Source organism: Capricornis sumatraensis, chromosome 6 (assembly GCF_032405125.1).
Source record: "Capricornis sumatraensis isolate serow.1 chromosome 6, serow.2, whole genome shotgun sequence".
NCBI lineage: Eukaryota > Metazoa > Chordata > Mammalia > Artiodactyla > Bovidae > Capricornis > Capricornis sumatraensis.
Genome location: NC_091074.1, coordinates 70468900 through 70540102, shown reverse-complemented (window position 1 = coordinate 70540102; position 71203 = coordinate 70468900). Strand labels below are relative to the sequence as shown.

The window sequence follows — 71203 nt, the reverse complement described above, 5'->3', positions numbered from 1 at the left end:
GGCATCTGGTCTCATCACTTCATGGAAAATAGATGGGGAAACCGTGGAAACAGTGACAGACTTTATTTTGGGGGCCTCCAAAATCACTGCAGATGGTGACTGAAGCCTTGAAATTAAAAGATGGTTGCTCCTTGGAAGAAAAGTTATGACCAATATAGACAGCATATTCAAAAGCAGAGACATTACTTTGCCAACAAAGGTCCATCTAGTCAAAGCTAAGGTTTTTCCAGTAGTCATGTGTGGATGTGAGAGTTGGACTATAAAGAAAGCTGAGCACCAAAGAATTGATGCTTTTGAACTGTGGTGTTGGAGAAGACTCTTGAGAGTCCCTTGGACTGCAAGGGACTGCAACCAGTCCATCTTAAAGGAAATCAGTCCTGAATATTCATTGGAAGGACTGATGCTGAAGCTGAAACTCCAATACTTTGGCCGCTTGAAGCAAAGAACTGACTCCTTGGAAAAGACTCTGATGCTGGGAAAGATTGAAAGCAGGAGGAGAAGGGGACAACAGAGGGTGAGATGGTTGGATGGCATCACCAGGTCAATGGACATGAGTTTGAGCAAACTCTGGGAGTTGGTGATGGACAGGGAGGCCTGGCATGCTGCAGTCCATGGGGTTGCAAAGAGTTGGACATGACTGAGAGACTAAACTGAACTGAACTGAACAACTCTGATGAAAGAAACCAAAGAAGAGCTAAAGAAGTGAAGAGATATTTTATGTTCACGAATAGGAAGACTCAAAGTAGTCAAGATGTCATTTCTTCCCAAACTAATCTATAGATAAAATGTAATCTCAATAAAAATCACAGCAAGTAATTTTTTGAATATTGACAAACTGGTTTTGAAGTTTATATGGAAAGATAAAAACCAAACCAAACAACAACAATAAAAAAATAAACCAGAACTAACCCAATACTGAATGAGAAGAACAAAGTTGAAGAACTGATACTACCAGACTTTAAGACTTACGATAATGTAGAGCTACAATAATCAAGCAGTATGGTATTGGAGAAAGAAAAGACAAAGAAATCAGTGGAATAGAAGAGACACCAGAAATGACCTATACAAATATAGTCAATTGATCTTTAACAAGGAACCAAAGGCAGTTCAGTGGAGAAAGATAGTCTGATTTCAACGAAGGATTTTGGAATAACTGAACATCCACATGTAAAAAAACACTTTGACATAGACCTTTCACAAAAACTAACCCAATCTGGTTCACAGACTTAGATGTAAAATGGAAAACTATTAATTCTTAGAAGATAACATAGGAGAAAATCTAGGTGACCTTTAGGTTTGTCAATAACTTTTTAGATAAAACACCAACATCTTGATCCATGAGAGAAAAAGTTGGTAAGTTGGAGCTTCATTGGTATTAAAAACTTCTGCTTTGCAAAAAACACTGTTAAGAAAATGAAAAGATAAATCACAGATTGGAAGAAAATATTTGTAAAACATCTATTTGATAAAGGACTATTGTGCAAACTATACAAAGGACTCTTCAAACTCAACAATAAGAAAACAAACAATTATCCAATTTAAAAATGGTTTAAAGATCTGGATACCTCAGCAAAGAAGATATAAAGATGGAAAACAAGGATATCCAAAACATATGAACCCCTAAAACTCAACAAAGAAGGTCTCACAAACCAAAGAAACTCTCAAACTCAAGAAACGAAACTCAAACAATTTTTAAACGGGCAATAGATCTGAACATGGTATCACATCAAAGAAGATAAGCAGATAGCAATAACCATATGGAAAGATGTCTAAATCACATGTCATTAAGGAATTTCAAATTAAAACAGCAATGAAATATCACCAATATATACAGCCCTTCTGTCTCTATCAGAAGGGCTAAATGACAACATCCAATGCTAGTGATGGTATGGAACAACATTGTTGGTGGGAAGGCAACAATGGTATGGTCACCTTGGGAGACAGCTTGGCAATTTCTTGCAAAGCTTAACGTAGTCCCACCATATGGTCCAACAATCATGATCCTAGACATTTATCCAACAAAAGTTGAAAACTTATGTCTACTGAAAAACTTTCACACAAATACTTAACAGCTTTATTCATAATTGTCCTAAACTGGAGGCTACCGAGGTGTCCTTTAATAGGTTGATGTATAAGCAAACAGTGATATGTGCATTCACACATTGGAATATTATTTAGCAATAAAAAGCCACCAAAAGACTTGGAGGAACTTTAAATACATATTGCTTGTTAAAAGCAGCCAGTCTGAAAAGACCACATAATGTGCAATTCCAACAATTTAACACTCTGGAAAGAGCAAAACTACACAGAGAGTGAAAAGCTCCTAGTTGTCAGTGGTTTGGGGGATGGAGAGAGGAAAGAATAGGTGGAGCACAGGGGAATTTGAGGGGGGAAAACTATTCTGGGTGATACTGTAAGGATGGATACGTGACATTTTGAAACTGTCAAAATGCATAGACCCCTAAAACTATGGACTTTAGTTGTTAATAATGTACCAATATTGGCCCATAAATTTTAGCAAATTAACTGTATTACTGCAAGATTAAAAATAGAGTAAATTGAAAAGAAGGGTTAATGAGGACTATAAGGGAACTCTGTGCTATTTGCTCAGTTTTTCTATAAACTTAAAACTGCTCTAAAATATGAAGTTTATCAAGTATTTAAAAAGTAAATTAATGTGGAATCTAAGAGATAACACAAATAAACCTATCTATGAGACAAAAATAAAATCAGAGACATAGAGAATAGATTGGTGTTTGCCAAAGGGGAGGGAGTGGGAGAGGGTTGGATTGGGAGTTTGGGATTAGAATATGCAAACTGATAATTATATAGAACAGATAAACAAGGTCTACTGTATAGCACAGGTAACTACATTCAATATCCGGTGATAAACCATAATGGAAAAGAATTTGAAAAAGAATGTAGGTTTCCTCGGTGGCTCCATGGTAAAGAATCTGCCTGCCAATGCAGGAGACACAGGTTCAATCCCTGGTCCAGGAAGATCCCACTTGCAACTAAATCTGTGCACCACAACTACTGAGCCTGTGCTCTAGAGCCTGCGAGCTGTAGCTAATGAGCCCACGCGCTCCAACTACTAAAGCCCACGTGCCCTAGAGCCTGCGGTCCACAGCAAGAGAAGCCACCACAATAAAAAGCCTGTGCACTGCAACAAGAAAGCAGCGCCCGCTCTCCCAAAATAGAGAAAGGCCCATGTAGCAAAGAAGACCCAGCACAGCCAAAAATAAACAAAGAAAGAAAATAAAGACAAAGAACATATTACTGAGTCACTTTGCTGTACAGCAGTAATTCACACAATATTGTAATTCAACTATACTTCAATAAAATAAAATTTTAAAAGTACATGAGATAATATTATATAAAGCATATAACACAGAAAACCAATTCCAGTTTTCCCACTTTTATTCTTAATTCACTGAAATTATTTTTGTCAGGAGCATTTTTTAAGTGTAAATTACTTGATTTGGGGTCCACATTGCAATTTATTCACTATGGATTCTGCTATTGTAAATGTTAGGGATCATTATTTTTACTAAGTCACTTTTCTGGGGTCAAATTATGCATGCAAAAATGTTTTCAAATATAGTTTTCCTTCTGTTAATTTTTAGTTAATGATACATTCTACCATGAGCAGTTTTAACCACTATCAGTTTTATTTTTTGTGGATTATCCTTCCTATCATATTTACCATGAGGGTCAAAAAGGCTGCAGAAAATGTATCTTATTCTTTGATTTACAGAGAAATAATTCTGAATAGAGTTTTAATAAACATGCTGCTTGCTGTTAAATCTCCACAATCCCTACCCCACCCCACTTATGAAATAGAATATACTTTTCTTAGATCTACTTACAACTGACAAGCAGATGAGCCAATAGTGTGATTTTGATAACCTTTCTGGGAACTAAAAGCAAGAGTCCCACTCATATATCCTGGTTTGGAACTAAGACTTTTTGTTCTGTCTGTGAATGAAAAACACCAAGACAAGACAGGCTGTGGTAGGTAAATGCCCAGTGCCTCCGAAAGTAACCCGTCTCCTACTCTTCATCTTGGAGTTCTATGTAGGGAGAGAGCACTGGTTGTTTCCATAGTTTTCATTCTTCCTTTGCTTAAAAACAGAGACAGTTTGAATATAGGCAGCAATTCACCAAACTGAAAGACTAGAGTTCCCATTCTCGCTTGCAGCTAAGAGTGACCAGACAAAGTTTAGGCCAATGACATGTGAGCAGAAGTTTGGTGTGGGACTCTGGGAAGGTCAGGTGGTCAGATGGAGCTGCCAAAGCTGAGTCAGTCCCCTTTGCCTTCATGCCTTCCTCCCTCCTGTATCTGAAAGGCAGCAATGGTGGCAGGTTCAGGCTGGAACCCCAGCAGCCACTTTAGACCATTTGGATGATAGAAAGTAGGATCTTGGTTCCCCAGTCAGGGATTGAACCCGGGCTACAGCAGTGATATCCTGGAATCCTAACCACTAGGCCACCAGGGAACTCCCAACAAGTTTTAATATATAACCAAAAATCTTAGGAAACCACCTCCCTGGTGGCTGAGATGGTAAAGAATCTGCCTGCAATGCAGGAGACCTGGGTTCGATCCCTGGGTGGTAAAGATCCCCTGGAGAAGGGAATGGCTACCCACTCAGGTATTCTTGCCTGGAGAATTCCATGAACAGAGAAACCTCGGGGGGTACAGTCTGTGGGGTCGAAAAGAGTCAAACATGACTGAGCAAGTAAACCACAAGACACACACACACAACTCTTAGGCAAGTCTATGATTAACCAGCAGAAAAATTTTTACAATCACATGCTGCGGTACTGGAACAGGACAGATCACCCATCACCTTCCACGAAGAGCAGCCCAGGATGAATACAGACTGCCTGCCTCTAGGGTTCTCTGATATGAGAAAAATATAAGTCTCTCTCCCTTGTTTATGCCATTATTTTGGGTTTGCTGCTGTATGTAGCCAAGTCTAATCCTGGCTGAAGTATGAGCTTTGCCCTTGGATTACTATGTGACCTTGGGCAAGATAGGTCTCTCCTCTGACATATATCCCCTTGTCAAAGTGGCACAGGCACCACCAACCAAGACCAGTGTCCAGGGACAGGGCTAGTCTTTCTTGGACCCTCGGGGCTCTCACTTGGAAAGAGGGTGGGCCTCATCCTGGCCCAATCGAGGATTCTCATGCGTGAAAAGAACACTTGGGGTGGACAGAGAGAGTGGCCAGTGAGGCTCCCAAGGTGGCTGGTGCTTCCTTTGGGGCCTGAAGGTCCTGCTTCTTTGCTCATCTGGGACTCAAGAGCCATTGCCTTGAAAGTTCACACAAGTAAGTATGCTTGTTTGGTTTTGTGTTCTTTCCTAGGGCTGCAGTTCTGGTTCTGGACACCAGGGGGCAGGCAGTCTCCTATGTCTGAGGTGCCCACTGAGCTTTTGTGGGGAGCAACTGGGGCAGAAAGAGTTATGCATAGGTCATTCTGGCTGACCCTCAGCCTCAGAGCTAACTTGATCTCCTGTTACTAGCATTCACCTCCAGACTCAGCTGGTCAAAATCAGGAAAGGGTTTCCTCCCACTTCATCACCGAGCAGTCACTCACCTTGCTCCAGCTGCCCTGTAGGTCGGGTGTGATGCTGAAGACGACTGAGTGGTCTCTGCCTGCCAGGAGCTCACAGTCTGGAGGGATATGGACAAAATCATGAAACCAAAGACATGTGAAAGGAGAGGGCCGTTCAAGTGCCTGGGAGGAAGCTGTGAGGAAGGACTTGGGAGGGACTTAGTAGGAGAATCCGAGAGACCTCCCTGGGGTGAAATTGGTAGGGACCAGATGGAACTTCCGTGATAGCTCAGTTGGTAAAGAATCCAGCTGCAATTCAGGAGACCCCAGTTCAATTCCTGGGTCAGGAAGATCCGCCGGAGAAGGGGTAGGCTACCCATTCCAGTATTCTGGCCTGGAAAATTCCATGGATGATATAGTCCATGGGGTCGCAAGAAGTCAGACACGACTGAGCGACTCACTTCACAGATGACAAGAGGAGAAGGCACCACTAGGGCAGAGACTGGCAGGCAGAGGTGAGTATGGCCAGAGGGGTATGAAGGTAGTTGGTACAGCTGGAGTGAGCCCAGGGAGGAGGAGGAGGTCACGAAGAGAAGGGTGGGACTGGATCCTGGAGCCTGTAGACTGTGTTAGCTGTTGGGTCCTCATTGCTCCAAAATTTAGCACCTTAAAACTACAAATATTTAATATCTAACCCAGTGTGGTCTGGGTATCTGTTCATGGCTTAGCTAGATTGCTCTGCTTCTGGGTGTCTCACAGGCAGGTGCTGTGGCTTCAGTTGGCCTCAACTTGGGGGAGGATTTGCTCCCAAGTTCATCCACAGGCTGCAGCACTATGTTTGGACTGAGAGTCTGAGTTCCTGTCTATTGACCTGAGTGCTCCCTCGGTTCTCTCCTTGTGACAACTACTCAGGGCAGGACCTGGGTGCCTGCTTCCCCAGGTCCAGAGATAGAACAGAGAGAGAGAGAGAAGTGGGAAGGGAGGCAGTGAGCAGGAGGGAGGGTCAGAGAGGGAACACAGGAGAGAGCAGGTAAGAGGGAAGGGACAAATTCTTTGTCACTACATTTTGGAAGTGACCTCCCATCATTCTTGCTGCATCTCGTGGGTCACAAGCCAGTCACTAACCACTTAGCTGTTGCACTGTAGAGGAAAAGTTAAAATTTTACATATCCTTCTGCCTCTGTAACTCAGCTTGCTCCTTGCAAAGTCTGGATCACGTAGGTCACGTAGTCTCAGAAAGTGGGGACTTACAATACTAGAAACTGGAGCTATCTCACTCACCCTTGTCCTGCTGTTTGCAACCGCCCAGCCCCTGCAAACCTGCTTAATCATGCCTGTCCACGTATAAAAACTCTGTAGCCCCTTTGTTTGGGGCTCAGAGCTTGGAGTGTTAACTCCTCTGGACCCACCGATGTAATAAACCTGAGTTCGCCAACTCTCCGAGCGTGGTGCTTGTTTCTCGATTACTGGTTTCTGCCACAGCAGAAGGAGTGGCGTGTCTTAGCTAGACAGGGAACATGAACTATGCCCCCTGGAGAGGCCCAGGCGGTCGTGTTCAGCAGGCTCACCCCAGGACTGGGAAAAGTGGCCACATTTTGGAAATGACTCGGTGATGAAAAGTGTACCTTCAGTCATCATTAGAAAAGTAAGACTTTTGAATTACATGTCATTCGTCATCTGCTGAGTCAGCAAAAAGAAAAAAGGAAAAAATTTCCCCCAAAGCTGCTGTAACTACACTGCTTGGTGTGGATGAGGATTGTGGCGCTGAGTCCTCAGTGGTGGGAGGGACCCCGAGTCTTCTCCTGGAGGGTGATTTGTGCCGGGTCCCCAGATGCCCTCCCCTTTGACTCAGGGAGTCAGCTTCCAGAAGCCAGAGGCAAGGACTGGAGATGTGCACAGAGTCCATGTGGGTGGATGGATGCCTTGTACCTAAGAGCCCCACAGTGGACACCCCGCCTTGTCCGGGAGGGGACCTGGCTCCTCTGGCAGTGGGACACTGCAGACAAGACCCCTTAGTGGGCCATGAGCTGAGTTAGGGGATTGAGTTAGGGTCCAGAACAAACAAAACTATTGGAGAGCAGTCCTCCCTGTAAGGATGGGTGTTGCTTCCTGACTCAGTCTCGGCTATGGGGGCGTGAGGACACTGACACATGTGAGGTCCACTCTACATGGTGGGCAGAGGTGGCAGAGTATGGAAACCAGGGTGTAAGTGGCTAGATATGGTGACCGTGTACCCAGCTGACATCTCAAAACCAATTTATACAACCAAATGCACATTATGATTCCATTTGGCAAATATCACACACACACACAAAATGGTGTAGGGAAGAGCTGTCTCTGGATGCCAGGGTTCTTCAGTCCAGTTCAGTCCAGTAGCTCAGTCGTGTCCGACTCTTTGCAACCCCATGAATCACAGCACGCCAGGCCTCCCTGTCCATCACCAACTCCCAGAGTTCACTCAGACTCACGTACATCAAGGAAGTGATGCCATCCAGCCATCTCATCCTCTGTCGTCCCCTTCTCCTCCTGCCCCCAATCCCTCCCAGCATCAGGGTCTTTTCCAATGAGTCAACTCTTCACATGAGGTGGCCAAAGTACTGGAGTTTCAGCTTCAGCATCATTCCCTCCAAAGAAATCCCAGGGCTTATCTCCTTCAGAATGGGCTGGATGGATCTCCTTGCAGTCCAAGGGACTCTCAAGAGTCTTGTCCAACACCACAGTTCAAAAGCATCAATTCTTCAGCACTCAGCTTTCTTCACCGTTCAACTCTCAAATCCATACATGACCACTGGAAAAACCATAGCCTTGACTAGAAGGACCTTTGTTGGCAAAGCAATGTCTCTGCTTTTCAATATGCTATCTAGGTTGGTCATAACTTTTCTTCCAAGGAGTAAGCGTCTTTTAATTTCATGGCTGCAGTCACCATCTGCAGTGATTTTTGGAGCCCCCCAAAATAAAGTCTGACACTGTTTCCACTGTTTCCCCATCTATTTCCCATGAAGTGATGGGACCAGATGCCATGATCTTCGTTTTCTGAATGTTGAGCTTTAAGCCAAATTTTTCACTCTCTTCTTTCACTTTCATCAAGAGGCTCTTTAGTTCCTCTTCACTTTCTGCCATAACGGTGGTGTCATCTGCATATCTGAGGTTATTGACATTTCTCCCGGCAATCTTGATTCCAGCTTATGCTTCTTCCAGCCCAGCGTTTCTCATGATGTACTCTGCATATAAGTTAAATAAGCAGGGTGACAATATACAGCCTTGATGTACTCCTTTTCCTATTTGGAACCAGTCTGTTGTTCCATGTCCAGTTCTAACTGTTGCTTCCTGACCTGCATACAGGTTACTCAAGAGGCAGGTCCCTCCAACTCAAATCCTTGAGTCTGAATCTCCTGCTCAGTTCAGTTCAGTCACTCAGTCGTGTCCGACTCTTTGCAACCCCATGAATTGCAGCACACCAGGCCTCCCTGTCCATCACCAACTCCTGGAGTTCACTCAGACTCATGGCCATTGAGTCAGTGATGCCATCCAGCCATCTCATCCTCTGTCGTCCCCTTCTCCTCCTGCCCGAATCCCTCCCAGCATCAGAGTCTTCTCCAAAGAGTCTACTCTTCTCATGAGGTGGCCAAAGTACTGGAGTTTCAGCTTTAGCATCATTCCTTCCAAAGAAATCCCAGGGTTGATCTCCTTTAGAATGGACTGGTTGGATCTCCTTGCAGTCCAAGGGACTCTCAACAGTCTTCTCCAACACCACACTTCAAAAGCATCAATTCTTCGGCACTCAGCCTTCTTCACAGTCCAACTCTCACATCCATACATGACCACAGGAAAAACCATAGCCTTGACTAGACAGACCTTAGTCAGCAAAGAATGTCTCTGCTTTTGAATATACTATCTAGGTTGGTCAAAACTTTCCTTCCAAGGAGTAACCGTCTTTTAATTTCATGGCTGCAGTCACCATCTGCAGTGATTTTGGAGCCCCCCAAAATAAAGTCTGACACTGTTTCCACTGTTTCCCCATCTATTTCCCATTCTTATAGTCTTCTTTTTGCTCCTTTGGTCCTGTATTTCCTATAATGAATGTCTTTTCCTTTTGGAATCATAAGGAAAACAATCAAAGGCAGCACACTAGGTGGGGAATAAGAAGTGGAACGGGCATGGCTTTTGCCTGACCCCTCAGCTTTGTGGCCTCAGTTCCCAAAGGCTGGCCCAGCTAGGCAAGCTGGGTCTCACTGGGTGCAGTGGGCTGGAAGAGTGGAGCCTGTGTCCCCACTGGACTGGCGAGCAAACTGGACTCAAGAGGGGCACACAGTGGGGTTGGCCCAGGCCTCCCAATTCTGCACCCCTTCTGCTACCTGGCTCTGCCACCGTTTGCAGGCTCTGTCTGGGCTGTGGTGGGCCCCCAATACCCGCCCTAGTCCTTGTGTCCCCCTCCCAGTCCTCCTGCCACAGCAGGCGTGCTTCCTGGAGCCTTCTCTGCCAACTAGGACCTCACCAACATGGAAGTGGAGCCTGACCACAGGCTGTCCTGTACCCATACCTACACCCTGTTCTCCATGCATGCTGCCCCATGGCTGGCAGGAGGGGGTGGTGGTAGAGAGACTCCAAGGCTGGCAGAGGGGAGAGGGAGCACCCCTCATTTTTCTGGGTCCTTTCTTACTTACAAAGTACCCAGGTGTATTCATTCCAGGCTGAGTTTCAGGGACAGCCAGAGCCAAGCTGGAACACTGGAGATATCTTCTTCTTTTCAAGTTTCAGCCTCTTTATTTACAAACGAGGGGTTACATGGTGACTGCCACCCTGTCCACAGTAGGACTGAATTAGAGCATGGCACCTGCAGAGCATGCCACAGGCTGGAAGGGGCTGTGCAGACATCATTTGCTACTTTGAGGAGACAGGGTGCCATGGCAGAGTGGTACATAGGGGCCTGGCTTCAGGCTTGGAAAATGGGAGGTGGTGATGCTGCGCTCACATAACCTTGGCTTACCTGAGTCCACCTGCAGCTGGGGAGCTCGCTCCAGCCAATATAACTCAGGACTCCTCTGCCTGAGGACTCTTTCTGGTATCACAGGAGATTCCTGTCCTGCAAGCTGGCACGAAGGTGGCGCTGATACCCAGGTAACTCTCTACCCACATGGACAGAGTCCGATCAGGTGGGAGGGTGTTTCCCAGTGATACAGAGCCTGGTCACCCACAGCAGGGGCCACTCCTGAAAGCCCCTTCCAGTGACTTTTCTGCTTTCAGGTTCCTTTTTCCCATGTCCTCACTCATGCTTCTTGGAATCATCCCCAAAACAATGTGCCTCCAAGTCCTTGGCTTTGACCTTCTGGACTTGAGTCTCCACAACTGTAAAATGCAGGCTACGCTTACCTCATCAAGTCAAGACAAAGCGCATGGAACTGCGAACTGAAGCCTACAAACCATACCGGCACAGCAGGAGCTCAGGAAGTGGAGGAAGGACCATGAGCCGCCTGCCCACAAGGCGCAGACAGCTGCTGACAACTGCCACTGGTCATAGTGAGGCTGTGGGGCGATCGAGGAAGAGAAAGGAGACAAGGAAGGTGGTGGGAAGCAAGCTTCCAAAGACAGTGATCTGAATGTCACAGGACTAAAGAGACCATTAGTCAAGTTAAGGAGGCCTAGAAGATTTCTGCCAAAAGGTTATCATTGGTCATGCAAATAACCAGATACCCAGTCAACACCGGATGAAGTCTTTGTTGTGCCTAGGAATCAGTGCACAGTTGCAATGAAAACTCGCATTTTGTTAAATGTGCAATATAGTCTTTCCTATAAGTTTTAATTATTTCATTTTCCAAGATGAAGTGCCCATCATGCCTTGTGGAAGTTATCTCCCCTGAACTATGAGTCTCTATTTAAGTTAGCCATCCCTGTTATCCACCATCCTAGCTGACCAGATGGAACACCCCCTTTCACCTCTGTCTGCCTCACTGGAAGTAATCTCCATGTGGGCAGGAAGCATGCCATATCCTCGTCACTGTGAGGCTACAGCACTGGGCAGAGACGGATGGATGGAAGGGTGGGTAGAGGGGTGAAGGAATCTACACAAAATAAGCCATTTATTTAAGAAGGGTTGAGAGTGTCACAAGTACAGGCCCTGGATGATGTGCACGGAATGTTCCCAGCTGTCCTTCCAGCGCTGAGCCTCTTTCACCTGCAGTGCAGTGTGCTCCTGGACCTTCTTCAGCTCCTCTTCAAATGATGCTAAATATTTCTGGGAGGAAGCAGCAGGAAGAGGCTGCATGAGGAAGGACTTCTGGACTGTGTCTCCTAGAGGACACTCTGTGCTCTAGAGGGATGCTGTAACCCACTGGTGGGTGGCTTGCAACCCATTCCAGGCACTGGCAAGAGTTCCACAAGTCATTTCTCATGTACTCTGTCCAATAAAGCTCAGGCAGGCCTCGCTGTTTTCCATATTTTATGGATGGGAAAACTGAGGCTCACAGCCTCGCCTGAGGTTATTTAACTGAGAAGAGACTGAGCGTGACTAGGCTCCTGGTCCCCCTGATTCTGGACTCTGCCCTCCTTCCTGACACCACACTAGTCTCCTTGAAGCTCAGGGGTCCTGGCTTCCTCGAGAGGCTGAGCCCACTAGGCCTTAAGTCCTCACTGAACTCGGCAGGGGAATTGTGCCCACTGCCTGGGGCTTAGCTTGGTGGCTGGGGAAGGGCCTGCCTAGGCACGAAGGGGTCTCCAAATACCAGGGACAGTATATCTCTGGGCAGTACAAGGTTTCTCTCTGGGGTACCAGAACCGTAGGTCCAGACATCCTTGGAGCTGCGAGGTCCTGCAGGTAGCCTCAGGTGCAACTTCCTCTTTGGGCAGCCCCACGGGTCTAACGGGCCTGGGTCTAGTCCTGGCTGTCACTCTTGGTGGCATAAAGGGGACACACTTTATGACTCGGTGTCTTCTGCAGTAACGTGGGGACCATTCTACCTTCCTCATGGGCTTGCGACAAGGATCCAGTGGAAGCCTTGTGTTGAGAACAGAAGATGCAGCATCTGCTCAGTACCTATCCCACCCATCATCACTCACTGCTCCCATGGCCTCCGAGCCTCTGACTACTCTGTCCCCTTGCACTGTCTCGACTGTTCGCTGGAGAGCCTTCCTCTGCCCTCCAGTCTGGGCTCCTGTGGCACTGGGGCTCACGCCATGAGACCTGAGCTATTGCTGGAACTGGACAGGAGCTGTGGCCCATGTCCCAGTGCCTGGGAATGTTGGCTGTCACCAGTGCTGTGCCCTGGGTTACTCTGATGTGGGTCACGTGCTCCATCTGACCAGACGCCAGGGCACCTGGTGATGACAAGCTCCCTCCCTCCTTCCCAAGGCAGCACACCAAGCTGCTTGTGCTCCCTGGGGTCACCCCCTCCACCTCGCCTCTTCGCTCACCAGGTAGACAGCATCTCGGGCTTCCACGGATGCCAGGTGGCCCAGTGTTGTTTTGGCGGTTGTGATACATGGTGTTTTCCGGAGGAGAATCTTGTTTTGGATGGTGACTTCAGTAGGTTTGATTCCTGGCCACTTTCTACAAATAAACATGCATGAAAAGTCCTGCAGGCTTAGCTTCATCATTTACTGTGCACCCTCCATCTCTGGTGGAAATGGTTAACACTTCTTTAAAAAAAAAATAACATGCTTTAAATCCCTTAATTAAAAGAAAAACTCTACTGAGCATTTAAGATTAAGCTTCTTCAAGTTCTTTTTGGCATTTTCATACAGCTTATATCCATGTGTACAGACAGCTGGGTTCTGCATGGGGAAGGGAAATCCCACGCCTCTAGGGGTTTCCCTTTTCTGGATCTCGGTTTCCTTATCACTCGCCCAGCCAGATGCCAGTCACCAGTTCCTGGCTTGCTTTTCCTACCATGATAAAAAACCACTGCTGACAATTTAGCTGGGTAAATCACTGCCTTACTTCTTCCAGAGTCACATTCCTGGGGTACAAGGGACAAGCACTTCTATAGCTCTTGTCATACATGACAGACAGCTGTAGTGAGTCCCAGTACTGCCAACAATCTGAGAAGGTACCCCACACTAGGACAGGCCTCTCTTTATTGGGGGGTCCCTTCATGGGTCCTTATCACACAAACAAACAGCTGCTGAGCTCTTAGTAGGTGCCACGGGCACTTCAAGCACAATTTCATCGAGCTTTCTCTTCATAATATCATGTAAGGGAGGCTGCCATGCCCATTTCACAGATGGGGAAACTGAGGCTTAGGACACAAAGCCTTTCCAAAGTTATCAGGTCTGTCTGACTTCAGAGCTCATGCCCCTCACCATTCCACCACACCACCCCCCAGTAAACACAGCCATGTGTGGTATTCACCCCTGCTCTCAGCTCTCACCTGCTCCCCCGTTCAATCAGGGGCTTCTCACTCTCTTCCTCCAGGGACAGCCCGGTGAGTTTCCTCCGTATTAGGATTGAGGTTTTCTGTTTGGGGGGCTCCATCTCTGGCAAGCAAGAGATGGGTTACTGATGGGGGCCTCACCCACAGCCTGATATAAAGGGGACCCCCGACCTTACATTTACAGAAATGAAAACTTGTTCCCCTCTTCCACACTTATTGTGTAACTCATATTGAGTCTCAGGCAGGAGGGTTAAAGCTGGAATATGTGAGGTGTGGTTTGGGTGTGCATCCCAGCTCCAAAATGCTCTTTCTCGCAGCTTCTATGAGCTCCTGAATATGCTCTTTGGAGACTTCTTTGGCTTATACTAGCTCAAAGGGGTCCTGAACTAAGAATTTCTCCTGGAATGAACACATTCAAGGTTGTCTGTCTCACGTCTGACTCACTGACCTGCCATTTGACATGGAGAGAAAGGGGCTCTCTGTTCCTGGTGTGAGACCAGCAGGCCAGAGCAGCTCTCTGCACCCTGGTCTGCAGGCATGGCAGGGCCAGGCCACTGGGCTCAGAAGCCCTAGTTACAGAGCAGGTGAGGACCCCATGGGCCTGACGCAGGGGGCCTTCCTGGCCCAGGGGTTCCCTCCAAGGTGCCGAGGCTGCCTCCCTGTCGGCTCCACTGCTTGTTCCTTCTCTAGTCTGAACCCCAGTATCTCTGCAGGCTCCACTTTCCCAAACCAGGCTCACACTCGCCAAAGAGACCTCCACTACTAGATAGTGACCAACACCCCAGTATGCATATACATTTTGACCTAGAAAATCCACTTCTAGGAAGTTGTTGCCCCCAAATAGGGAAATATTGAGGCAGATGTTCCTTCCAGCACGATTAGAGGAGTGAAAAGCTAGACATGGCCCGTACGCACCAGCAGGGGACTACCTAATAAAATAGGACGCACAGCACCTGGAAGTGCTCACGCAGACGGTGACTGGCTTGGCCAGCATCTGCCCAGGGGGAAATTAGGCTACAAAGGAGCACACACCTGTGATCCACCCTCCCATCTCCCCACTGACATACACACAGGCCTGTGACCAAAGGGAAATGACCAGGAGGAGGACAGCCAAAGTTACCAGCACCTATTTCTGGGAGGAAGGACCATGTTCTCTTTCTTTTTAATTCACATTGAATTTCTTATTTTACTATAAAAATATTCATTGTCTTTGCAATCCAAACTTAAAACATAGAAATAATATATTTTAATTACTTAATAGAGGAGAGAAAAATGGACAATATTTAATATATGATTTGAGTCTTTGCATAGTTATAAAAGCAATTCACACAGTATATAAAATTTAAACATCATCTAATGGGGAAAAAGACTTTAGAAATCTCTCACAATCCCACTCACCAGAGGTGGTCATCAACAGTCGGGTACCTGTTTCTCAGGCTCTGCTATTCTCATTTTGTCCCTCCTTGCCTCTGTTTCTCTCTCACACAGATTCATTTATATACAAGTGAGGGTGCACGTTTATGTCACCTATGTGTTTTTTAAAGTGGTATTACAGGTAAGTATAATTGTCACCTTGCTTTTTCCTGTGACAGTATTCCTTCAGGTGTTTCCAGCTGGCACATAGAGACCTACCACACCCACCTGAACAGTTGCACAGAATTCTCTCCTATATCTGGACCATAATTTATCCAATCCTTTATACACGGATATTAACACTGTTTCCAATTCTTTGCAATTTCAAGCATTGCTGTGAAGAATATGCTTGAAAATATATCTTTGGAAAAGTATGCAAGTATGTCTGCCAGATAAGTTCTCATGGTTAGAATGGCTAGGTCAAAGCACGCACGTTCAGGACTTTGAAGTCACCGACAGAGGGTTCTCCAGGAGAAGGGGTGGAGGTACACTTTTCCGAGGGGCTCTGTGGTGCTGGGTGTCACTGAATTTCAAACCTTTGCCAGGCTCTTGGTGAGAAATGATACCTTAACAATGTTTATATTTGCACTTTTCATCATTGGTGAAGTCAAGCATCTTTCAACATTTATTGACCTTTTGAATTGTATGTGTTTGTCCTTTTTACAAACTTGACCTGTTAAGAATTCTTCATACCACAGGAATATCAGGCCATTCTCTGACCTATTCGTTACTAGAAATATTTTTCCAGTTTGTGGTTTGTCCTTCCATCTTTTGACATTTTCCCTTACTTTTGTTTTGGCCACAGGGATGTACACACCATTCCTTTACAGCTTCTAGCTCTCAAACTTAGGAAAGTTGTCCTTACCCCAAGATTATGAAAATATTTAGTATTAGGATTTCATTTGTTATATGTAATCTGACTCATTGGGGACTTGTTTTTTAGTTAAAAAAGATAATTTTAATTTAAAAAAAGAAACAAAAAAATTCATCAGTCCCCTCAATAGAGTATCTATTTTCATACTGGTGGAGTTGGGGGAAAGCAGACTCCTCCAGATCCATCACCTATGTCACCAACCCCCTGGAGCCAAGGCACAAAGGCCAGTGGGGAGCATACTTGCAACCTGGACATCATCAATGGTGACCACCTCATCCAACTGCAGCAGGAACTTCTCGGTGAAGGTGGCCAAGCTGGCTATGAAAAACCGGGCGTACTTCCTTGTGGATTCCTGGAAGAAACACGGGGAGCATGGTGCTATAAGGAGAGGACCCTGCCTCCAAAGGCAGGCCGAAGATGGGTTTGGAGAGCAATGCATGAGACAAAACCAGGGCCATGAGTCAATTGTGTCCAAGTTAACAGGCATCTGGTCTTTCTCCAGGAGGCTTCTCCTAAGTGTGACTTGAAGATAGGAAATGATTCTGCAATGGCCAAGGGACACACACAGACAATTTACCAAAGAGGAAAGAAAACTTGACAGTCAGGATCTTGGGAGAAAAAAAATATCTCATTACTAATTAATTAACTTAGAAATTTTAAAATGCAAGTTGACACAGCCAATAAAGACCGTCTCCACCTATAAAACCTGCCCACTTTCATGCCCTGCTTTGGCCAGGGTGCCAGCATAGGGCTGGGCTCAGTGCTGTTGGTGGGCTGTCAGCTGGGGTGACCTTGGGAGGGCAGGGCAGCCCTCAGCACCTAAACACCGGAGTAGAAGGCACTACTGACCTCCAGCTTCTCCTTGGTTACCACAATCAAGGCGTCCAAATCTCCCTGCCTCTGCTCTTCCACTTGACATAGAGACTCCAGATCTTGGAGCTGTGCAGGGTGTCCGAGATTTGGGTGGAGCTTCTGGGCATTTTCATCCTTCAGACAATCCAGAAATCAGTGGGTTTTTTGACCTGGTCTTGAGGACTAAGAAGTCACTGGCCTATGTCCTCTGCCAATTATAGCCATGATGTGTGCATTGACCTGTGTGTGTGTGAAGGGCTGTGGATATGCAAAGGAGTGGCAGGGTATGCAAGACTGAGGCATGGCTGGAGCCAGCTCCGAGGGTTAGGAAGTGGGAGAGCTGAGCATCTTCCCCGGAACAACCAGGGATTCAGTCCAATACAATCAACAGCATGAACGTCCCCTGGTTCCAAGGACCAAGTGGACAATCATTGTTGATCTCAAGGTCCACAGCCCCACAGAACCAGCCAACCTACCTGTTATATCCAACAAGGAATGTGCCGAACCCTTTCCATGAAGGAGCTGTTGGCTCGGCTCTTATCTCTCCAGGGCCTAGTGTCTCTCACCCCCACCCAATAATCCCAGGCCTGGCCCAACTCCTTCCCTGGGACTCAGTTCTGCTGATGCCCCGCCTCTATGTCTGAACTCCCAGGGTGATCCCAGGGGCCCCACCTTCCTTTTCTCCAGCTCTTCCTGGTAATTCAGGAACTGTCCTTGGATCTCTTTGGTGGAAGCGCAACATTTTTTCCAATGGTGCTCCTTGAAATTCTCCATCACCAGCCAACACACCTGGGGCAGAAGCTCCTCAAATCTTCTCATCTGGGCCCGTAGTTCTGTAGGAATCGGGGGTGGGGGCCAGGGGAGAGGACTGAGCAGAGCCAAGTTGCTGAGGCCATCTCTCCAACAAAGGCTTAATGCAGTTTCCCAAAGAGAAAGGCTTGGTCTACGGTGCGGTAATAGCTATTCCATCAAAAGGGGTCCTGTGGGCAAACTGGTATTAAACATACTGGATTAAGCAAGATCAAAGGACTCACACTGTAGGACTTCCCAGCACTTTATAAACCACACTGCGTCTTTCAGCAGTTCTATTTCACCCATTCTCTCTCCACATATTACCTTGACCCAAGTCTCCTCTTCTCCCTCGGGTCCTCTATGTAGCTGCACGCCAGACTTACTTTTTCCTTCACCTCTCTTCATCTCTTTCCTGTATTTCTAGTCCTTTGTTTTTCTGTGTTACATTTTTGGTTATTTTCTTTGGCACTAAAGCCACTCATAATTTTGAAATATCAACAATTTATTTTTCCAATATACATAAGCTTTATTGGTTCTCTTTTTATTTGGTTTCTCTTTACTTGGTTCATATTTACTTGCTCATTTTAATAGTCTTTTGTGCCTTACCCATATTTCTAATTTCCTCTTTTATTTAACTCAAAATAATTATTGTATTTTATATTCTGTATCTTGATACATTCAATATCTGAAGTCCTTACTGATCTCATTCTGTTGCCTCATGCTGAAGGCACCTTTTTGCTGTGGTGTGTGTGTGTGTGTGTGTGTGTGTGTGTGTGTGTGTGTGTGTATTTTGTTTTATGGTGAGCTCTTATTTGGGGCATTCTTTGTGTGGAAATCCCTGGAGGCCTGAATTGAAGGTAGCCTTCTCTGGAGAGGATCTGTAGTATCTCTACTAAAGAAGCATCCGGGCATGACACACTCAAAATCATTTTAAACTATCATCTAGAAATCTTTTGGATGATCCTCAAACACAAAGTTGAATTCAGGTTTATCTAAGTGCAACTTCAGTTTAAACACCACGAAAGGGCTGACTTATAGTTATAGATTCTCATTAGGGTTTTTCTTCTTTGTCCAGTGCCATGGCTTATAACAAGACACGTTCCTTCTAGTCAGTGGGGGAGGAGGTTTTGGTTTCTGTCTCGTTCCCCTGACTCTGCAGATGGAGCCCGGTGGAGTCCCAGGTTTCTGTGGCTTGTGCCCTTTCAGGCTGCACACCTTGGGTGATCTGGGGCTTGGTCTCTGTTCCCAGTGACCTGGAGGCCATGAAAACAGAGGCTCAAGTGGACCTGAGAGTCAGCCAAGCCCTCAAGGCAATAGCCAGAGTTACTGCTCACTTCATCTGTGTTCCTGTTCTCACTTAATCTTGAGGCCTTACGTGTTTCTTACTCTATAGCTAGCTCATCCATGCGTTCAAAAGTTTATCACAAAAGAGTTATATCCAGGATTTTTACATGTTTTCCGTGGGAGAGTTGCTCAGGATACTTGACTCCCAGTAGGAAATGGAAGTCTTCATTTCACGTGAACTGTCAGCCTTCCTGGGAGGGACATGATCTGCAGCATTTCCCAAACCCATGTGGCCATGGAACCTTTCTTTTGAGGAAGATCACATAGGATGGAACCCCACAGAGTTCAAGTGGGGAAGCTCTGAGCTAGAGAAACCAAATGCTGCCTGTGGTTTCAATTCCAGTCATTCTACAACTACAGGAATGAGAGCCATTGTTGATTTCCCCTGTATACGGCAAGGCTGTGAGGGGCTTAGTCCTCAAAAAAGCCTTGCATGGTGGTTGTTATCCTTGTCTCCATTTACAGGCAAGGGGAGTTGACTTGGTCAATGTCATACATCTGGGGAATGGCAGTGCTGGGTCTTGATCTCAGGTCTGGCTATCCCCTAATCCTCTCCCTCTTCTACCCCTGCTGCCCCTCAACCCATAGCAGGCCTGTAATGGACCCTTAGGTTCCCTGCCTTACAAGTAGAAATAATTAGGACTTCCAACGACTGCAAAAACACATATGGCTGTGGACATGGAGAACTGGGCAAGGAGAGGGGCAGCTATGGGTGTGTTTTCACAGCTCCTTTTATCTTGTTATAATCAACATAAATGGCAAGATACATCCTGCCTGCCTGTTTTCATGTCCCTGTTCTCTAGGAGGCTGTGTCTATCAAGTTCATCACAGCCCAGGCACACGGTAGACACAGTGGAAGGATTCTTCAAACGATAAAACACAGAGGTACCGTGTGACCCAGCAATTCCACTTCTAGTTTCACACCCAAGAGAGATGAAATCTTACATCCACACACAACATGCACATGAATGTTTAGAGCAGCACCATCCATAACCGCCAAACCGTGGATACAGCCAAATGCCTATCACTGAACAAATAAACAAACTATGGTATATGCACACTATGGAATATGATTCAGCCATAAAAAGGCTACATGACACACACTAACACTGGATGAACAGAGAGCAGGTTAGTGGTTGCTGAAGGCTAGGATCATGATTGAGGGACAGAGGTTCTGAAATTCACAGTGGCGATGGTTGCATAACACTGTGAATATATTAAAATCCACTGAACTGCAAAGTAGCTTCCCACTAGCTATGTATCTTACATTTGCGTGTGTGTTCAGTTGCCTGGCCATGTCTGATTCTTTGCGACCCTTTAAATTGTAGCCTGAATTGTAGCAGGCTTCTCTGTCCACAGGATTTCCCAGGCAAGAATACTGGAGTGGGTTGTCATTTCTTCCTCCAGGGGATCTTCCTGACCCAGGGACTGAACCCACATCTCCTGCATTGCAGGCAGATTCTGACATGGTAGTGTATATATGTCAATCCTAATCTCCCAGTTCATCTCACCCTCCCTTTCTTCCCTATTTTGTTGAGTGAATATCTCAATAAAGCTGTAAACAATTTTTGAAGGGTGAAACATTTTTAGTGATACAAATCACCATTTTTCTCAAGAAAAATTGACTTTTGGGGGGGAGGGCATTGTTTTTTCCCCAGTTAAATCTATCAAGGTTTTTACCTAATTCTAAGATGTCAGTTTTTCACAGGGAGTCTCTCTTCTGCCTCCATGTGACCTCCAGGTCAGGAGGGCATCATTCAGGCTGTGAGTGGCCACCACCTTTCTGTAGCCCCACCTGCCACCTGCCTACTGGGCACACCTACCTATGAGGCAGGAGTTGTAGTAATCATCTGTCTGGCTGCGGTACTCCAGGATCTTCTTGCAGATGTTCTCTGCGCACTGGTCGAAGGTTTCGTACATGCAGTTGGGCCTGGTGACTGTGCGTTTCTCTTTGCGGTAAAACTCCTACGGGAGAGGGTTGACGGTGTGGGTGCCAGGCCCCTCTCCAGGGGAATCTGGCCCAAGATCCTGGCATCCTCCTCTGTGCTCTCCTCACCCCTTGGTCTTCTCAACTGCTGTCCCCTACACCGGGGTCTCTCCTCCTCTCCCTGTCTGTCCTCGTCACCACTGTTAGTGTCCTAGGGCTATGCGAGGCACAAGTCAATGGTAAAACTCTGTGCATCCCTCAGAACTAAGATGGGTCTTCCACCCATGAGACGAAGAGCTTTCTATGGAGTGCCAAGCTGGGCCGCTAACACAGATGACCCAGAGCTCTGCTCCAAAGACTCACACCCAGGGGTGCCGTCACATCATTCTCTGCTGGTTGCTGGCCACTCAGGGGCAGAGACCAGGCTTGTTCCTGGTATCGGGTATGCTAAATATCTGACACACAGGACCCAAGAAATGTTTGGTGGCTGAATAAATGGGTAATGGATGAGCTTTAATTCTATGATGAGAAACACCACACAAGGTGACAGAAGCTGGGTAGCTGCGGTCATGGGGGCGGTAGTCCCCTTTATTCAGCTTTACCCAAAGTTATTGGCAGAAGGCAGGGGGGAGAGCCCACCAGGGGCATGTGGCCAGCAGATGGCAGAAGGGCAGACAGGGTCCTCACCTCGGCGACCGCCAGCATGTGCTCGTTGCTCTCCCAGAGGAGGCTCAGGACAATGCCTTTAAAATCCCTGCAACACACAGGAGGCAGATCCCTGAGAAGGCTTGTCTAATCACACTAATTGGTGTGGACAAGACCAAACGGACACAACATTCCAAGTACTCAGCAGCCCAGCCAGAACTGGACTTGGACAGCTTGGGATGCCCAAGCATGCTCCCACCTCGTATTTCTATTTGTCTAGTTGAATGCCTCTTGCATGTGCCAAGCTGTGTTTGGCCCCTTCCAAGTGTCTCTGTTCTCTTTTGTTCCTCATTACTCCTTGGAATTACTCACTCTTGCCCCAGGGCCACTGCTCACACTGATTCCTCTCCAGGGAACACAAATAACTTTCCTCTTGGTTACATTTGCTTTTCCTCTGGCCCTGGCTCAGTGGTAATCCCTGACTGCCTCCTTCCAATGCCCTGAGCAGCTGTCAGGTTTATAGCCTCCCCAAAGGGGCTCTGGGGATTGATATGTGTGACTGGCTGACTGATTAACCCCGTCTCTCCCAGCAGCTGGTAAAGTCCACCAGGACACACACTGTGTCTGTTTTCGTTCACCATGAATCCCCTGACCAGTGCCTGCACCTATCAGTGTCTCTGTCTTGGTTGAGAGAAGAAAGAATGATTTCTTATAAATATGAACCAAATGAGCAGGACTGCCTGTAGGACCAAACATCCTCTTTCTGACACATCTGGCCTTTAGGCTGACTACGTACACCAGGTGCTTGACTCAACAAATCTGCCCAGATCTAGCGAATATTCCTGTCAGAAAGGTCAACTGTCTCAATACCAAGAGTGAAATAAGGGACTGACGTGTTAGAACTGCACAAACCTGGAGGACAACTATTTTCCCAAAATTTCTGTAAAGTGATGCAGTGACTGTTTTACACACACATCATTTTTGACCGGTTTCTAAAATATATGTATATATATATTTAAATTCCCTCAAATTAAAAAAAAAAATGGAGAAGGAAATGGCAACCCACTCCAGTATTCTTGCGAGGAGAATCCCATGGACAGAGGAGCCTGGCAGGCTACAGTCCATGGGCTTGCAAAGAGTCAGACACAACTTAGAGACTAAACCACCACCAAATTAAAAAAGGGACTTCTCTGGTGGTCCAGTGGTTAAGACCCCGTTCTTCCACTGCAGGGGGCACAGGTCCAGTTCCCTGCTGGGGAACTAAGATCCTGCATGCCTCTTGGCCAAAAAACGTGTGTGCGTTTGTGTGCGTGATGTGATCTTTCATTTACAAATTCACTCATCATAATTAAAGAAAACTAGAAATAAGCTGAAAAGCAAGATGGAAAAATTAATGCTAACATGTACTATATTTCCTTCTGCTGATGTTTAAATTGGTTTGGAATTAGGTTCATGTGCTTTTTACATTCCATACCCTTTAAAGTGTTCCCCCTACATTATGCTATCATTTTAAATGGCTGTGTAGCACCATTGGGTATGTATGTACTATGTTTACAATCCCCTATTTTTGGACTTTAGGGTTTCCCCCCATTTTTAGCTAGGATAAAAAGTATTGCATGGTACATCTTCATGTAAACGTTTCCTTCCTGAGAGATGGTTTCTTTGGGAGAGGGACCCATGGAGCTGCACCAAAGGTATAACTTCATGGCTTTCACCACTACTTTTCCCAACCCTTTCTAGAAAGAGAGTTTGCTCTCTGTTGACTTTGACAAAAACTGCCTTTGAGCAAACATCAGGTTCTTCTATATGCGTTCACTATACTTTTCCCAATTTCTGTTGCATGACTCATACTCCCGGCATGGCTTTACTAAGAATAATTTGGAACTTTATTGGCTTCTTGTGTAAACAAGAACTCCCTAAACTGGCTCCTCTAAGACCTCTCCCTCCCTGCCCACAACCCCCCCACCCCCTATCAACACCTCTGCTCCTTCTTCCCCATTTTGGCACCTTCCGCCTTCCCTTCAGTTGCCTGGTTTCCTCTGATATGTCCCCCTCTAAACCGCTACCTCCTCCATCTCTCTGTCCTTCCTGTCGGACCTTTCCCTTCCCACTCCAGCCCTCAACTCCCTACAGCTGCTTGAACTAAGTTTAGGCCCCTGACCCTATAAAGGCTCTCAAGGGACTGAGGGACTCCTGAAAGCAACTGCCTGAGGCTAAAGGGGAAAAGAGGCTGGTGAGAAGCATGCTGGACATTTCACCCACTCATATGCGCTCCAGAATTCAAAAACTCTTATAATTATTTATGTGAGTTCAACAAGAAGTTGTCCTCCTTGCAATGGGAAATAATCGGAAACACTGATAGATAGATAAAAGAGGCTTTGACTGAAATGTCATATGGACAACAATGTATAAGATCAGACATGATCAAACATTTTAAAGAAACTAAGGTTGACTTGATGGAGACAATGCTTTTAAGCCCTCTTTGGAAAATCATCCTGGCACCTGGTTTATGGGGTTCCCAGCTTCATAGGTGGGTAAGGAAAAACCTTACAGTATTGTGGGGACCTTAAGAAGAGAGGATTTCACCCAAATCTATAGGTACTGTGGGTGAAATCTGACTTGTCTTCCTAGTCTCAAGAGGCTTTTAAGAGTCTAATCTGAGATTCTTTATGAAAAGCTCCAGCAATGCAAACATAAAAGTTTTAGTGGTCAGTTACCACTCTTGCTGCATTTATATAAATAATCAGGCCAACTCTAAAGAGACCAGACTTGTTTCATAAACAAGAATCAAAAAGAAAGGCAACAGAAATTTTACGTTTCAATAACTATAGCACTCTCTTGTGATTAGTAGATCCTAACCCTATTTGTTAAGAAGGCTGAGTGCCGAAGAATTGATGCTTTTGAACTGTGGTGTTGGAGAAGACTCTTGAGGGTCCCTTGGACTGCAAGGAGATCCAACCAGTCCATTCTGAAGGAGATAAGCCCTGGGATTTCTTTGGAAGGAATGATGCTAAAGCTGAAACTCCAGTACTTTGGCCACATCATGTGAAGAGTTGACTCACTGGAAAAGACTCTGATGCTGGGAGGGACTGGGGGCAGGAGGAGAAGGGGATGACAGAGGATGAGATGGCTGGATGGCATCACGGACTCAATGGCCGTGAGTCTGAGTGAACTCCGGAAGTTGGTGATGGACAGGGAGGCCTGGCGTGCTGCGATTCATGGGGTTGCAAAGAGTCGGACACGACTGAGCGACTGAACTGAACTGAACCCTATTTGTTAGCTTTGAGGATTCATGACTTCCCTGGAAACTGGACCAGATCTTGCCATCACGCACACTTTGTCAATTCTTATCAAATCTCAACTCTTCTGTTGTTGTTTAGTCACTGAGTCATGTCTGACTCTTTTGTGAGCTCATGTACTGTAGCCCACCAGGCACCTCTGTCCATGGGATTTCCCAGGCAAGAATATTGGAGTGGGCTGCCATTCCCTTCTCCAGGCTCAATTCTTCTAGCCTCCTTTATATTAATATTTCTAATTTTTCTCCCACCCTCCTGACTTTATGTCACTGAGAGCTGAACCCTAAATGTCTAGGTCCCTAGTAGGACTCGTAGTTATTCTATAGCTGGCTTTTCCTCCAGGATCCAAAGAAGCCCTGCCAGGTGGAAGTGGGTGATGGGCAACTGGAATGCCAGGAGCTGCTCCCAAGTGGGCCACTCTGGGGCTTCAGGCCCAACGTCTAGAAAGCTCCTTGACTGGCTGCCCTACGACCAAGCTGCAAGAGATGGAGCAGCTGGCCTTGAATAAACAAACGGTGACTGAACAGAAATAAACAGATTGTTCAAAGGAAAGAAGAATGTCTTCTTGATGAATGCCTAAATTTGGTGAAAATGTCTCTCAATAAATTCAGGTGAAATAGGCTGAGACAAACAGACCTCGGCCCTTACCAGTCCCCCCGCAGACCTCTCCTGCTCTGTCCCTCTACAGCTTATTTTCCCCTCAGTTGAGTCAGATTTAGCTGCCAAGTGACAAAGATGGCAGGTTAAAATGGAGCTAAAGGAAATGGCATTGACACTTACTCTGCTGGAGGGGGAGGCTTGTCGCCGAGCACCTGGTACTTTCTATCCAGTCGGTTGGGCTTGGTGTACCGCATGATGCTGTGGGGCAAAGGTGGGTTAGTGCTCTGCAAGCTGGGGACAGACACAAGCAGAACTGAGTCTGTGGGAGCCCTACCTGGACTGCCTGTGCAGCCCAGCCCTTCAAGCTGCTGCCCCACCCCTCGACAGCTCTGCACACAGCCTTATAGTAGGGATGGAGCCCTAACCGCTGAAACCCACACAAGGCCGAGGGGGAGGGACGGGGGGGCTCCAGCCCCGAAAGTAGAATCCTTGCTTCCCTGTGGTGAGGACCCAAAGAAACACAGATTGAGAGCCACAGGTAGGGATGCCAAATTTTCAAATAAAAGCACATATTAAATTTAAATTTCTTAACACATTATAAACCAACTATACTTCAATTATATAAATTTTTAAATAAACTTGAATTTCATATAGGCAATAAGCAATATTTTGCATACACACCATGTATTACATGGGACATACTCATATTAATAAATATTATATGTTGTTTTTCTGAAATTCAAATGTAACTGGACATCCTGAATTTTCATCTGGCAGCCTTAGCAGCATGTATATTTCACTGGTAACCACTGAGAGATTGATTATACAAATGGACAATGGCTATACCGTATACATATATAGAGAGAGCCCTGGCTGATAAGTGGTAACAACCTGCCTAGGACACCAAGCCCTTAGCTACAATAAACAATTCAGGAAGCCGGCCTGCTGGAAGTCCAACTTGCAGGAAGACAATTGTTATCTTTAGTAACGATCCAGGAAGCCAAATAATACACCCTGTAACAATCAACCCTACAGGGCCAGGACCTGCTCAGTACCTGACAGCTCCCTTAGATTTTGTCCCTGCTTCCAGTTTAGGATGAACAAGTCAAAAATGTACCCCTAACCAATCACACAAGATGCCCACTGCACTTGGGCCTCCTCCAGCCTTCCCAGGGCAACCACCACCTCCTCCAGCCTTCCCAGGGCAACCACCACCAACAGGGCACATCTGAAGCCCTCCCTTTTCTCCATTACACCCCTTTCCCACTCCCTCGCCCGCCTTTGTGTCTGTGCTAAAATGCAAGTGATAGTGGCTGATTCCCTGGTTGTAGCAAGCTCTGCATAGTCTTTGCTCTTCCCATTTGGTTGGTCTTTGTTTATTTCCACACTGCAGATGGCATGCCTGTTCAAAAAGACTTTCTGGATGTATGCAAAGCAGGGATCTCTTCAGTGTCACTTCTTCAAAACCAAGAGGTAAACTGGGTCAATAATGGCTCATCAAAGACTCAGAAAGTCAGGTCAGCCATGTGGCTTCTGTCCTCCACCTTCTATAAAATCGGTGTCAGGGGCCATCCAGGGCCCGCGTTCACTGAGCCATGAGTCTAACGACCCTGACAGGGCATAGTGGGCAGAACACATGGCCCGGATGCAGACAGCCAGGGCTCCCAAGACTCTGTGATGTCATCCAAGGAAAGCCACCTCCAAGGTCACATCCTCTGACAGACACAGTGTGTATGGGAGGTAGCTGTCACTGTGGATGACCACCCAATGCCCTGACAGGTTCTCAGGGTGGAGGGCTGTGAGAGTCAAGCCACTGGGCAAGGATGAGAAGAGACCTGTGTAAAGCTGGCTTTGGAGTTGGCCCCTTGTGGGGTCCCAACTTGGAAGGTCCCTATTTGGAGAGTCTGTGAGCACAGGAGGCGCATTCTGAGGACGTGGGCTGGCAAAGGGTAGCCTCTGGCCTCCATCTGGGGGTCGGGGTTGAGTCTGAGAAGGGGAGACTGCAGGCAGCCTAGCCTCTCTACCTTGCTACCGAGGTGGCACTGGCGATGGACAAGTCTTTCTTCAAGGAGTGCTCTGCTCGGTTCCGGAGTCGCCTCAAGGCTTTGGGTGATGGGTACCCAGGAGAACAACAGAGAATCCAAGGTGAGGAGGGACAAGGTAGCACCCCCAGCTACCCCACTGTCAGCGCCTAAATCCACAGGCCTGTCTGCCCCTACCTGTCTGGGACCGTTCTTTGTCGCACTGATGGGTTGAAGACTTTGAGTCAGGAAACCTGAAACCAAAGGAAAGGATGTGAGCTTTTCCCCAGTGACCAAGAGGATGGCTCAGGCCAGGCACTGGGCACCATCCTGGTTAGCCCACGATGCCACATGAGTCTGCCCAATCGTGAACTCTACTTCAGAGGAGGAAGCTGAGGCTCTGAGGGGAGAAGGAACCCCCTGCACAAGGTCACAGCTGTTAGGGTGGGCTCACATGGGGACTGCCCCCTGAAGGGTTGGGCCCCACTGTTCACACCCGGGCCACTCACTGCAGGATCCTCTTGACCACCTCCACGGCTGGGTCTTCAATCATGGACTTCCCCATGCGGCTTGGCTGGGCAAAGGACTCAGGGGTAACCATGTCTACCTTAGCCTCTTCTTCATAGACTTCTGAAGATAACAAGATGTCACTCTCTACCTCCAGGTCAGTCAAGACGTTGTCCTGCAGGCCAAAGAGCAGGGTCTGATTGTGGGTGTCAGGGAGGCAGGCAGCCTCTCTTGACCCTTCTGTGAAGCAGCAGGGATCATATATACCTTAGAGGGCCATTCATTCATTCATTCATGTGTACATGCTGAGACCTTCAAAAGTATTTCTTGAGTGCCTGCTTTCTGCAAGGCTCTCCCTGGGCCTGGGACACAGGGTAAAGGGGCCACATGTGACTCTTATCCTCATGGAGCTTATAGTCTGGTCAGAGAGACAAGACATTGAATATGGACGTCTACAAATAAATGGTCAAACTGGGGCCAGTGCAATGAAAACAAAGTTACAGCATCTTCCCTGAGGCTGAGGGTCATGAACTGGGCTACTCACAAATGTGCCCAGGTGGTGTTTTTGAGCAAAGGACAAGTAAACAAATGAGTGCATGGATAATTGAGTGGCCACCTCCACCTTGAGTTGGACCTTAGAGAAACAGTGAGTGAGGGACCCACCATGAGCACTTGGCTGAGCTATGCCCTGTTTCATTCTGTGTCTTGGCTGCGCTGTAAGCCCTGGAGGGAAGGACTCCAGCAGGACTCCCGAGTTTCATCTCGTGGGGCTCAGTACTGTTGGTGTGATGAAAGCTTAGTGCTGGCAGCACAGCAGGAAGATCCTCCCCACAGAAGGAAGGGCTGGTTCAAAGCACGGCAGTGAGAGGCGGGGCCGGAGGGTGGGCAGAGCACAGCTTGAGGGCATCCACTTATGCTGCCATTGGCTCTGTGACAGGTCCTCCTGGAAGCTGGCTGAGACCTCTGGTGAAAGCTTGGTGAGAGAGGGTGAGTGTGGGGTGAGGGTGACAGGCTCTGCCCTCTTGGGGCACACAGTCTAGGGGAGACAGCTCCTAAAAGGGGGACCTCACTGAAAGGTCTATGGGTTCATGCAGAAGTAGCACATGCCTCGGGGGTCAGGAGATGCTGGCCCAAACTAGTGGTTGAGTGAGGGCCTGGGGGAAAGTGAGCTCTTAGGGGGACCAGAGAAATGAAGGGGTCAAGGAAGGCCTGGTGAGGATCTGGATCTTATCCTGAGGACAGGAAAGGGCCACGGGCAGACTGGCCTTCTCCAAGAGGCCCAGCTGCAGCTCAGGGAATGGGTCACAGGGGGAAGTGAGAGGATCAGGACAGCCATATGCACAAAAGATGGGGGGCTTGGACGGGTAGTGGGAGTGGGATGGGGAGAAGCTGGCGGCTGCTAATGGGAGCGGGTGCGAAGGAAGAGGCTGAGGGGAGAGACTTCCCTGCGAGCTGAGAGCCCTGATGAGGTGGGGAGGTGCTGCCAGGAGGTGATGGATCTCCGAAGGGACCAGTGCATGGAACTGGCCCATATGGGATGTGAACCCAGATCTGATTCCACAGTCTGTGGCCTTTCTAAGGCATCCCTGCAGGCCTGATGTCCAGCAGGGGCCTGGGAGGTCTTCTCTCCCTGGGATCTGCTGAACCCTGTGGGACACCTGGGAGCCCAGCCCAGCCCCCACAGCTCAGATACTCTTCCCCGTGGCTGCCCCATCCCATTCCTTACGGGAAAGACCAGATGAGTCATGGATATCGTGTCCAGCTTGCAGTTGAGATACTCAATCCTTTGGCTCAGTTTTTCTTTCCAAGTTCGAATAAGGCCAAGGAGGTCTTCTGTGCTCACTACCTAGTGAGAACATGGAGGAAAAAAGCCACAGGAAGCAGGCTGCAGGTGGGCAGGCTGACTTCATATGGACTGTGGGAACTGGCTGGCTGGTGAGGACACCTCTTGGATCCAGGGAGGGCCCCCTCTTGCAGGGAGGGCCCTGGAGGAATGAGGGGTCCTGGGCCAGCTCTCTTGGGTGACTCTACTGGGGCAGCAGGTCCTTCCTCGATGGGGCATCAGGAGCTCTATTCCTGGTTCTATGGGTTTGTTCTGAGCTAATGTTTTAAATTTACTTGACTTCCTTGGTGGCTCAGAGGATAGGTATAGAATCTGCCTGCAGTGCAGGAGACCTGGGTTTCATCCCTGGGTCAGGAAGATCCCCTGGAGAAGGGCAGGGCAACCCACTCCAGTTTTCTTGCCCGGAGTATTCCATGGACAAAGGAGCCATGGCCTCAGAGGCCATGAGGTCGCAAAAGAGTCGTACAAAACTGAGCAACTAAACAAGAACAAATGATGATAAAACTTCAACTCGGCTACTGAAACGAAAGAGAAAAGATCTTCTGGCCAGGACACCAGGTTTACAAGTGCCTGGCTGGGCTGGGGAGAAAAGTACTCAGAGTGGCCAGGACACGCTGGCCACAGGGGTGTCACAGGGGACAGAGACAGGCGCTAGAGGCAGGAGAACAAGCAAGTCAACGATGTAAACATGCAGAGACCTGCTTTGCTGATCAGGGCCTGGTAGGCACTTCGAACCTCACTTCTCTCAGACTTCATTCCAATTTGGACTTTTCACCATTTATACATAGAAAATGGAAGTAATCAGTTTATGCACACTGGTCAAAACAAAGGGAAAATCAAACAAAAGATGGTTGTTCAGAGGGAAGAGTCCTGCTTCTGTTACTCATCCAGGGCTGCTTTCTAATTATAAGGAGGGAGGCCTCGTGACATCAGAGTGGGAGGGAGGCCAGACTCAAGCCCCAATGCTTGCTGGCCTCAACATGCTTGCCAGGGAGGTGCTGGGGGCCAGGGGCAATGGCTGGTTTCTCTTCTCTTCCTTAATTCCATTGAATAAAATAGAGGTGAAGTAGGAAGGCTCAGAGGCCCTGCTGGTGGTAGAGAATTCTAGACCACAGATGTGAGTTTATTTCCAGTTAACAATTCTAGCATGCATCTTTACTATCCACAGCTTAGCATCTACTGAACACTTACTTGTTTACTTCCTTTTGAGCTTCGGCACATTTGTACCTTGCTTTGAAGTTGTTCTAGAGAAGAATTTAATCCCTCTGTCTGCAAATTGGATTTTGCCACCTAGAAAAACCAGCGGTTCATAGATTAACTTCCAGAATACTTATTTTGATCAAGAAAAAGTTTAGCAAATCATTATCTGAGAGATGGATTAAATATGAGAAAAATGAAATCGGAGGGAAAATGCAAAGCTGTATTAGAAACTAGACCAATGCAAATTTAAAAGATTTTTTTTTTTCTGCCAAATAAATAAGTTTCAAAAATAAAACTGGTGATCTGCAGTACTGGTTGAGGGTGTTAGGACACACTCAGGCCCTGTTGGTGAGGGGGTATCTGTACAAGCCACCTGGAAAGCACAAAGAGCCTTAAAATACTCCTGCTCTAGCCCAGGAATTCTAGCTCTGGGAGGCACCCTATGAACATCATCAGGGCTTCCAGTAAAGTGAAACCCACTAAGAATTCCTCCAAAAAGGAATGGTCAAATAAAAATGGCAACACATTTGGGAGAGAGAAGTCATCAAAGTGATGTTTTTGAAGAAACTTTTCAGCTTAAAAAAAGTTTTTACTGCAGCTTAAAAAATTGTAATCAATAGCACCCTTATCCCCACTGGCCTGACCCTCACTCCAGTGCCACTGAGCCCAGCTCATGGGACCCTGATGTCGGCCGCATTGCACCGCATTGCACCAGCGTTTTCTTCTTTGAGCTCTCTCTCTCTCCTTGGCTCCAACTCCCCCAGGGATTTTTTGATGATCTCTCCAGGACACTGCTCCACACCGTCCTGCTCGGCTGGCTCCTCCTCCTCCATCAAGCCTTGGGAAGCACTACTTCCCCAGTCCAGATGAAATCCTCTCCTCTATGTCCCCACGCACCTTATGCGGCCCTCTTGTCTTCTGTAGCCCAAATAGCCTGGCATTTCCTGAATTTCCGGTGTCACAGACATGGGTTCACATGTTGGCCCCACAATTTAGGAACATTGTGTTCTTAATGACTCTCTGCCTCAATTTCTTTATTTCTAAAACGGGCTAAGAACAGCTCTTGTGAGGACTCATACAATTCATCAAAATAAGCCCACTAAGATGCATGCTGCATGATAACTCAGTGCATGTTAGAAGCTATTATGATTTAACCTCTGACTTCCTGGCCGGAGTGCAAGTCCCAGGGGGCAGAGACCACGGCTGTATCCCCAGCACCTGGGACAGTGCCTGGGGTGCAGGTGTGTGATAAACATCCAGCAGACGGAGAATGCATCTGTCCTACCTCGCACTTGATGTTTACTTGCAGATTCGTCAGTAAGCGCTGGATTTTCTCTATGAAAATAAGGTCCACGGACAGGTTATGGAATTTACTTTCAAACTTGCTGATGAACTCATTAGCCTTAAAGAAAGAGAAAAAAGTAAAGGAGTGGGGCTTAATTTGGTATTTTGGGAGTTTAGGAAGTAGAGGAGAAGGAAATGGCAACCCACTCCAGTGTTCTTGCCTGGAGAACCCCAGGGACGGGGGAGACTGCTGGGCTGCCGTCTTTGGGATCGCACAGAGTCGGACACGACTGAAGTGACTTAGCATGCATTAGCATGCAGGAAGTAGAGGGGGACAAGCCCAATTAATGGGTGGAAAGGGGGCTTAACTGGCCTATTAGGCAGTGAGCAAGGCAACTATGTAACCGGGTGTCACAGGAGTCTGGCTAGGGTGTGGCCTACTCACCTGGTCCAGGTAATCACTCTCCATTTTTTCCATGTTGATCATGATTAAATTTTCAACAAACTCTATCCGGGCAGCTTCCTTCTCTAGTCGATGACACAGTGAGTCAATTTCTTCAGAAGAAAAGTTGCCTCCCTCTGAAAACAATCTGAAAATAATTTGGAAGAAATGAAAGCCATTGATCAGCCCTGAACCATTCCACCCATCCCCACTACTGTGGTAGACAAGGCTTTAGATTAAAAGTACAAGATCATGGAAAACGTTCAAGGACACAAGCAGGGAAACAACCCAAATGTCTATCAAGGGATGAATGGATAAACACATCATACACAATGGAATATTATTGAGCTTTAAGAAGGAATGAAATTCTGACACACAGATAAGCACTGAAGACATTATGTTAAGTGAAAAAGTCAAGCACACAAAAGAACAAATGTGCTGTGATTTCACTTCTATGAGGCCCCTGGAGTAGTCAAATTCACAGAGACCGAAAATACTAATAGCATAGTGGTTCCCAGCGGCTGAAGAAAGGCTAAACGGGCAGTTAGTGTTTAGAGCTTCAGTTGTGAGGGTGAAAATGTTCTGGAGAGGAATGGTGGTGATGGTTGTACAATAATGTGAACGTACTTAATGCCACTGAACTACACACACAATGGTTAAAATGGACAGATTTATGTTATGGATATTTTGTCATAATTGAAAAATGAAGAGGCAAACAAGACCGCCTCTCAACAGAGAGAGCCCAGAGGCCCACAGGGGGCCCGGATGCTGGCTCCCACCTGCAGTGCTTGATGAACTCAATGTTGGTGTAGCGCAGCTTGCCCAGGCTCTCTTCCAGGTACTGGCGGAAGCTGCGCAGCGACACCTGGATGACGTCGACGTAGCTGAGCAGCTCCCGCTGCAGAGTGCTGCTGAGAGTCACCAGCCTGGGGGACAGAGGAGGGCAGGGTGGTGACCTGGGCACGGGAGGGCAGCCTGGGAGATGACTTGAGCACTGTGCCCAGCTGTGTGGTCACCAGAACCATGCCTGTCTTCACTGGGTAGACAAAGAGGCCTTAGAAGGAAGTTCAGAATGCCAGTGTGTGCAGACACAGTGTGGGACTCTCAGTGAGCTGGGTCAGAGGGCACCTCTCTTCAGTCTGGCTCCTGCCACCAAATTGCTAAGAGAATCCTCAGGTCCTCCCCTTACCGCCACCCTCTCTTAACTCCCAGAAATGTGGTTCCTATGCCCTGGGACTTCCGGAAAGAGCAGCCTGCAGGTTTCCTCTTTACATCCCAGTCTACCCTAAGCAGCTGCCTCTTGGGTACCTGACCACGGTACAGACACCTCTGAAGTTTCCTCACCTGTGACCAGATGGAGGCCTTCCGGGGCCTCACCCAAACCTCTGAATGGCCTTCCAGGAAACCCTGGTTCTACCCTGAGCACATCCCCACCTGGAGCTGGGCCAGTGCTCCTCTCTGGTGGGAGACTTTTGCCTCCTCCTCACCTCCCTTCACTCCATGCCCTAGGGCCTCCTGCAGGAAGCTCGTTCTGATCTCCCTGGGTCTTTCCCACCGTGGACCTGTCAGGGCACATCATTTGCATCCCTGCACTCTTGACCTTTGCACTCTTTTCTCTTTCTGGCTGCTCCCCCACCCCCAGAACCAAGCCCCTGGCCAGATGCATCACTGTAGCTGGACTCCTACTCTCATGACGAGATGAAAATCCTTCTGGAAACCCTGACTCTTCTGCTGTCCACAGCGAATGGGAGGACTGCTTCTCTGAGCACAGGCATCTGGCCAGGGTTCTAGGGCTGCCAGGCCATGACTAAGTCCCCCAAGACCCTTACTTCTGGCTCTTGGTGGCGTTCAAGAAGATGTGCTCCATGTCAGAAATCTTGCGGCGGAAGTGTTTGCTCTTCAAGTTTTGCTCTTCTTGGAACTGGCAGAACATCATCCTCTCCTTCCTCAGTGTCTCCATCACCCCTGCACAGTGGCTGTCCAGCCGTTCTTGATGAAGCAAGAGCTCAGCTGAAAGAGGACACAGGGGCGGGGGGGCTGAGGTCCTCTGGGACCCTGGGTCAGCTCAGGACAGTGTTCTCCTGGATAGTGACCTGCCTCTCCCAGGCTAGCTACAGAGAAAGGACTTTTTAGGCCAAGGTCCAGTCCCCACTGCCCTCCCCAGGGCTCAGCCTGGGAGTGGACTCAGATCTCAGGGGAACCAATCTGAGACAGTCCCAGTGTCCTTAATTGGAGAGGAGGCTCTAGTTGGCTGTGAGTGCTGGAAATACCCTGCCTGTAGCAGAAGGGAACAAGGCCTGGGAGCTAGGAGAGCATCTCCCACCCTGGGAGCAGGTGGGATGGATGTTGGGGAGGGCAGGGATTTTGGTGAGAGGGTCTGGGAGCAAAAGACCAACACAAAGTTTGGCAGTTGGCATCTGACTCTTTATATCAGTGGTTACTCATTTCCCATAAGCCTGAATCATGGCGGACTTTAAGAGCTCCATCATAGGCCTTAAGAGCTAGCAGAGAGCCTTGGGTTACCTCATCTGACCTCCTACTGCCTAGATTGGAGGATGTGCTGTGGGCTCAGCTCTGCCAAAAACAAATGGTGGGACTCTGGGGCTTCGCTTCTCTGGCCTCCATTTTCACATTGTGCATTGGGCCAGGAGCCAGGGAAGAGAAAGGAAACTGGACTTCAGGGAGCATCTTTGTTTATATTTATATTTAATGCACACATTTCCCAGATGAGGACAACGAGGTCCCAAAAAGTCAAGCAGGTCTCCTAAGGTGACAGGAAGCTCTCAGGATCTATGATGAAGTTTAAAGTATGACTCAAGTGAAAACCTGATGGGCACCACTGAAGCTTTCAAATAAAAGTGCCCTCCTCCCAAATAATGGAGGCTTCTGCCTTAGAAATGGCGTGTCTTTTTAGGTATTACAAATTATGAGCTGAAAATAACGGCTACCACTTTTGGAGACTCTGGCTTATACCAGTTATTCATGATTCCGCACTGTACCACTTCAAGGGGAGTTAATTACCACCACCAAAATGCCCTCAGGAGGTTAGGAATGGATCAGAGAGGTCACGTAACCTTCTCAGAGTCATACAGCTAGAGAGGTTGAGCCTATTAGCTCCGATTCCTGACCTACAGGCCTGCCTCTAGGGCATCCATCATGAAAGTGTGAATGACAGGTGCAAGAATGTATCTGGGACCCATAAAGCTAAAATAAGACAATACTCTTCATTTCAGCATCTAACATCCCCTTTAAAAAATCTTAGATGAGGATTCTGGATACAACCTTCTCTGCCAGCCTGGGTGGTGTGAACCCTCACACACATCTTCCAGTGTGTGATGACAACGTGCTAAGCAGTGTATGTTGCAAACCGGGGCTGCCTAATGAATGCAGAGCCATAGTACCTGCCCTGACGTTGTGGATGTCCTTCTCAATGTGCTGGGCTCTTGGCTGGTGCAGGTGCAGACACAGCTCCAGTTCTGAATCCAGCTCATCAATCTTGCTGGCCATGATGACCCGAGCATTGATGGAACACTGGTCAAACCATTTCTCCAAGTGCTCAAAAAAGCCAGTTCGAAGCCTGAGGGAGAGACCAGTGAGGGTCAGCAACTGTGACCAGGGAGAGATCTCTCCAGGTTGATATATAAAGTGCTTCCCTCTTCCACTCCTTATTTCTTATTTAACTTCCCACTACATTGTATTTCTTTTTCTGGGTGGACCATCATTCATTTAGCCAGATCCCCTGGCTGGTGGACATAGCATGGTTTCCATTCATTTGTTCTTATCAAGAAGACTGAAACGTGTAACCTCATACATATGTTAAGTGTAGAATAATTTCTATAGGATAAATTCCCTGAAAGGGAATTGTTGAATCAAAGCCTGAAATACATTTGTGGATCTGGTAGATATGGCCAACCTGCTTCTGTTGCAAGACAATGAATAAAAGTTCCTATTTCTCCATTTCTCACTATGGACGGTGACTGCAGCAATGAAAATAAAAGATGCCTACTCCTTGGAAGAAAATCTATGACAAACTCAGACAGTGTATTAAAAAGCAGAGATATCACTGGGCTGACAAAGGTCTGTATAGTCAGAGATTTTTCCAGTAGTCATGTACAGGTGTGAGTTGGACCATAAACAAGGCTGAGTGCTAAAGAATTGATGCTTTCAAATTATGGTGCTGGAAAAGACTCTTAAAGAGTCCCTTGGACAGCAAGGAGATCAAACCAGTCAATCTTAAAGGAAATCAACCCTGAATACTCATTGGAAGGACTGATGCTGAAGCTGAAGCTCCAATACTTTGGCCTCCCTGGTGCAAATAGCGACTCATCAAAAAGATCTGATGCTGGGAAAGACTGAAGGTAAAAGAAGGGGGAGGAAGAGGCTGAGATGGTTAGATAGCATCATTGACTCACTGGATATGAATTTGAGTAAATTCTGGGAGATAGTGGAGGACAGAGGAGCCTGGCATGCTGCTGTCCACGGGTTTGTAAAGTCAGACACGATATCGTGACTGAACAGCAATTTCTCCATAGCTTCAGATTGTATTGTCAAACTCTTGAATCTGACAATTTTGTCTTATTATGACTGAGATTGAGCATATTTTTTATGAGTTCAAGACTATTAAATGTCTTTTCCTGTCTACCGTCCACTAATATCTTTTGCCCGTCATTCTAGTATGTAGTTGTACTTTTTCTTATTAATTTCTGGGAGCACTTTATTTATTGGGAACACAAGGTCCTTTGACTGAGATGTGAACTGCAAATATTTTTGCCAGTTGATCATTTCATCCTGTTAGAAATGCAGCATGATTTTCTTGGCTATGTATTAAGATGTTGGTTCTCTCCAAATGTATCTATAGATTCAATACAATAACAATTAAAAGCTCAGCAGATGTTTTCTTACAGAAACTAATGAGTTGATTTCAAATTTATACAGAAATACAAAGGGCCAAGGATAGTCAAGACAATTCTGGAGAAATCAAGTCTGGAAGATTTACACAACCAGATAATAAGACTTAGTATAAAGCTATGGTAATCAGTCGGGGTCCCTGCATCAGGAAGATCCTCTGGAGTAGGAAATGGCAACCTATTCCCAGGCAAATATTCTTGCCTGGAAAATTCCAGGGACAGGGAAGCCTGGTGGGCTACTGTCCCTGGGGCAGCAGAGAGTTGGACATGACTGAGTACATGGCACACACACCATCAGTCAGGGGAGGCCTAGCAAAGCGGTGGAGAGAGGAGAGTCTTCTCAAATCGCCTGGCCTTAGCTGGCTATTCATACAGGATGGAAATGAGTTTGATTCCTACCATGCACATAAGCAAAAATCAATTCCAGTTGAATTTTACAAATAACTATGAAAGTTTATTACATTAGATAACACAGGAGAGTATCTTCACGACCGTGGGGCAAGCAAAGATTTCTTAGAGAAGGCAGAAATCACACTAACCCTAGTGGAAAAATTGATGACTAAGACCTTACTAAAAAGATATATTTTCACCAAAAGATATCTTTACAAGAGTAAAAAAAAGACAAGCACAGAGAGGGTATGAACATTCACCACATATTTAACTAACGAAAGAACTCCAGTCTAACGTAGACAACTAACTCACATAAATTAGTAAGAAAAAAGGTAATCTACTACAAAATAAATTGGCAAAGAATTTGATGAGGCATTTCACAGAAAGATGATTAAATGGCCAATAAGTATATAACAAGGTGCACAACATTGTTACTCATCAGGAAAATGCTAATTAAAACCACAATGAAGCACACACCAGAATGGCTAAAATAAAAACCACTGACAATACCAAGTGAGGATATGGAGCAACTGGAATTCTCAAATATTGCTGCAAACTGTTAAACCACTTTTGAAAACTCTTTGGTAGTATCTTTTGGTCATATCTCCTCAAGATGGACACACATATAAGTCAATTTCCCAATAACCCACTCTTAGTTACATATCTAACAGAAATATATACACATGTTCACCAGGAGAACCTGGATATAAAATAATACACTCTGTGTGATTCCATTTAAATAAAATTCACAAACAAGCAAAACTAACTCAGAAGTTAGAATGCTTGCTGCCCCCTGCAAAAAGGTACATCAGTACTGTCTTTCTAGATTTCATATATATGTTTTAGCATATGGTATTTGCTTTCTTTTCCATCTGAAACTAGTCCAACCTTTCATTATTATATTTCACCTTGTTAATAAAACTTGAATGAGAATGAAAGGGATTTTCACTCACTGTTTCTTAATCTCTAAAACTAGTCTGGATGGAATGATCACTTCTTCTAAGACCCTGGCACTGGAAATGTCCTTGAAGAGAATGGCAGAAAGGTTGGCATGGGGTGTCTTGCTGTTTTCTTCTTGTTTCAGGGGTAGGAAAACAAAGTAAGTGTTCCCACTGGAGGTTGTGAAGAATTCCATCTCGTCCTGGGAGATCTCCCCTAGACTCTCCTCCTGGGCTTTGACCTAAGCAGAAAACAAGACCCGTCATTGAACAGACTTGGTAATAGGTCCTCTGACATCAGAGGTTGTAAACCTGTGGGATGAAACTTGTCTATGGTTATATTTTGCCCATATAATGCTTTTAAAATAGGGAATTGCCTCCTAAAAATCTGGATTTCTGATTTTTCTTAAAAATCAAAAAATCTGGCAATTCTGAGCCTACATTCCCATATGGCATCATTGGCGGGAACTGAATAATGGCTGCATGGTCGCCATAGACTGAACGTTGGTGTCTCTCCAAAATCCACATCCCCATTGTGCTGGTATTTGGAGGTGGACTTTGGGAGGTTATTAGGGCAAGTAGGCAGAGCCCTCCCTCATGAATGGGGGTAGTGCCCTTAAAAACGAAATATCAGAGAGCTTGTCCCTTCCACCATGTAAGGACACAGGGAAAAAAAAGAGCTGTTTATTGCCAAGAAGTAGGCCCTCATCAGACACTGAAGCTGCCAGTGCCTGGATCTTGAATTCCCAGCCTCCATAACTGTGAGAAATACATCTCTGGTGCTTATAAGCCACCCAGTCTATGGTATTCCATTACAGCAGCCTGAACAGACTAAGACAGTAGTCTTCACCACTTCACTATTTTATACTTGGTGTCCAGCCCTCTTTGCTATTACCTGCCTGTGGTCCCTGTTCAGAGGTCTCATATGCCAATTCTTCCACAGCACTATAGGAAAAGAGTCTTTGCAATTTCATGATTATGGAATTCAACTTACTGTTCTGTGAGTCTGAATGTGTTTTGAGGATGAGATTTATTCATATGAGAGTCATTTCCCTGCACTCTAAGGAGAGCTGTCTGCCAACTTGGATATGGATCTTTGTTCTTACACAATCAGAGAATGGGAAGAGAGAAGGGATGGAGCAGCTAAGTTGGTCTCTACAATAAAGAGGAGCTGGGAGAAGAGAGAGGACCCGGGAGGGATGAGGAAGAGTCAAGGGGGGAATACAGAGTAGGTTGCAAGATGGGGTGTGAGGACAGGAAGGTGAAGTTTAAAAAGTATTGCCGGGACATGAGAACGGGATCTCTGTTGACAGCAATGAAAAGTGTACATATGTTTGTTATTCTTTAGACAGAGCCTAATGGAGACTGCGCCACTGGGGACCCTGGCTTGTGCTAGGGACACAGACAGTGAATACAGCACATTTTCCAAACCCAAGAGTGAGCCTTTGCTGGCCTACCTCATCCACAGACGAGCTCCTCTGCTCCTCCTCCTCCTCTTCCTCCTTTTCCTCCTCCTCCTCCTCCTCCTCCTCCTCCTCTTCCTCCTCCTCCTCCCTCTCCTCCTCCACCTTTTCCTTCTTCTCCTCTTCTTCTTCGTGAACCATCACACTGGCCTGGTTTGGGGGTGATCGCAAGGAGCTGTCTCTTTCAACCTGTATTTCTTCCAGTCCTGAAATCGATTCCTCCCTGGACTCCTCCGTCTCTTCACTCAGTACGGACTTCTGTGGGCTCAGGGCCACCTCTTGCATGGTGGAGGACTCGACCTCTTGATCTTCTTCTTCTTCTATCTCTTCCGCTGGCTTGAGGGCACTCGTCCTCCTACTGTCGCTTTCGTCACCTTTGCGCGTGTTTGCTTTGGACTTTCGTTTTCCTCTCGGCCTTCTCATTCTCTTCTGGAATTGCTTTTCATGTGGTTCTGTTGATGATCAGCCCCAAAGCACAGGAAGAGACAGGTTGCCAGTGCAGCCTGATTGGGCCTCCCTAGCCCCCAGATATACAAGCGTGAAGTTGGGGAGACTCAGACTTGAATTGTAAAAATGTTACCTGGTTCCCTCCACTGGAAAACGACTTCTCCCTCCAAGTTCTACGAGGCAAAAACACAGACACTGAATATGCAGTGCTGCCTTCCTCATGTGCCACTTCTGAGGGCATCTCTTTTCTTTAAGGAAAAGCCCCCTCCTCCCTGCCTTCTACATCTGATGCAGGCCCTGACCACTTATTTCACAGGGGTGAGCAGGGTGTTCCTGATCAGCTTTCCTTAATCCCAAGCACATTAGCAAAGCTTTTTTTTTTTTATCATACAATGAAAATCACAGAAGAAACCCTCTTTCTGACATTTTTTGTAGTGATCTGGAGCAAAGAACAAGAAAGTATATAGGGAGAGAGGCATCCAAGGGGCAGGAATCTGCTGCACCCGTTGCTGGATGTAAACATACACGGCGATCATGATGTACGTGACCTGGGAGCCCCCTCTTCACTCTACACATTCTGTTTCACTGGCTGTGGGTGAAGTTGTGGAAATAGTGTGTCACTGATAGCAGTGGACTGGAACTCTAGCTCACAAGCTGGGTGACCTTGGACAAGCCCCTGAAACCCTATGGACCCAGGTCCTTCCTGTGTTACTCTCACCACAGTGGCATCTCCATTTTAACCCAGGTAACCAGACTGATCTCAAAGCTCCACCTCTGGACAGCTTGAGCTTCACTTCCACCCAGGTGCCGCACAATGCGTTTACGAGCAACTGGGACAGGGATCTCTGCTGAGAGGAGGCTTCTCTGAGGAGTCGGGAACCCTACATCTGTTGGAAACCCGAGCCTGGTTCAGCGTCCACCACAAGTACCTTCCGCCCTGGCCGTGCAAAACTCTGGATGCATGTGTGCGAGAAGAGCCACCTCTGGGAGTCAGAGCAGGGCACTCCAGGTGTTCCTGCATTTACCAGGAAGCACTCGGTGTGTCTGAATTATGTGCAGGACACTGTGTGGAGGGCAATCAAAGCTGGATGAAAGACAGGAGGCCACACCTGCCTCACAGGAAACACCTTCCAGCAGGGTGCCCTTCACTCCTGCATCTGACAACAACCAGCATACAAGCACATTCAGAGAGGAGAGGTGGCGGGGTAAAGAAGGGGACAGAAGGCCAGATTGGGTGGGTGGGGTCTTGTCACTGGTGGTGGCTGGAGGTCTGTGGGGGTTTGGGGTGTGTAGAGGCAGAAGAATCCCAGCAGAGGAACAGGGTGAGGGCAGGGCAGGGGGCAGCGGCACATAAACGAAGGGTGAGGAGTTCGCTGAAGCAGGGAGAGTTGGGCGGGAGTCAGATGTGGGGCCTCCACGGTCATCCAGAGACTGTGGGCTGGGTTTGGTTGGGGCTGCAGACTGGGTGCAGGCTTTCTGAGCAGGAGAATGGGTAGGTCAGAGCTGTACTTTAGGATGGTTATGAGGCATGGTGAGTTGGATGACTAGTACTCGGAGTCCTATAAAATCAGCCTTTTAATTATAATTCTATTCAAGACTTGAGGCCTGGATTCTGAGCCTTTGACCTCTTTGAGTCTAAGAAAAAGATAGTCTCTTCAGGAGATGCTTTTAGTTTCTCACTCCTTGATATCCTGGCATAGACTCTAACTTCGCCTGTGTTATTGAGGCAAATATGAACGAGAAGTCATCCTCTCCTCTTCGCTTCTCAGAGAGCAGCTGGGATTTTTTTATATCCCATTCCATACCTGTTCAAAGATTTCACGAACACAGAAGTGTCGGCTGAGGTGGGAGCTGTAGGAGTTGAGTTCCTTCAGTATGATCACTGGGTACTCCATCACTTCCTTCGTCAGGAGGCCATGAAAAGCCTCATACCTGGAAGGAAGGGAGATGAAAGTACTGTCAATAGGAGGGGCAGCTGGGTGTGAGGGACCCCAGCCAAAAGCCACGCCTCGGACCTCATGGAGGTAGGCTAGTACCTGGCCTTGAGTTCTGTGCAGAGCTGCCGTGGAGGTTTCCTTTTATGCTAACACTCCTTGCTTTGTTTTGCTATTTTTCTGATCATACAAAGAGTACATACTCTTTGTAGAACATTTAGAAAACACCTACAGGGAGAGTTCTTTGCGTATGGTAACATAGGTTCCCACTTTCTGTCTACTGTCCTAAGCCTGTCCTAGAACTTTACCTACCTCATCCCATCAAACACTCCAAAACCAAGGCCCCAGATTTCATCTGTCCCTGAGGTAAGAAGACCAAGGTTCAGGGGGTTATTTATTTGCCTTAAAATGTACTTCTGAATCTAAGTACTGCAATCAATTGGCAGTGCAATCCCATTTCTGTGAATAGCCCTTATAATATTAGTTGTACAAGGGCACAAAGATGCAAGATAGTTCACAGCGAACTGTCTTTAATATGGAGAAACTGGCACCAATCTTAAAAAGCTTATCAGTTAGAGAATGGTTAAATCATTATGAAGCATCCATATTAACGAATGGATGGTCATTTAAAAATGAAACAAAGTTACAGAATGATTCTTATTTTAAAGACACTTTACATGTGTACATATACCAATATTTATAAATGTCTATGTCCACAAAATGGATGAGTTGGGCAGAAATGAGGGGAATTTCCTATATGTTTGTACTGGTTAATTTTTTTTTCTTTAACAAAGCATGTTATGTTTTAAAATTTAAGCAGGGAGGACCCATGCTCTTGACTTTTAAACTACATGACCCAGAAACATCCCTCCACAAATTTTTCTGATCAAAATTCTCCTTGAAAACTTTTGTGTTGACCGAGGGCAGAGCTGCAAACACCACAATGTTCTCTAAAGCTGGAGGCAACCTTAGGCTAGGCTCCTAGGCAGCCAGCCTCTGACCTTAAATATGAATTCTAGGCCATCCTCTTCTAGAGTCTGGTCTGCCTACCTGCATTTCATATTCTTCAGAAAATCCTTGGCCTTTTCCAGGTGTGACTTCAGGTTATTCTCATAGCTTTGCTGCCTCAGTTGGTCCAAGAGCTTGTCAAGATGAGCCTCCTGGGCCTGGGAGCCACACCAGGGATAGAAGCAGATGTGAGTCACCGGAGCACCAAGAAAGGATGTGACATGCAGAGACCCTGCCCCTGGAGATGAGGTCCAGGTGCCCCAGGCAGGCTTTTCTACATAAGAAGCACCATCCTTACTGTCACTGCTCTGGGCCTATGGGCTCTTCTCCCTGCCTGGAATGTTCTTCTCTATTTTAAATCCCTAATGACCCTACTTAGATAGGACTCCTCAGGGACATGTCCCTTATCTTCACCCTTCCTGGGCCGGCCCCCTCACACCTTCCAGAGACACTTACTCCTCACTCTCCTTCTCAGTGCTGTGCTTGATGTCAGATGCTGAGGGCGTCCCTTCCACCCCTAGACCATGTGGAGGCAGGTGGGTGGGGGCCAGCTCATGTCCTGGGGGTCAGGATGACTGCCAGAGGGAGACGTTCCATGCCCCCCAGTCTGTCTCTCAGGCCAGCCCCATCACAGACATGTCTGGATCTGGGACTCACTGCACAGTCCAGACTTAATTCCAGCAGAACTTTACTGCCACCCAGCCCCATGACCAAGGAGAGCCTCACTTTCTCATCTGCTCAAGTTTTATAGCTTGAGGTTTTACGTTTGAGTCTAAGATACACTGGGGATTTATTTTTGCACAAAAATAAAGTATGGTGTGAAATATGTATTGAATTTCTTTCTCTTTTCTTTTGCATCTGAATGCTAGCTGAACTCATGGGCCCCCAGGCAGAGCCATGGGCAGCTGACAATATGGGTGTGGTCCTTCGCTCCTGTCCTGTTGGGGTTACCTGGATGCCGGGGCCACACCTGGTTCTCTCGCCTGTGCTTCTGCCGCTGCTGCTCCATCCTTTTCTCGAGCTCCATCTCCTGCATCAACAGCGCACTCTGATGTGTCTCCCATAGGTTCACCGCCTCCTGGAAGTAGCTGAAGAGGTCTGAGCTCTGCTGCTCTGTCTGCTTCGCCACAGTCTCGAAGGATTTCTGTGGTGGCAGAACCCAGAGGAGAGGCCTTTAAGTGTCAACCAGCCCCCGGGGGAAGGAGAAGGGCCCGTCGAGCGGGGCTTCCTCACCAGCCCGTGGAGGCCCAGATCTCCAGGGACTGGTGTCTGGACACCATCCCTCAAGGTTATCTTCACATCCGGCCTTCCCTTCTCTGGGACAGCATTTCTGGTCTGTCCACGGCCACACCCTCAGACTGGCTGACATGCAGTCCCGTCTCTAGACCTGTATCCCTGTCCACTGAAGAGGGAGTTCGGGGCCTGGAAGGAGAAAGGCACCACTCTGGCATCAAGTGGGCCATGCCCATCTTGACCTGGGCGTCTCTCCTTCCTTGGAGCTCCCTGACACAGCACTTGAGCCAAACACCAGAGCCTGCTGGTCAAGTCTCACCTCTCCCTCTTTCATATGTGTCTCTTATACTCTCAGAGGGTCTGGGGCTGGCAAACTATGGCCCATGAGCTACATGTAGCCCTCTGCCTTTTTTGTTTAACCTTGGGAGCTAAGCACAGATTTTACATTTTTAAATGGCTGGGGAAAAAACAAAAACAACCTAAAGGAGATAATCAATCATGTAATAATTAGGTGAAATTCAAACTTCAGTGTCCAGAAATAAAGTTTTATTGAAAAATAGCCATACCCATTTATTTCTGTGTTGCCTAGGGCTGCTTCTATGTGATAAGAGTAGAGTGAGAATTTGTGTCAGAAACCTGACACCCCACAGGGCTTAAAATATTTACCACCTGGCCCTTTACAGGAAACATGTGCTGAATCCTGCTCTAGACTCTAGGCAGCTGCGACTTGGGCTAATTGCTCCTTGTGATCTCTAGCACCCAGACTTGGCAAGGGCCTGGGGAGGCACTCTGCCTGAGAGTGTTTGACTGGAGTCTGGGGGTGGCTGGGGAGCCAGGGGTGAGCCTGGAGTGCCTGGCGGTGCAGGGGAATTGCTCCAGAAGGGCTGGCCATGACAAGGCAGAGGCACTCACCAGTGACAAGAAAGTTGTAAGCCACTGGACTCCCACTCCTCTCACAGCCCAGCATCCCAGGCGACCCCCACCCTGCTCCCCAGCAGCACAGATCCCCAGTTACGCACGTCCAAGACCTCCAGCTCCTCCTCCACCTTGCTCTGGAGACATCCCACCATCTGGAAGAAGGACGGGCTCACCAGGCTCTCTGCCTCCTCCTCAGTGAAGGCCTTCCAGTCCAGCAGCTGCTTCTGGAGGGGGACGAGGCAGAGCCCGGCTTAGGCTGATGGGAGCTTCACCTCAGGACTGGTCCTGCCCCAAGACCAACCTCCCACCCATCTCCACGAACCTTAGCAAAAACCCCCACAGTGGCCCAGTCAGGCCAGCTTCATCTGCCCTCTGTGTCCAGGTGCTGAGTGCTGCCCCTGGTCACTGACTCCACCAAAGGTGTTCTCATTAGCCCCTTTCGGCAGATAAGGAAACTAAAGCTTGGGGAGAAGTGAAGGGACTTGCTGGAGGGCACATACCTGGCACGTGGTGGGCCTGGGATCTGAACTCTCCTACTTCCGACCCTACAGGCATAAACTGCCATCCTACACATCCTCAGCATTGCTGTAAGCCAGACAGGGCTCTTGAGTTATGCCAACTGGAAAGCCAGTTCTCTATATTAATAAAGACTTGATTTATGCACAAAACCTAGAATAAATCAACCTCCCCCAATTATTATAAAACATGAAATGTGTCTCCAGTTGTACACGTCCAGTGCTGCTGCCCAGGAACATCAGGCACCCTCTGTCAGGCTCAAAGTGCTCCTAGGGTACATGGTGACCTTAGCACTCACACCCTGCATGTGCCCAGCAGAGGGCTGTGAGCAGGGGCACAAGGAACTGACACTAGGGCCACAGGGCCGTGGAGCCACAGGGGCAGGGGTGAGTGAGGAGGTGAGTGCTGGGGGTGTGGTCTTGGGGAGGCTCTCTAGAGCACAAGGCTTCCCTCCAGGCTTTACTCCTAAGGTCTGATGTCCCTAAAGGGCTGACTAGGAGGCATGTGATGGCCCCTAAGGCCCCAGAGCAAGCAGGCAGAGCCCTGTGGGCTGGGACAGCCCCTGGATCTTTTGCAAACTGGTCTTCTCATCTTCAGATGGGGCCAGCGACACCCACTCTGTAGGACCTTGCAGGATCTGATGAGAGTGGTGCAAGAGAGTGGCACAGCCCCCAGGGACCACAGCACCACATGGTGCAGTGCACTGGAAAGCCCTCTGCTCCCCTGAACTCTGTTCAGAGTCCTGATGGCAGAGCCAAAGCTTGACAGACACACGTGTGAGGGGTGGGGCAGCAGGAGTGTCTTGGGGCCTACAGGCAGGACCGTCATGGCCTGGGGACTCCTACAGCCACAGCCGGCATGTTGGACCACCTTCAAAATGATTAGGTGTGGGGGATTTTCATCTAAACAGTCTTACAAAGGAGGCAGGGAAGGGGCCTTTTGACATAATATGTCCTCATACCTCAGGAAACCAGGCCTTGTCATTGAAGGGGGTTGTGGGAGGTCTCACTGTCACACTCTAACAGAGGCGGGTGGCTGAAGAACAGAGGCTGATGGGTAGAGAGTAAAGTTGGGTGTGATAGCAGTGGCAATGCTGTTTATAAAAGGGAACTGGCGGAATAACTCCCATGACATAACCTCCGCTGAATAAATGAAGTCAAGTGATACGGAGGGTCAAGTGAAGGGTGAGGTGATCAGAGTGCTAAATTTTGTCTGTAGGGTCAAGGAAGGCTCCCTGGAGGCGGTCAGGTTGGGGGCCATGGAGGGGTAAGTGGGAACGGCTGGGGAGGGGGGAGTCCGGGCTGAGGGAGCAGCTTCAGAATGTCCAGACAGCAACGCGGAGGGAGAGCGGGGGCTGCAGGGGAGAGAGGGGCAGGGCCGGAGGGACACCCACCCTGCACTTCTGCACTTGGGCTAGGCACTCCTGCCAGATCCTCTCGTACTGCAGGCGAATCCGCGTCATGCAGTCCATGTGGTAGGTGTCTCCATGGGTAGGAAAAAAAACACATCAGCAGCCCTTTCAGAAGAGGCAAGGTCGGGAGGAGGGCTTGCCCATCTCTCAGGAAGCGGCTTCTCCCCAGCAAAGCGCCTCCAGAGCGGGGATCATTTACATCAGGGGGTGCTGTCTCCCTCACCTCAATGTCCTCAGTACCCCAAGATAAGGACCTCAAACGAGGAACCACTTTTTTCTCTTCTGATCCTGACCCCTGACTCAGTTTCAAGGCTGATGAAACTCTTTCGGGGTAGTTGTACTGAGTGACAAAACAGTAACCAGGTACAAATTAAGAGCATTTACAGATCGTGTCTGGGATGAATCCCTTAAGAAGTGACTGGACCAGCAGAACATTCGGAATGTGACCGACTGATCTTTCTCCTCTTCTTCCTCCCTACTGTTTCTGGTTTATAGTCACCTCAGTGTGACTCTTGGTTTCCAAGGTAAGGAACTGAGGTTTAGTGTTCCTGTCACTTCCAGAAACTGAAAGATGACCCAGAGATGGTGTGGTGGCTGTTCCTTGACAAGGGCTGGGGAGGAGGGAGCTTAGGGGGCAGTGAGGACGCTGGGGAGGGTGGATGTGCAGTGGAATGAGAGGCTGTAAAGCTGGTTTCTGCCATCTCCAGGGCCACCGCCTAGGCCCGCACGTCCCCACCCCTCCTAGGAAGTCACTGTGATGAAGCCCCCCTCTCCAGGGTTTCTGTGCTTCTGTTCCTGTTCCCCTCTGATCTGCCCCCAGTCAACCTTATCACTCCCAGCTCAGAACCTTCCGCTGGGTTCCCACTGCCTTCAGGATGAAGTTCAGCCTCCCACACGTGGCCATGTGGCCAGCACAGCCTGGCCCTTTGGCCTCTTCTCTTTTTCCCCAAAGGTCCCAGCTCTGTCTGGCCTCTCAGCCTCCCCACATACTAGTCTTCTGGCTTGGAAAGCTACCCTGACCCCTGGACGTGTCTAACTCGTATTCGCCTTGCAGGTTTCAACTGGATGGTCACTTCCATGGCAAGGTCTCACATAACCCTCAACCAGGCTATGTCCCAAATCCAAATTAAAGTAGCTGGTCATCTGTTCACTCCCTGCTGTAATATCCTGCGTGGTCTGGACTGGAGGCACCCGAGAGAGATCCACTCCGCTGGTTACCAGGACCCAGCAACTTGCTTACTCCTAGGCGGTGCCCAGTGAATGGCAGCCATTGCTACTATTTAGGGTCTCAGGGCTCTTACCTTTGGTGTTATAATACAATTATAATATCTTTAGGATTATAAGCCTGAGAGTCTTGGGAGCAGTGGTGGGTACTACTAACCAAAGCAGTCGGGTCAAGTCCAGCTGTGACATTTCCTTAGCTGTGTGACCCTGAGCAGGATGCTTCACCTCTCTGTGCCTCTGAATCTTTCTCCATCATAGGGGGCAATGACACCACTGACTTCACTGGGTTATCTCAAAGGAGATGAAAGTATTATATATATTCTACAGTAAGACTTGGAAAACTCTGCTAGATAGTAAATATTTCCAGCTTTGAGAGCCATACAGTCTCTGCCACAACCACTCATTTCTGCTGTTACAGAGCAGAAGCAGCCAGAGACAGCATGTAAACAAATAGAGCAGAGCTGTGTCCCAGTGAAACTTATTTACTGATGATGGGCTGGAGTTTGAGGACCCTGGTTATAGAGAATTTCTAAATATTACCATTTATTCTTGAGCACCTAATAAGCCAGGCACTGAACTACGACTGGACCACAGGACTGTATGTGTTTCTTATGTTAACCTCACAAGGTAGGTATCTTTATTACTCCTGAGATCCCTACTTTATGGAAGAGGAATGTGAGACTGAGAGAGGCCATGACTTCCCCAAGGTCACACAGCAGGGGCAGCGCACCTCACACACGCAGGATCTGGCCTTGGAGTCACCCCTCTAGCTCATGCTGTGGTCAGGGGTCAGAGCATGGGGCTGCCATGGCTGTGGGCTGGGCAGGGATGTGAGAGGTGGTAGGAGGAGGGGGACTCTTCCAGCTAAGGTCTTGGGATCCGATATGAACCCCCAGAGCTTACTCTTCCCTCCACTCCCCCACCCATCTTCCCCAGGAGTGACTATTTCTGAGTTTGTAATAGACCCTGACATAAACAATTGGCTGACAGACTGAAATGGCTCCAAAGCTACTGCTTGAACAGAGCTCTGGAGAGACCCCAGTGGGATCCCACAAACCTCACTCACCGAGGTGCTTGTTCAATGAGTTGAGAGAAGAATGCCATTCCATCAGCTGAGCTTTGCTGTAATTGGGGGGCAGGAGGTCGCTGGGGAAGGAAGGTGTGACACGTAAGCCATGCTTGAGTGAAACACTCAGTGAGCAAGACTGGTAGCATCTTCAAGGAACAATGGTCCAGGGGAGTGTCTACACAGATGCTGAAGAAACACGTGACTTGTTGGGGATTTTCTGGTGCCGAACACATGTCATGAAAAGGTCTATTAACACCAGTGAGCCTGTTACTTAGAAAATAAAACTGAATTTCCCTAATGGGGAAAAAAATAGTTTATATCACACAACCCAGGAATCCACTTCAAGGAACCCAATCAGAGACAATATAAAACATATACAAAGTTTATACATTAAGACAGTTGCTTAACAGTTCTGTTTATAAACACTCAAAAAATAAAAAACAACATTCATATCCAACAAAAGGGAACTTCTTAAATAAAATACACGAATTCTTTACTGTAGTCACTAAAAAGAATGTGGTGGATTGAAAAATTTGTCAATATTGTTAGGCCTCCCACTGGTAGGTCGAGTTTATTTCCCCATTCCAGGTTCTGGGCTTGGCCATGCGATTTGCTTTGGCCAATGAGACACCAGTAAATATGTCTCAGCATATTTACCAGTCTCAGCAGAGGCTTGAGACTTCTGCTTGCCCTCTCTTGTTGCAGGGAGCTCTTTCCCCAGCACCAGCACCACCACCAGGCCTACAAGCCTGGATTAGCCTCCTGGAGGGCGAGAGAGCAAGTGGAGAGAGGCCCCAGCTGTCCCACCCAAGGCTCCAGACACAGAAGCAAGGCCATCCTGGACCATCTAGCCCCAGCCAAGGGAAACTTCCCAGCTGGCTCACAGAATCATGAGAAGCAAAAACTGATTGTTGCTTTAAGTCACTAAGTTTCAGGTGGTGTTTAGTGGTGTGAAAAAAATGAAGATGACATATTATTTATTGTCCACATTAGGATATTTTGACAGTGAAAGGGGGATGCTAAGAACAATTATGCCAAGACAAGACATGTAGTCCAAGATGGTCTTGGGCAGCCTACTTATAGTGGGATAGTAAAGAGCAAAAAACGAAGATCATGGCATCTGGTCCCATCACTCCATGGCAAATAGATGGGGAAACAATGGAAACAGTGACAGACTTTATTTTCCTGGGCTCCAAAATTACTGCAGATGGTAACTGCAGCCATGAAATTAAAAGACACTTGCTCCTTGGAAGAAAAGCTATGACAAACCTAGGCAGTGTATTAAAAATCAGAGACATTACTTTGCCAACAAAGGTTCATCTAGTCAAAGCTATGGTTTTTCTAGTAGTCATGTATGGATGTGAGAACTGGACCATAAAGAAAGCTGAGCACCGAAGAACTGATGCTTTTGAACTGTGGTGTTGGAAGACTCTCGAGAGCCCCTTGGACTGCAAGGAGATCAAACCAGTCCATCCTAAAGGAATCAGTCCTGAATATTCACTGGAAGGAGTGATGCTGAAGTTGAAGCTCCAATACTTTCACCACCTGATGTAAAGAGCTGACTCGTTGGAAAAGACCCTGATGCTTGGAAAGATTGAAGGCAGGAGGAGAAGGGGACGACAGAGGATAAGATGGTTGGATGGCATCACCAACTCAATGGACATGAGTTTGGGTGAACTCCAGGAGGTGGTGATGGACAGGGAAGCCTGGAGTGCTGCAGTCCATGGGGCTGCAAAGAGTCAGACATGACTGAGTGACTGAACTGAACTGAAAGAGCAAAAGGGAAAATACAAGAGTGTGCAGGGCATGATCTCAAGTCTAAACATTGTACTAAATGCAATGTGGTGTCCTAGATTGGGTCTTGGAACAGAAAAAGGATATTAATGGAAAAATTGGTGAAATTCAAAACAGTGTGTTGTATAGGTAATGAAAATGCATCTAAGTTAATTTTAGTGTTAACAAGCATCCAGAGGCAGGGTAAGATGACAATACTAGGGAAACTGGATTAGGAATATAGAGGAATTCTGTGTGTTATCTTTGTAACTTTTCTATAAATCTAACATTACTCCAAAATGAAATTTTCATTTAAAAAAATTATATGCACATGTATTTATTGGGTCCAAGAAAATCCATGGAAATTCTCCTGGGAGAAACCCTGGGAATCTTAATAATTAACTCCCAATCCTTCTGCCATCACTACCCACAAGCCTACAGAGGGCCTGGCATGAGCCAGAACAAAGGTTCTTACCGGGTGTCTGGGACTCTGGGGTTTCCAGAGGAAGGCCTGTAGCCATGGGTTGGGATGGGATGTGGGGCCTGCTTGAGGTCCCATGTGAGGCAGTTAGTTCCCTGGACAGCTCCTCAGGCTTGATTAGAAGGCTCCCTAGCTACTGATAGGCCAAGGAGAAATAAGTGGGGTCTACACGGTGTGCTTTGTGGGAGCTGTCCAGACCTGCTTGCACAAACACCACAAACCCAAACCTTCGCTTGACACTCACTGGATTTCTGAGATCAAGGTTTTGCAACTTAACCTTTAAGTTGTATGTGTTTGCAATGCTTTCAGACACTGGAATTATGTCCTGACTTCATCTTTTTATATATCCCCACTGCTGAGTCCTATGTCCTATAAATGTGCTCTTGCTTCTGATATCTTAGAACTGCCCATGACTTCCTCCAAGCCAGGTCATATCACACACCCAGCTCCACATGCTGCCTGAAGACACTGCCACTATACAGTATGTCCCAGCTGTGGCCAGAAGCATCAAAGGAGGCGTTTTTCACCATGTGCTTGGCCCCAGCTTTCCACTCCACTTGGGCAGCAGCCAGCTCCACATTCACAGCCTGTATGAAGGATGTGCTGGGGCAGAAAAGACATCAGCCTAGAACTCTTTCTGTATTTGGTTTGCAAAGTCTAAGTGCTTAGGGGAGTCGAGAGCATTGGTGAGGAGCAGGCATTTGAGGGACTGGGCAGAGAGCCCTGGGGAGGAAGAGGATGCTGTGGACCAGCACTCTCTCTTCACCCAATAGAAAGGGGCTTGGGAAGGGGTGGACAGAGCAGGGTGGCGGGTGCCTGGCAGTGCCAGCAGGTGGGTCCTGCTTCCTGGTGGCACTGCTGAAGCAACTACAACACCCAGGCCTCTGGAAGAAATGGCTGCCTGGATGGGAGAACTCAGGGGCTCAGAGAAGTCTCCTCAAGATTCCTGCGTCCAGCTGTGTGGAGGCAGCAGCAGCTGCCCAGTAGCATGTGTGATGCTTTTGAAGTGTGGTGTTGAAGAAGACTTTTGAGAGTCCCTTGAACTGCAAGGAGATCAAATCAGTCAGTCCTAAAGGAAATCAACCCTGAAAATTCATTGGAAGGACTGATGCTGAAGTTGAAGCTCCAACACTTTGGCCACCTGATGTGAAGAGCCAGTTCATCGGAAAAGACCCTGATGCTGGGAAAGATTGAAGGCAGGAGGAGAAGGGGGTGACAGAGGATAAGATGGTTGGATGGCATCACTGATTCAATGGACATGAGTTTGAGCAAACTCCAGGTGATAATGAAGGACAGGGAAGCCTGGCGTGCTGCAGTCCATGGGGTCACAAAGAATCAGACACAACTGAGTGACTGAACAACAATGTGTGTGGACCAAACACTGACGACCAGACTCCCCAGGCTTGGCTCTGGGCGGGATTCCCTGGCTTTCGGTTGATGGGCAAGATCCCCAAGAAAGAGTAAGTTTTGCCCAGCTTTATGAACAGGGACTCAATGTCAGAAATAAGTGAAGTCATGCGTGTGTGTGCTAAGTTGCTTCAGTCGTGTCCAACTCTTTGCGACCCCATGGACTATAGCCTGCCAGCTTCCTGTCCATGGGATTCTCCAGGGAAGAATATTGCAATGTGTTACCACACCCTCTTCCAGGGGATCTTCCTGACCAATGAATCAAACCTGTGCTTCTTATGTCTCCTGCATTGGCAGGAGGGTTCTTTACCACTAGCGTCACCTGGGGAAGACCAAGTGGAGTCATAGAAAACAACAAAAGCACTATTCCTTGTGTTGAGATTTTTATCCACCTTGTGATTTTCATGCTTGCATGAAGATGTGGCTGCACCTGGGCATCTCCTGCCCATCCTGGTGGAGTCTCTCTGGCTCGAGTTGTGTAGGGTCCTAACAGTCATTAACATCCTAGGAGAACTTGGGCTCTGTGGTGAGGTGATGGGAAGAACCTGTATCCCAGAGTGACCGGGATGAAAGGGACCAATGAGGTGCATGGCTCCCAGCACGTGAAATGTCTCTGCCTTGCAGGACCATGCAGGCTCCATCCTGCTGCTGAGGGTGGACGCTGCAGACTCCCAGGGCTGTGGGCTTCCAGGATCTAGAACATTCAGCATGCCCCCACCATGCAGCTTATTATCATGGGATCAGAGCTGATGAACACAGGTCTAAGCAAAGCAGAGGGTGTCCACACCCTCTCACAGGGCCCTTGTCTGATGACAGCAGCCTCCTTACCAACCTCTGGGCCTTCAGCTTCACATCCCTCCATCCATGCTCCAAACTGCAGAGCTGATGGAACCACTCCATTCCTCACTGCCCTCAGGAAAAAGCCCACCCCCTGACCTGGCTCCCCTCCAACTCCCTACTCTCCTCTGACCTCACCCCTCGCCACTGCCTCCTTCCAAGCTCTTTGGCAGAGTCACGCTAAACTTCTTTCTGCAACAAATGTGTCGTGTTCCCTGTCGCTACTGGGGCTGGGACACCCCAGAACGTGGACCCAGGTGACTAGCCCAGGGCCAGAGAACTGGGAGATGGCCTGGTCTGGAGGACAACACCTCAAGAGCAAAGTCAACAGTAAGGACTCTGCCTGCCTCCCCCATGGACCCCCAAAGGTGCCCCTCCCCAGAGGGCCCTCCCCTCCTGCTGTACCAGATGGTGCACAGATGGTCCAGTCGCTTTCGCTGCAGGATGCTCTGGTTCTTCATCATGGTCTCAAGCTCTTTCTTCACAGCTGGAGGAGTCTGGATCCTCTCACTGGCCATGAACTCACTGGGTGTCCAGACACATTGGACCATGGACAGGAGAGGAGGGGCAGGGTGGGTGGGAGAAAAGGCATGAGACTCACGGTAAGAACATTCAGCACCCTGACACCACTCCCAACCCCTTCCCCACATCCAGGCCTCAGGGACACAGGAAAGGAGGGAAGAACAGAGGGGTCAGCAGGCATAGCTCAGGTTGGGTCCTGACTGCTGCCTCCAGCTCTGTGACCTTGGACAAGTCACCTTCCCTGAAACTTGGTTTCCTCTTCTGTCAAGGTAATGACAATACCTTCCTCAAGTGGTACTTGTGAGGACCCCGCCAGATAATTCGAGCAAAACCATTAGCACCATGCCTCACTCCTGGGAAATGCCCAGTAAATGTCACCTCTTCCCATCACTGTCCATGATGGTTACTGATGTCTGAACCTCCCAGATCCAAGCCCAGGCCTGGACCAGGTACTTTCCATAGAGCATCTTGTTGATCATCACTGAAACCCTGTCACCAGTCCATCATGGTATCTGCAGACAAAGCCTGCAAATGTTTAAGCCCTTGACCAAGGTCACAGAGAAAGTACAGGGGCAGTCAGAGCTTGGAACACTTCTCCATCCAGCCTAGAGTCAGACTCCGGTGGTCTCCGTTTAGAAATGCGGGTGGACAGCGGGCCTCCTGCCACCACACCTACAGCACAGACAGACACTCTCTGGTGACCTTAGACATCTTGGTTCCAAGTGTCCCTTTCTTAGCAAAAGAAAGCCTTCTTTGCTGGCCAAAACCTCCATGGCCTTTGCGTCAGTATTAACAAGAGTGCCACCTGATGGGGGAAGCTTGGAGATGGGCCCTCTCTTCACCCTCCCTCCCAGGAGTGAAGCTTGCTACCACAGGGTGGGAAGTGGCCCAAGCCTGAGGGGTGGCCATTATCCTTGGCCCAGTAACAGTAAAGAGTGGACAGTGGGCAGGTAATCAGGCTAACATTTTCAAACCACTTGTACAGTGGACTTCAGCTAGTAAAGAATCCACCTGCAGTGCGGGAGACCTGGGTTTGATCTCTGGATTGGGAAGATCTCCTGGAGAAGGGTAAGGCTACCCACTCCAGTATTCTTGCCTGAAGAATTCCATGGACTGTATAGTCCATGGGGCCACAAAGAGTCGGACACAACTGAGCAAATTTCACTTTCACTTTTGGGCTTCCCTTGTGGCTCAGATGGTAAAGAATCTACCTGTAATGCAGGAGACCCAGGTTTGATCCCCAGGTTGGGAAGACCCCGGAGAAGGCAATGACAACTCACTCCAGTATTCCTGCCTAGAGAATCCCATGGACAGAGGAGCCTGGTGGGCTATAGTCCATGGGGTCACAAAGAGTCGGACACGACTGAGTGAATAACACTTTCACTTTCAAGAAGATGCGTATGAGAAAATGTGTATGAAGAAAACAAGATACAAATCTACACACGCAGTATGGGTCTAAAAAAGCCTGGAAGAAAATAATACCAAAATATCAGCTGTGCTTCTCACTGTGATGAGAAATTAATGGTGACTTTTAATTTCTGCTTATACTTCTATTTTGACTCTAAGGAAAAAAAAAGCGCCTATTACTTTTACCATCAGAAAAAGCAACCGCATTTTAAAGTGATGATAAAGGGAGGGAGAACGCACTCTGCTCACTGACCCACGCTGGCAGGGGCGCAGGGTGGGGGTTGGGGGGGGGGAGAGCCTCCGCAGTGTGGGCAGCCACTGACCTGAAACCCTGCACTAGGTCCTCCTTCTTGAGAGCCTTCCAGGCATCCATCAGGCCCTGCCAGCGGCGGTGGCTATCAAGCTCCTTCTGCAGCCTGGCCTCCATCAGGTTGACGAACAGCTGGGCGAGGGCCCTCCGGTTGCCCAGCAGGGCGTGATTTATGATCTGCGGTCACAGGTGGGCAGGTTCTAGATGGAGTGGGGGCTCTCCAAGGTCAGAACAAGGCTCAGTAGGAGAGGGGTGGTGGGCAGCTGGAGAGAGGCCGGGTGAGCTGTGGGCTGGGTGCTGAGCAGGGTGGTGGCAGCATCTGAGGAGTACTGGGGAGGGGAGGTCACTGGGCACTCAAAGAAGCTGCCTGGGGTTCAGCAGCTACAGACAGTGACAAGGGTCTATCCTGAAGGCTTAACAGTGAATCCTGGTCAGGTGAGTTTCAACCCAGCTCCAAGGCCATCTCAGACTGTTTAAAAAGGTGATTCTAAATTCACTAGAGTTAAGCACTTCAGCAGGCTCTCAGTGTCTGTTCTTTTTATAAATTTGCTCCAATAGCAGAAGGCTCATGCTACCAGGGACCAGTCACACATGGTTGTGATGAGAACCAGTACCCAATGACCAAATGAGGTCAGCGCTAGAACACTCTTTAGCAGTCCTCCCAGCATGGCAGTGGAGATGATTCTTCACTGGGTGGTACTCATCTGCCATCCAGCCTCCCCAGCCCCTTCAATTGGAGTAGCCTCTCCCATGTCCCCAAGGACTGGAACAGCCAAAAATGTTCCATACATGTCCCAGAGCCCTCTATGCACCGCCCTAGAGCAGGGCTGAGAACTGCTACATGCAGCGGGCAGAAATTCCAGTAATGAAATTCCACTGGAAGCTGAGGTTTAATGCCAGCTGTTCCTAGCTGGGGGGCATTGGCAAGTATTTTCTGAACCCCCCAATCTGTAGCCATATTGTGAAGATGAAGCTCTTCACAGCACAGGGTGCTGCTGGAGTTAAAAGAGATCGATGCACACAGAGCAAGGAGAAAGCCCCAGCTGTTCCGTGGACGATAGGCCTAGTGAAGCCAAATGCCGAAATGTAACTGGGAGACTGCTAACTCTGGCACACCTAGTCGAGCAAGTGGTTAATTCAAAGTGAGGAACTCTTGCATGTCTCAAATGAGAGCGGCCACTGCTGAGCCCTCTCATGTAGCCCTCCCAACAAGTACCGGTGCCTGAGTATCACTGTCCTCATTTTACGGACACGGAGTTCCAGGTGCAGCAATTTCGGGAACATTCCCGTCTGGACCGTGGAGGAGGGGGTCTGTGCTTGCTCCCGGCCCAGGCTTTGTCCAGGACCCTGAGGCACACACCTGGGCTGGCGCCCGTCTGTGTTTCTGAACACGGTGCTGCTTCTACTCTGCGTGCTGCCAGGAGGCCCGTTAGCTGGCAAGCCCAGCTTTCTGCACCAGACCCAGAAGCCCACATAAGAAAATGTGCCTCTGAGTAGCCAGAAGAGGCGTCCTGTCATGAGTAGCATTGATTTTCCTGTGTTTTTTTCAATTCCAAAGGAAGCATTTGGGGGAGGCTGGGGTGTGGACGGGGAAGCAGTGGGAGCAGAGCCAGAGGGGCAGGCATGGTTCAGCAACAGGCCCTGACAGACAGCAGGAGGACAGACAAGAACCACTGGAGAGACTAGACATACAGAGCGTCCTGAGGTCACTTATAAGTGCACACACCACCCTGAGTCCACGACAGCTGGCAGATCATGCTTCTGTCACGGACACACTGCACTGCACATGGTAGCTGAGACACAGCCCCGAAGGGGCTCGCAGGATCAGCATCGGTCAAACTGCTGACACTGTATTAGGTTCACTGGGATGAACATGGCAGGGAAGCACAAAATGTACTGGAGGGATTTCCATTGGAAGTACTTAACAAAGACTCTGGTTCTGAACTCACGTGGCCAACCTGAGTTACTTGGAAATGTTACCTATGAGAAGCCCATCGTTGCTGAGACCCAGGCTCTAGGGCACCTTGTGGCCCTGCTCTTGCAGGCTGATCCCGTTCACGTGAAAACCACTCACCATGGCTTCTTTATTGATCAGCCTATACACGTCGGGCTGCATGAGGTAGGAAGTTTTCTCTATGATTTCCACATATTTCTTCAACACGCTTTTTAGCTAGAAATGACAAAGCACCACAGTGAGCGACTCTCTTCTCCTAGAGGACTGAAAACAGGTGGTGCCCCATAAATGGCACAAGTGAGAGTCGCCCAGAGCCCATCTGGAGGCAAGCTCACTTTCTCTACCCGGGAGAACTCAAGTGAGTGCAGTGTCTCATCCAGCTCCTTGATCTGCTGCTTCTGCAGCAGGAACTTCTCGGCCACCTGATCCCTCAGCTCCAACAGGGTCTGTGCAGAGAAGTTTGGGTGGGACTGTGAGAATGGGTGGGACAGAGGGAAGGAGGAGCAGGAATGGACACAGGCGGGGCAGGCCCCACCATGAGGCAGACGCCTACTTGGATGGAGTAGTCTTCGAGGTTGCTGTCGTTTTCCACCTTTTTGAAGAGATTGTTCACATCCTCATCAGACTCAGCCAGCTTTTTTAAAAGAAGTGCTCCTGGTTCCAAGATGAGAGGTTCCATTTCCTAAAACAGGCCAGGGAGGGCGAGGGCTATGGTATCAACACCCCTGGGACAGAAAGGACTCCTCCCCAACCCTATAGTAGGGAAGCGCCAGCTGTGGTCCCCTCTCAAAAATAGTAACTCGTAACTAGACCTAAGAGTTAAGGTTTACTCATTGTTGCCAGCCACAGCACGAGGGCAGCACCATTTGGGACACATATCATGTGTGAGGCCTTGTCCTCAGACTCACTTGGTCCTCATCACAGCCTGTGAAGTAGGTGCTGACCTTATGCCTGGCCCCTGGTTGGAGCTCCACAAGTATTCATTAAGGAAGTGGCCAAAGAAATAATTCCAAGAGTACTTCAGATCGGGAAACTGAGGCTCAGTTAGGTTGTGTGACCACAGGCACAGAGCTCATAGGGAGAGCAGAGCTCACGTCCAACTGGGATGTATTAGAAAAGTGAGGAGCAGGCTGGAAGAGTGCCTTCTTGGTGCTTTGGGTCTACAGCCATCTCCCACAGGGAATTCACACAGAAGTGGAGAGTGTGATTTAGGGCCTAGAGATATGGACCCAAAAGGGCAAAAAAAGGTCTCCTTAGGGAATATTCCAGGGATCAGTCTGGTTACAGACAAAGTCTCCGGAAAGGAATGGGGAGCCAAGTAAGGGTAGTGCCTAAGGGCAGGATGTTTGGCCCCTGGTTAGCAGGACTGAGCAGGGTGATCAAAGACTTGGCTTAAGCATCAGACCCAGAGTCCAGTTCCTACTTGGCCCTTACATGCCAAATCAGGCAGGACTTTCTGGGTCTCACCTGTAAAAGGGGGGTTGTAACAGTACCTGACATATAGGGCTGTGCTCACCATCAGCACTTGCCATGAGCCATCCAAACATGACTCCTGCAATTCTGTCTACACCATTCCGTCTACACTGTGGTGAGCCACTGAGGACCTCGGGGGAGGGGCAGTGGGTGCTGTACAAAGCCCACCCTCCCATTGGAATGGCCCAGGAACAGAAGGGGAGTGAGAGGGAAAATTCTCACCATCCCAATCTGAGCGATCTCCTCCTTAAAGCTCACCAGGGCACTCTCGTAGCCCCTTCTCTTGGAATCTCCTTGCTTTTGAAAGGTGGTGGTACTGATCCTCTCAGGAACTAGAGAACAACAGAGGTGATGAGGTTACCCTCAGAGCGCCAAGGTGAGGTCAGAGCACCCAGGCGAAGACAGCAAGACAGCAAGTGCCTGAGTTCAGGAGATGCTCACCCCCAAAGCAGGCCAGCAGTATCAGAGTCTTAAGGAAAAGGAAGGTGATCCTTAAGTGCTATAGGGAATTAAGTCTTGCATATACAACTGAATGCTGGAAAAATGTTCCAAATGGTATGTATAGAATAGGGCCATCTAGTACTCTTGCTTGGAAAATCCCATGGACGGAGGAGCCTGGTAGGCTGCAGTCCATGGGGTCGCTAGGAGTCAGACACGACTGGGAGACTTCATTTTCACTTTTCACTTTCATGCATTGGAGAAGGAAATGGCAACCCACTCCAGTGTTCTTGCCTGGAGAATCCCAGGGACCGGGGAGCCTGGTGGGCTGCTGTCTATGGGGTTGCACAGAGTCAGACACGACTGAAGTGACTTAGTAGCAGCAGCAGCAGCAGCAGCAGCAGCAGCAGGTTTTAGTTAGAAGTTTTAAAGAAGAAAATACATACACAGATAAGAATTACTGACACTTAAAAGCACTTACCACTCGCTAGGTATTGTTCTAAGTCAATTACTCCTCGGGATGAAGCCGAGAGGCAGGTTCTATTACCCTGTGCCCTGCTGTGCCCTGAATACATGTGGGACCCTGGACACTATGTGGTCTCTTGGGTAGTGGGCACTCTTAGGAAGAGAATGCGTGCTACTGTGGAGGTGGACTTTTCACTTTCTGCTTTATCTCTTTCCTTTGTTTTTCTATATTGAGCAAGTACTACTTTTTTAATCACAAGGAAAAAGAGCTTCTATATCGGGATAAAGTCAAACTAGGGTAATGTATTATGAAGGAAAAGAAAGAAAGTGAAGTCACTCAGTCATGTCTGACTCTTTGCAACCCCATGGACTGTAGCCCACTAGGCTCCTCCATCCATGGAATTTTCCAGGCAAGAGTACTGATGTGGATTGCCACTTCCTTCTCCAGGGGATCTTCCTGACCCAGAGATCAAACCCGGGTCTCCTGCATTGCAGGCAGACACTTTACCATCTGAGCCACCAGGGAAGCACGATGTGTGTGTGAAGGTGCGAAGGGAAGCAATGTCAACTGAAAGATCCTTCCATGAAATCACAGAAAATCGAGCTACAGTATACCATTTACCAATTGGTCTCATCAGTCAGTGCTGACTGTGCAGGCAGCCCCCTTCCTCCCCCAGCTCCCTGCACTGAGAAGAAGGTCCAGGGGAAGGGGTGACAAGGGTTCAAGGGACAAGGGTTCAGGGGTCAATGCTGAGGAGAGGAGGTTCAGGGGAAAGACCCAGAGGACAAGGCTGAGGGGAGGAAGTTCAGGGGACAGGCTGAGGGGAGGAGGTACGGGGAAAGATTCAGGGGAGAGGGTCCAGGGGGATGGCCTCCTATGAGGCTGAGCAGAGGGACAGTGGGACCTGCAGGTGCTTCTACATTAGAGCCCCCAGGAGCTCCCCACGGAGCACTCCCTGCACTCACAGCTGAACACAGGCTCACCAATGGTATCCGTGAGGCCCCGGACTTCTCTGGCGGCGATGGTGTTCTCACTCTCTTGAGCTTTTTCCTTTTTGGCTATTTCCTTTTCCCTGAGGCGCAAGCAGAGAAAAACACTGACCCCCACAGCCCCCGCACCACCCCCTCCAGGGTAGCTCTCGGGGTTCACAGAGACCCTGGGAATTGGCAATAGCCTGGGGCCACCCAATTCCAGAATGCCCCAACGACGTGCCCCCAGCAAACACTGCCAGGGTATCTGCTGCCAGCAGACACACCACAGTCCTCAGATGAGAACAGGGGCCTGCCTCAGGGAGCTTGCTCCATTCTGGCTGCACACCAAGTGTGGGTGGTGGGCATGAGCCATCTTTCACATGTGGAAACTGAGGGCCACTGGGGGCTTGGCCAGCCTGAGAATGCCGGACCGAGGCTCAGCGTTCAGCAGGCCCTCATCTGCTTCTTCAACAACCCACCAGATGAGGCACCTGGGGTGACCCCATTGTCCAGAGTGGGGAATGCGGGAGGGAAGTCCCTGGACAAACTGGCCCTGGGACTCCCAGATCCCTGCCTGTGATGCCCAGGTCCATGGTCCACAAAGTCTGGATGAGGGAGGAGAAAGCTGGGACCCCAGGACAAACTGTCTCAGCAGGGAGGACCAGGGTGGGTGAGCACAACCTCAGCTTTGGAATGAAAATCCTGGAATGTGCTGTTCACAGGACAAGTGCCCCAGAAATGCAGTTCTCAGCAACACCTGCTGTGCCTGGGGCCCCAACACATGAAGCACTTCTCAGACATTGTCTGATGGAGTCCTCATGTACACCTACCACCAAGGGAGACTGCAGGGCGGCAGCTGATGGGGCCCAGGCTGACCCTCCAGAGGCAAATCTCTCAACTTTGTCAACCAAATGCCCCTGGACCAAGGCAGCTGCCAGGGTACCCCAACTATGGGAGCTGCTTATGGCTCTGGCATCTCGGTCACTTGCCCTGTGCAAGTCTGTGCTAGTTTATGCTACTGGTGATCTACCCGTACCCCAAGTTCCTCTTCTACTCACCCAGATGTCCTGTCCTGGGTGAACGAATGCACAAGTTGACTGGTTTAGCTAGCTGAATTTTCAAGAAGGGGACAAGGCCCTCAGGAGAGGTGCTGATGCTGAGTTAGTGACCTCAGTCACTTTGAAGGTAGCAGGGCCTGGTTGGTTATAAACACATCTCTCTTCCTGGACAGGGAGGTGTGCTCTGGATTCGCATCCATGGCAGAGTGGACCTAGTCTGCACCAAGAAGCTGGCACAATGCCAGCACCCTCCATGAGACGTGCCTTTCCCCAAATACTGTCCTGTGGGTGCCAAGAGCTCCTAACTGATGTCATATCCAGTTACGCAGATGATGGGTGGTTCAAGCCAAAACTCAGGGGGAAAGGGGACCCTCGGGAAGCACAAGGAGACTTCAGAAGACCCTGGGCCTAACAGAAAAGAGGTCAGCGGAGAGGAGCCTGTCCTTTAAAGGATCCGGAGTTACAGGCAGGCTGCGAGACTGTCACTTTGGGAGATGGGGGGGATCATGGTCAGGTCCCAGTTGTCTGTGCCTCTGGATCCTCGCATTGGGCATCAGGGACATGAGCTGGAGAGTGCTGACCTCCTGTCTGTGCCTGGGTGGCTAATGGGTCTGCCCAATAGTTCAGGGTGCTGAGTCTCAGGAGCTGTAGGGGAACTTTGCCTGGGGAGACTCGAAGGGCAGGGCAGGGGAGAGACCTTCACCCAGCAGTGGGTCAGTCCCTGCTCCAACAAGGTTAAAGGGAACACAAAGGCAGATAGAGCTGGACTGACTCCCTGTCCCAGAGTCCTACACCTGAGAAGCATTTATGGTTGGTGGAGAGATGAAAGAACCTAGGGGGAGCCCAGCTCCTGCTACATTCTCCAAAGTGCCCCCCCACCAAGGAAAATGCAACCCCTCCTTTTCCTTTCTTCCTACTTGAGGAGTGTGAGCTCAGGGAGCTGACATGGCATGTTTGGGAATCTCAAGTTCAGCTCCCTGGTCCCACCCCACTGGCTCCCATCTCAGGGAATGGCTGTCCATCCAAGGACTCAGGCCAGAGACCTAGGACTCTCAGGAGCCCTCTCCTCCTACCCAATCTGTCACCTGGGTTCTGCCTCCAAAAGAAACCCAAAGTGCCATGCTGACCCTCTCACAGCCCTACAGAGCTGACATGGACTACCCTGGCCTCCTCCCTGGCCTCTCTGCCTCTCCTTGCAGCCCCCCACATTCTGCACACCACTGCTTGAAAATCTTAAAAAAAACAACCCTGAGGGAAAGGGTGGGGAGAGAGGTGGGAAGAGGGTTCAGGATGAGGGGACACATGTAAACCTGTGGCCAATTCATGTTGATGTATGGATAAACTATCACAATATTTAAAGCAATTATCTTCCAATTAAAATAAGTTAATTAAAAAAGAATAAAAGAAACCCTGTACCCATTAAAAAAAAAAAAAACCACCCAAACGCAAGTCACTGCTCACTCTAGTCACTCCAGTGAAGTTCGAAATACTGACTATGGCCGGCAAGCCTCTCCTGGACTCATCTCCCACTCCTCTCCCCAGGCCCACTGATTTCTCCAGTCTTCTGGAGAATCTCAAACTGGTACTGCCTCAGAGCCTCGCCCTGTGGTTCCCTGCCCTCATCCTCTGATCTCAGTGGAGGTTTCCTGACTCCTGTCCCCCACCACGCTGTCCTTGGTGTCAGACAGATTTCCTGACTCCTGTCCCACTGTCCCACTGTCCTCAGTGTCAGAACCTTTCCATCTTTGGGGAGACCTGCTTATTTATTTACTGTTGAGTTCAAGTTCCAGGAGGTTGGGATCTGCATGCCTGGTGCCTGTCAAGGGAGAGGGAGGGAGAGAAGGAGAAGGGAACAGCCCTGCAAAGTAGACATTATTATTATTTCCATCTCTCAGAGGAGGTACCTGGATTTCATTCCCATCTGGTACTCATCTTGTGGGAGCTCTTCTTGAGTTTTTGAAAATCCTGACCACCCCTGGTGTGTGTGGGGTTATGGCCTGGAAAGCAGGACCTACCTGTAAAGAACAGGGTTTTCTGTGGTCCAGTCATTGGGTAGGCTGCGCATCCACTTCCGCTGCCGAGGAGACAGTATCTCGCCTTCACGAACATCCACCTTCTTCATCAAGGGCTTCTTGCCATCCTTTGGGATCATGGAACGCTCCACAGCTCGCTTCCTAGAGGATGCCAGGGAGCGGACCAGCTGCACCTGAATCCATGGAAGAACCCGGTGAAGGCAGCTGGAACTGTAGACTCCCTAGCACCCAGGCTGCCTGTGCCACCTTAGAAGCTCAAGTGTGAGCCTGCCAGCAAGAAGGCACTTTGAGGGAGGCCCTCAACCCCAGGGCATACCCCATGAAGGAGGGCTCTCTACTCCCCATATTGGCCATTCAGACACTTCTGGGAGGGTATCTTTTAAGAAATTTTAATGAGAACCAAGATGTGCATCCCATCATTTTTTATAATCACAAAGAACTGGAAAAATGAAACTGTCCAACAATAGGGGATTGGTTAAATAAACCCAGTATCTCCATTCAATGGAATGCTAGGAATTTATTAAAAATGAGACTTACAAAGGATTTTTTATGACATGAGGAAATGCTTATGATATGATATACAACAAAACCTAGTAATTAACAGCATAAAAGAAAATTATGATGAAAATTATACATTATGATTTCAAAATTTTAAACGCATGGAGAAACAATGAGGAGAAAATATGCCAAAGGTTAAGAATGGTTGCTTCCAGGGAGCAGGATCATGTGAGTAATTTCTACGGTCTCTTTATACTATTATAATTTCCAAGCCCTCCACAAAGAGTATTACTTAGGACTCAAAGTAGGAATAAAAATCCCCTTTAAATAAGCAGTACAGAACTTCAAAAGAAGGGTTTGAGTATGTTTTTCTTTTAAGATGTCATCTGTGCAGTTTTTTACAGATGACAAGGCAGTGCCAACAACTTATATAATTATCAAGAGGGCATTACTTTAATAAATTACAGGAAGTCCTGTATCAAAAACTATGCAGCCACTAAACATTGTGAAGTACATGAATTTGCACTGACACGGAAAGCTCTCTGAGATACTGTAGACAGGGAAAAAGGAGGTTTTAAGGCTCTGCTATAGAATCACACCGACTTTTTAAACAGAAAAATCAGAGATGCTTTCATGCATAGAAAAAAGATCCAGGACACCCAAAGGTAAATTTTGGCTATTTCTGAGGGATTTAAATTAAATTTTAATATAGACTTTGCAATTTTCAGGAACAGACATTCTAATTTTGTATTCCTACATTTTAGGAAACAACAAGAATTATTTTTCATCAACACAATTTCAAAGCCCTTATTTCATTAGGTTCCCAAGCAAGGACGTCTTCTAAGGGAGGGAAGCTGAGGGAAGCAGGGGACCAGGGAAAGGGGAAATAGAAGGACAGGCCTACCTCAGCCTCGAAGATCTGCTGGTAGACCTTCCCGCTGGGAATCTGGGTCACCTGCCCCACGGAAGACATCCTGGCCTCGAGCTGGACAACCCTGCAGGGAAGCCGTTGTCTACGGGTTGGTCTCAGGCCAGGCGGATACTAAGAAGTCTCTCCGCCCGCCTCCAAGGAAAAGTCCTCCCCGGAGAACAAGTGTCTCCAGGCAGGCAGACAGGCTGGGCGAGTCCACCGGGGCTGAGGCACTCCAGCTCTAGCAGAAAGCATCAGAGCCCCTCTCAGGCCTCGGGGTTTATACTTGAAAAGAAGAATCGGAGGTGGGGGCTGGGGGAGCGATGCGAAGAAGCAAAAAGGAAACAAACCTCAGGCACGAACCTAACTGGAACTCAAGAAGAGGCTGGTCTCCCAGCACCGCCAGGCGCAAATTCGAGATTGACTCTGAGGGCAAAGAATGACGGTTACTGTTTTGTACTTCACTCTTTCGAACTTTTCCGGGGAAAAGTCAACGTACCTAAAAGGTGTCAGCGCAGATTTCAACCTGGCCTTGAACTCCTGACTGGAGCTGAAAGCTGTTCGAGGACCTCCCCCGCAGCACCCTCCTCCCCAAAACAGACACTTGGGTAGAGGGAGGAGGAGGAGGGAGCTGTCTGATTCTGGCTACGCCAATTCCGTACCTACTGACTGCTGGGAAGCACAGCCCCCTCCTCTCACGCCTGCCCCCCAGGCCCACCAAGGAGCGGCGGCGGTCTCGGGACAGGCCCTCTAAGCACCACCAAGTGGTGCGAGGCCCTGCGTTCAGGGGCCCGGCTGCGGCCACACCTGCAGAAAGTACCACTCAAGCCAGCCGGGGCAAGTCCAACCTCAACTGCAGCGAAACACATTTGGTCTCCAAGGCAACACAGAGGGGCGGGAGCTCCGCTGGCCCCGCCCTCACTTCCTTTCCAGGGAAGGGGCTTGGTTGCCCTTAGGGACCTGAACCCCCACGTGGAGTAGAGAAACTCCAGCCAGTTTCTCTGGCAGAGGGATACCTCAGGGCTGGCAAGAGCATCCAGAGCAGCACACTGAATGTTCTGAAAACAGAACAAGAAAAACCTCCCTATCTTCTTTGTCTTGGTTAAAACCAGTCTCTGCTGGGAAGTAGCATAGAGTGGTGCTTGGCTACAAATAAGAACTGGAAAGCATCTCTAAAAGAGACCATCTCTTTCTCATAAGGGCTTAGAATCCAGGCCTCAAGAGTTGAATGGAATTCTAATGTGAAAAGGCTAATTTATAAGACCCTGAGTTCCATTCGCCCAACTCACCATGCCACATAACTCTCCTTAAACACAGCTCTCATCTATTCACTCTCCTGCTCAAAAGGCCCTCACTGCAGCCCCCACCAAACCCAGCCACAGTCCCTAGATGACCACGGAGGCCCCTGCATCTGGCTCCCACCCTGCGTCTCCTACTTCAGCAAACTCCTCACCCTTCCTCACCTGCCCTTCCTCACCTGCTCCTCTGCTGGGATCCCCCTGTCTCTACACACCCCAACCCCCCACATACTTTCAGCCACTAACAGTGACAAGATCCTATCCACTCAATCTGACCTCCTCTTCCCTTCTTCACCTTGCCCCCTCTCCTCTGAACATGCTTGTACATTCAGTTCACTCGCTCAGTCGTGTCTGACTCTTTGCGACCCCATGAATTGCAGCATGCCAGGCCTCCCTGTCCATCACCATCTCCCGGAGTTCACTCAAACTCATGTCCAGGGAGTAGGTGATGCCATCCAACCATTGTATCCTCTGTCATCCCTTCTCTTCCTGCCTTTAATCTTTCCCAGCATCAGGGTCTTTTCAAATGAGTCAGTTCTTTGCATCAGGTGGCCAAAGTATTGGAGTTTCAGCTTCCGCATCAGTCCTTCCAATGAATATTCAGGACTGATTTCCTTTAGGATGGACTGGTTTGATCTCTTTGCAGTCCAAGGGACTCTCAAGAGTCTTCTCCAACACCACAGTTCAAAAGCATCAACTCTTTGGCGCTCAGCTTTCTTTATAGTCCAACTCTCAAATCCATACATGACTACTGGAAAAACCATAGCTTCGAGTAGACAGATCTTTGGTGGCAAAGTAATGTCTCTGCTTTTTAATATGCTGTCTAGGTTGGTCATAACTTTTCTTCCAAGGAGCAAGTGTCTTTTAATTTCATGGCTGCAGTCACCATCTGCAGTGATTTTGGAGCCTCAAAAAATAGTCTGTCACTGTTTCCACTGTTTCCCCATCTATTTGCCATGAAGTGATGGGGCCAGATGCCATGATCTTCGTTTTCTGAATGTTGAGTTTTAAGCCAATATTTTCACTCTCTCTCACTTTCATCAAGAGGCTTTTTAGCTCCTCTTCACTTTCTGCCATAAGGATGGTGTCATCTGCATATCTGAGGTTATTGATATTTCTCCCAGCAATCTTGATTCCAGCTTGTGCTTCATCCAGCCCAGAGTTTCTCATGATGTACTCTGCATATAAGTTAGATAAGCAGGGTGACAATATAAAACTTCAACGTACTCCTCTCCCTATTTGGAACCAGTCTGTTGTTCCATGTCCAGCTCTAACTGTTGCTTCCTGACCTGCATATAGATTTCTCAAGAAGCAGGTCAAGTGGTCTGGTATTCCCATCTCTTTCAGAATTTTCCATAGTTTGTTGTGGTCCACACAATCAAAGGCTTCAGCATAGTCAATAAAGCAGAAGTAGATGTTTTTCTGGAACTCTCTTGCTTTTTCCATGATCCAACAGATGTTGGTAATCTCTGGTCTCTGGTTTCATTGCCTTTTCTAAATCCAGCTTGAACATCTGGAAGTTCACATATTGCTGAAGCCTGGCTTGGAGAATTTTGAGCACTACTTTACTAGCGTGTGTGATGAGTGCAAGTGCGGTAGTTTGAGCATTGTTTGGCATTGTCTTTTTTTGGGATTGGAATGAAAACTACCTTTTCCAGTCCTGTGGCCATTGCTGCATTTTCCAAATTTGCTGGCATACTGAGTGCAGCACTTTCACAGCATCATCTTTTAGGATTTGAAATAGCTGAGCTGGAATTCCATCACCTCCACTAGCTTTGTTTGTAGTGATGTTTCCTAAGGCTCACTTGACTTCACATTCCAGAATGTCTGGCTCTAGGTGAGTGATCACACCATTGTGATTATCTGGGTCATGAAGATCTTTTTTGTATAGTTCTTCTGTGTATTCTTGCCACCTCTTCTTAATATCCTCTGCTTCTGTTAGGTCCCTACCATTTCTGTCCTTTATTGTGCCCATCTTTGCATGAAGTGTTATCTTGGTATCTCTAACTTTCTTGAAGAGATCTCTAGTCTTTCCCATTCTATTGTTTCCCTCTATTTCTTTGCATCGATCGCTTGTACATTGGTTGTTGTCAGATGCAAGAGTTAAGGGAATCCTGTTGGAGGGTGTTTCCTGTGAGGCAGGTGTGGCCTCCTATCTTTCATCCAGCTTTGATTGCCCTCAGCACAGTGTCCTGCACATAATTCAGACACACTGAATGCTTCCTGGTAAATGCAGGAACACCTGGTCTGACTCCCAGAGGTGGCTCTTTCCCACACAAGCACCCAGAGTTCTGCACAGCCAGGGTGGAAGGTACTTGTGGTGGACGCTGAACCTGGCACAGACCTGGGGTTCCTGACTCCTCTCAGAGGGATCCCTGTCCCAATTGCTCATAAATGCTACCTATGACAACTTCCTTAAACAAGTGGTCATTCTGTCCAGACTACTTTCAGAACTTAAGAAACAGCGAGCAGAAAGCCCTTTTATTCCCATTCTTTGGTCCCAGGTTTTATTAACAAGGTGAAATATTATAACAAGTGATTGGACTAATTTTATCTGGAAACAGAGAAAGTATGTTTACCTGAGGTTATAGATGAAAAACACGGTAAAAAATCAGAAATGTTCAGGAATTATTTGCAGTCAGCAAGATCTCTTTTGTCGAGGAGGTCCTACTGGCTTGGCACTTGTGCATCAAAAGCCATGTTTTCCCTGCCCAGATGCTTTCTGGCACATCTATAATGTGCGGGCTTTTAATTTTTTAATGTATAGATATAAATATGTAGGCATGGATATATCAGGTATGATGTTTTATTCAGAGTAAGCAACACACATTGTTTAAAATAGAAAAAAAAATTGAATGGAGAAAATAAAAATAACCCATAATATCACTGCTGAGAATTTGCTTTCCTTAATTCCCAAGTTTCTGGGCCTTTGTGTTTGGGTTTG

At 48.2% G+C, this 71203-nt stretch overlaps 1 protein-coding gene across 1 annotated transcript; it reads right to left on the bottom strand.

Moving 5' to 3' along the window:
* Positions 1-11659: 11659 nt before the first annotated feature.
* Positions 11660-67024, bottom strand: CCDC180 (coiled-coil domain containing 180). Its single transcript, XM_068974576.1, is given in 37 exon segments — positions 11660-11791; positions 12967-13102; positions 13923-14028; positions 16453-16564; positions 17062-17199; positions 17737-17897; positions 21024-21165; positions 21815-21881; positions 25849-25926; positions 27693-27814; positions 27817-27943; positions 28199-28371; positions 29923-30042; positions 31231-31329; positions 32525-32641; positions 32969-33113; positions 33745-33891; positions 34795-34975; positions 36367-36542; positions 39216-39442; positions 40658-41115; positions 41244-41283; positions 42916-43042; positions 44095-44210; positions 45023-45196; positions 46305-46427; positions 48113-48201; positions 50421-50500; positions 55327-55446; positions 57174-57337; positions 59235-59330; positions 59450-59560; positions 59668-59796; positions 60810-60919; positions 62475-62563; positions 65536-65726; positions 66956-67024. Coding segments are annotated over 37 exon segments (4992 nt in total).
* Positions 67025-71203: the final 4179 nt, after the last annotated feature.